The sequence below is a fragment of the Anopheles gambiae genome, chromosome 3, assembly GCF_943734735.2.
Source record: "Anopheles gambiae chromosome 3, idAnoGambNW_F1_1, whole genome shotgun sequence".
In the NCBI taxonomy this organism is placed as follows: domain Eukaryota; kingdom Metazoa; phylum Arthropoda; class Insecta; order Diptera; family Culicidae; genus Anopheles; species Anopheles gambiae.
In genome coordinates, this window is record NC_064602.1 from 65955112 (window position 1) to 66015424 (window position 60313).

At 43.7% G+C, this 60313-nt stretch overlaps 4 protein-coding genes across 15 annotated transcripts; 3 read left to right on the plus strand and 1 right to left on the minus strand.

Annotated features, from left to right (window-relative positions):
* Window positions 1-449: 449 nt before the first annotated feature.
* On the plus strand, window positions 450-13969 carry LOC1269212 (uncharacterized). Of its 2 annotated transcripts, XM_307826.5 has the most exons (3): window positions 450-1782; window positions 1876-2345; window positions 10925-13969. In XM_307826.5, the coding sequence occupies exons 1-3, from the start codon at window positions 1628-1630 to the stop codon at window positions 11086-11088; spliced, it is 789 nt and encodes a 262-aa protein (XP_307826.4). In that variant the 5' UTR covers window positions 450-1627; the 3' UTR covers window positions 11089-13969. The 2 variants fall into 2 exon arrangements, with proteins under 2 accessions (XP_307826.4, XP_061518341.1); XM_061662357.1 differs by lacking the exon at window positions 10925-13969 and having other exon boundaries at window positions 1876-5494.
* A 66-nt stretch (window positions 13970-14035) lies between these two features.
* Window positions 14036-22952, minus strand: LOC1269213 (transient-receptor-potential-like protein). Of its 2 annotated transcripts, XM_061662349.1 has the most exons (9): window positions 22664-22952; window positions 18913-18996; window positions 18301-18796; window positions 18085-18227; window positions 17401-18008; window positions 16658-17324; window positions 16203-16566; window positions 15909-16131; window positions 14036-15844 (listed from the first exon to the last, which is right to left on the minus strand). In XM_061662349.1, the coding sequence occupies exons 3-9, from the start codon at window positions 18727-18729 to the stop codon at window positions 14322-14324; spliced, it is 3957 nt and encodes a 1318-aa protein (XP_061518333.1). In that variant the 5' UTR covers window positions 18730-18796; window positions 18913-18996; window positions 22664-22952; the 3' UTR covers window positions 14036-14321. The 2 variants fall into 2 exon arrangements, with proteins under 2 accessions (XP_061518333.1, XP_061518334.1); XM_061662350.1 differs by lacking the exon at window positions 18913-18996.
* A 1083-nt stretch (window positions 22953-24035) lies between these two features.
* Window positions 24036-44795, plus strand: LOC1269214 (caM kinase-like vesicle-associated protein). 5 transcript variants are annotated; one of them, XM_061662353.1, is made up of 10 exons: window positions 24036-24906; window positions 28186-28376; window positions 37527-37617; window positions 39149-39352; window positions 39459-39800; window positions 39863-40015; window positions 40076-40220; window positions 40321-40531; window positions 42421-43220; window positions 43281-44795. In XM_061662353.1, the coding sequence occupies exons 2-10, from the start codon at window positions 28343-28345 to the stop codon at window positions 44337-44339; spliced, it is 3039 nt and encodes a 1012-aa protein (XP_061518337.1). In that variant the 5' UTR covers window positions 24036-24906; window positions 28186-28342; the 3' UTR covers window positions 44340-44795. The 5 variants fall into 5 exon arrangements, with proteins under 5 accessions (XP_061518337.1, XP_061518335.1, XP_061518339.1 ...); XM_061662351.1 differs by having other exon boundaries at window positions 42421-44795; XM_061662355.1 differs by having other exon boundaries at window positions 24037-24906; window positions 43042-44795.
* A 3685-nt stretch (window positions 44796-48480) lies between these two features.
* LOC1269216 (protein toll) lies at window positions 48481-51467 on the plus strand. Of its 6 annotated transcripts, none has more exons than XM_061653596.1 (4): window positions 48481-48627; window positions 49329-49731; window positions 50181-50708; window positions 50765-51467. In XM_061653596.1, the coding sequence occupies exons 3-4, from the start codon at window positions 50553-50555 to the stop codon at window positions 51146-51148; spliced, it is 540 nt and encodes a 179-aa protein (XP_061509580.1). In that variant the 5' UTR covers window positions 48481-48627; window positions 49329-49731; window positions 50181-50552; the 3' UTR covers window positions 51149-51467. The 6 variants fall into 6 exon arrangements, with proteins under 6 accessions (XP_061509580.1, XP_061509577.1, XP_061509578.1 ...); XM_061653593.1 differs by having other exon boundaries at window positions 48514-48627; window positions 49270-49731; XM_061653594.1 differs by having other exon boundaries at window positions 48521-48640; window positions 49270-49731.
* The last annotated feature ends 8846 nt before the right edge of the window (window positions 51468-60313 follow it).

Sequence of the window (60313 nt, forward strand, 5' to 3'; positions counted from 1 at the left end):
TTAAACTTTTACACATTTTTGTTTTGTATGATTATCATCTTTATTTTATATGATGAATTTGTGACAAAACATATCTGAACAGTTTACTTAATATATCAATATCTCAGATTTCGGCTTTCGAAGAAAAAAAAAAACATTTTATACAAGTCACTAAACGTTATTCCAAAATATACTTATTTCGAAATATACGTAGAACGAATACGAGTTATGTGTATGAAAGAAAAAAACAATTAAAATAAACGTAAACATCACGGAAAATATGATCAATATTCCAAACTATGGAAAAATTTCCCATAAATTCTAGATAAAAAAATATTTTTTTAGTAACGATATTTACCTGTGTGTGATACGCTCAATTTCAATACCTTTCTTCACCATGTCTCTAATGTTTAAAACTCCCCTCTACCGTCACGCACACATACACACATGCGAGCATGTTCTTTCAATTGATACTGTGTGTGCGTGTGGACTGTGTACGAAAGCAAGCGAACCTCCGCTAGCATCGCATGTAACGCCTATAACGCACCGCATTACTGTTGAAAACTTCGGCGAGTACAGTTCGGTCTCGATCGAGCTCTCGCTGTTGTGCGTATTTCCCCCATCGCAATATCCGACCTGGTTGGTGTAAAATATCAGTGACTTGGTGGTAGTTAACTAGCAGCAAGGGAACATCGTTTTGGTGAAGTAAAATTTACCGTGGTTTTAAAACGGCAAGGCAAAGGCCTTCCCGCTGGTGAAACCGACGCGTGTGTAAAATCTCGCTAAAAGGGTACGCTTCTTTGTGTGTGTTCGAAAGAGTTAATATACTGGCTCCGTTCTTGTTGTAAGTTGCGCGGCTATTTTGTGACGAAAATTGTTGCAAAAGGGCAAGATTTTCAACAAACAGCTTACACCACAAGTGAGTGAAAATACAACAACGCAAGCCATAAACGTCAGTGTCTACGCAAACTATAAACAGGTTACGCCCGTTACGAGGTTACCCATCATAACCTCAAAATTGAAGCTTGCTTGAAAAATAAAGAGACGACAAAACCCCGCACACACAAACACATGCCCGTGCGCTTGCGTGAGTAGCGTGGAAAGGGCCATCGAAAATCGCTGGTGTACGGTTGTGTGGTAGTAGTGGTGGCAACAAAGAACAGTGCGCACCCGTGTGTATGCGTGTATGAGTGCGATCGCCGCAGTGCGTGTGTCGAAAGCGAACGATAAAGGGAGCGATGCAATCGCGTTCTATTTTATACAAAAAGTATGAAAAGGGCGTGTTGAAAATTTGACGACCGTCTCGGAAGGGTGTTAGAAAGTACGGAAACTCTGCCGATTAAATTGTGCCGATCGAAACGGGTGCAATCACGGGTGAATGACTGTGAACGACGCAGTGAAGGTTTTATTTGTGCCCCGAACGCACGACGCCATCTTAGCAAAAAACAAGGGATTCGCGACCCGTCTCGAATCGCTGTGCGGGGCTTGTCAGATTGACAAGTGAAAGAAGCAGAAGCAGTGCGCGTGTGTATACAAACAGACCAGCAGCAGCAAGCCGAAAACATTTGCAAAACAAGCGTGCGTGCATTTTCATTGTGCCTCCCGTGGTGGTGTGTGCGCGAAGCAATATTCACAAGCAATTAGTAAAATGGGTGCACAGGTGTACAACCAGACGATCGAGCGGCTGCACTATTCCCCGGTGCCGCCGATCAAAAACTACAAACGACTGTCGCCGGCCAAAAGCCTGCTGAACCGCACCAAGCGCAATTTGTTCGGTTCGGTCGAACCGAAAGCATTCATGGAGTAAGTGTACTTTACAACGGAATATGTTTATTTAATCCCTTTCTACCATTGCTCATGTTGCTAAATACCCTTTTTGTTCCATCTTATCCGCAGTTACTACAAAAGTCAAATGCAAAAGGCGAGCGAGGAAAAGCGGAAGAAATGGAACTTCAACTTCAACCTCGAAAAGCCCCTGGACGGTCCGCTGCAGTGGGAACCGGTGGGAACGAACCGTGTGCCGGTGGTCACGTTGACGCAGGCCGCACACGTGATACCGGGCACTAGGCGACCGGCGGGACTGGAGCGTAGCAGTAGCAGCACCAGCAGCAGCTCGGTCGACATCCTTTCGTCGGACGAACTGATGGACCAGCGGGCGGAACGTGCAAACCGGGGCAGCAGTGTGGAGTCTCTCGATGGTACGCTCTCGTCATTGTCACCTGCCGAAGAGGAGGAGGAAGAGCAGGAATCGGTCCAGACCTACCCGATAATGCCCAGCTCGCCCAAGAAGAAGTGCGCGGCGCGCAGCCAGTCGCCAAAACCGTCGTCCTCGAAGGGTTCGAAATTGCGACAGCCACAGATTACAGGTGAGTTTGTGCTTACTGCTGGGTCCTTGGATACGTTTCCTTCCTTTTGTATACTTGCCCATTTTCCGCCCTTATGTATGGGTGCATTGGTAACAATAATTAAAACAAAGCTAATTATTGGAACTTTCGCCCTGAAAAAAAAATATACAAAATCAAAATCGTACCATCGGGAATGCATTCTGTTAACGTTACTTCACGCCTTATTGATTATTTTTAATGACCGCCAATTAACACTTGGTGTGCACGGTTGATGCTGACTGGTCGGGAATTGCTTTTTCCCCTTTTTATGATGGGAAGGTGAAAGAATTTGTATCTCTTTCTGTGTCAATAATTAGCAATAAGAGTATCAATTTGCTAAAGAGGTGAAATGGAACCTTCACTAAGCAATGGTTTTTTTACTTGTGGTAAGAATCGATCTGCTTTCTGTTCCCTGGTTTCACCGGAGTGAAGACAATTTGCCCAAGTGTTTAATTTACTGCTTGAACGAACTAAAAAGCCAATATAAACGTTCTCAATTACACGCACACAGTATGGCACATTTACCCTAAATCGTGTGGGAATCTTCATCAATTTGCCCGGAACAAAAAAAAAATACGTTTGTTCCAGAAAATCGATTATTCCTTCCCTAAAGCCTTAAGGTTACTGACACCCAGGTGTTTAAAATCTTCCCCTAAAAGAAACGAAGCAAAGTATACTTTCTCAGAGAAAGGATGAAAAAAATGAATCGTAACCGTTGAACTTATTAAAAACCAGAAAAATACATAATACGTTCCGCGGGGGTGCACAAAAATATATCCTTCGTGGCAAGGCAGCAATCTTAAGATTGTGTATTGCTACCCTTTTTATCCTATCCTTCTCTCTTCCTGCGACGTAAAAGAAGGTGCAGCGTGAAATAATGAATTCGTTTTACTGACCTCATCGAACATATGATCACTGTGTGGAACCTCCAGAAGGGGTCAATACGCATGATATGTGTGTATGATCTCGTTCCGTGTTGTTTTGCTTTCCTGTTATCAAACCAACAAGCAGCGGCAACCTCCAATAAAAGCGCATGTGCGGAGCCTCGAGTGTGTTTTATGGTTCGTCGCTTTTTCCAACGGTTTTTTGGTTTGGCCACTCACACTGTTGTCTTTTGACCGGCCAGCCAGCCGTTCTAAAACACAAACCACCGACGAGACATGTATGTTCCGTTTTCATTTCCCTTACGATATTCTCGACATCTGCTCGGCAACGCAGCGCGTGTACGCCCGTGTCATGCTCCTCTGCGCGAACGGAAAGCAGAGAGAAAGAAAGGGGACACGGAAATGCATGGAACGATCGCGCACAGATCCCCATTGTTTCGGATCTATTTTCCATATTACACACCCTCGTTTAGCCTCAGCAGAGGGGTTCCTTCTCGAGGGTTTTTTTTGTTAGCTCTTACTAAGACAGATAGAAGAAGCGGGGGGAGAAGAAAAGGTCGTTATTACTGTCTGCCTTTGTTCTTTTGGGCTTCTTCAAGAACCTCGCCTCACGCGTAGGATGTTTCTGCTCGCCTGCATGACAGTTATGCTGCTCTTTTGGATGATCTATGCTTCTTGATTTTTGAACAGAAACAGAAGAAATTGCTGCACCTTTCACGGTTAGCAGAAACATTTTTCGAATGTACTTAATTGAGCTCGTCTTACAGCTACAGCCGTCCTAAGAGTAATTCTTTTCTGTTTTTCGCGCTTCGTGCACTTGCGTTGAGGTGTAATTATACAATTGTAGCTTGTTCCAGTCGCGATTTTAATGCTCCATATGTTTCCCTCGTCGGAGAATGGGGGGCCGCCACCCTTTTGCCCCAGTGTTCTTGGTGTAATTAGTGTGCAGTTGCGATGGGAGATATTTCACGGGTTCTTCAACTAAAATAAAACGTACAATTGTGTGTTTGTTATGGTTGCATGAAGCTGAAGCGATCATTTTCAGCATGGCTTAATCGGTGGAACATTTTTTGTACGGATAATAACTTCAATTACTATTCACCAAGTTGATGGAATGATTTTAATAAGCTAGGTTTCTGATGTAGCCCAAATGTCTAAGCATAATTCTTAGCATTTTTTCGTTGTTTTAAACTATTGCTGACCTTTTCAACCTGTGTTTCAACCAATGGTTTGGAATTTATGTTTTTAAAACTCTCCTATCGCGACCGGATACGGGACATTCCGTTAGCTAATTGATGATGCACCAAACCCTAGCCTCTTATGGTAAACATGTTAAAAAAGATAGGATAAGCTATCCTTACCTTTTCTTCTCCTTATCTAGGTCATCCATGGTCAATGTTTCCGGTAGTTGTTTGGTATTTTTTGCAAATTAGTTTTTACCTTCCGAACCGGAAGAAAGAAAGTGCACACGTGTTGCCCGTTCGTCGTAATAGATGGCATGTGGTGTCCCTTCCGGGGTTTCTTTTTTTGCTTGTTTTCTACACCGAAACATGTTTGGTTAAATCTCGAGTAAAATTTTCAGGGGTTTCTCCTGTTTCCCTACGGTTGCTGCAATTACGTCTAAATTGGAGAAATAATGCAAACCCATCATCCCTCTCTTGAAATCGATACTCGTTCTAGGATGTGAAAAGAATCATCGGTCGGAAAGGTCATTTTGCTACCAGCAGGGGTCCCTAGCAGCTAAAGGTGTATATTGAGTAAGAAAGGCACTGTACGGGGGCTGCGCCCGTTGTGTAGTACGGTATTTCAACCTCAAAATCCCGCAGCGTTGGGTGCTGCTGCATGGTGTGCGCTATTGTGGGACTAACGTTTCAAACACAGGCAAAATCAAAGAACGGTATTTTTTATTGAGCGATCCCAGCCCCATTGTGCTTTGAACCGTGTGCAGTTCCGGATGTTATGTGCCTTCTATTTGAGGATATGCAACTCCAAAAAGGGTATTCCTGTCCAACATTCCGTCTGTGCGTATTTTCATTAACAAAAAGAAAACGTTTTTAATCACACTGTTTAGGGTGATTTGCTCCACGTAATTGCAATGTGGAATAAAGGGCTTTTTGTATTGTTGGTCGGTATTTAATTGCTAGTAGTATGGTTTACCTATGGCGGATAATAATAGTTTTAAGGTATAATAGCTTAAAAGAAACCGCAAAACAACACAATTCATGTTCGTTGAATTCTCAAATTAAATTACTTTCGGCCTTTTGCTATGCAAAATAATCGAACCAAAAAAAACCTGTAATAAAATAACGTTTCTTTGCTAATTTAAACGTAAAGCTTGATAAGCTTGGATAATTCCGTTCCATAATATGGAGGTCAACCGATCGTATGCATTTTATCACATCCCGTTTTATTCCCCCATTTGTTTTCGAATAATCGAACAAAACAAAGCGTCCGTTGCATTAATTCGTCAAGCAAAACCGCTACCGGATTGCCGCTGCCTTCCGCTGTTGGGCCGTGGTGGACACCTGGACAAAGGTTGTAGACCTGCCGTACGCTGAACGAAAGCACATCCTTTCGTCCGTCCTTATTTTGTCTTGTTTTTTTTTTTGGTTTTGCCATTCGATGTACAATTTATTTATCTTCTCTCGCGGGCTCACCCGTAAAGCGAGATTGTACGTGGTAGCAGCAATATGAAATTATTATTATTTTTCTGGCGTGTGTTTTTCCGCTTTTACTGCGTCCGTGCTGTGTGTGTGCCTGCTGCTGCTGCTCCACAGCGAACGATAGTGGGTCCATCCCGAGGGCACAATTTAACGATCGCGAGTGATCGTGGCGTCCGGGGTGTAACGCTCTTGTACACGAACTACCGAATTTCGCCATCAGGCAGCAGCAGTCATGGAAAGATCTTTCCTCTTACCTTTGTAGCATCGTTTTTTTAATGTCTTCCAGCCAAAGATAAATCCTTCGCCCGGGAGTGTCACGGTGGAAACCAGAAACACGGCGAGGAAGCGACGTTTGTTTTGTACTGCATTGAAACGAGTTCCTTCTTTTTTACAATTTTTGATCACTTGCCCCGGTGTGATCGGTAGCGGCAGGAAGGGAAATAGGGGATTTTCTTCCTTCTTGATCGAGGTTCGTAGTACTGGTGCTGCTGTTTTTATGCTTTCATCATCATCCCTTCCCCATCGATCACCGCGGCAGTTGGCAGCAGAACATAAACCGACGAACGGGTTTTCTGCGGCCGCGACGCACTGCAGCGATGCACTTTTCGATGAAAGTTCAACTGAAGAAAATTGGTCTTATGCTGGTGCCGCTGCGCACAGTGCAATCAGGCTGTGTGATGATGGTGGTAGTTGTTGTTTTACCATTCGCTCTTGCGTGTTGCTAGTGTGTTTTGTTTTTGTGGAGTGATGTACAGTTTTATTTCTTATGTTCTCTTTCTCGCTTGTGTTGTACGATTTGTTCTTTCACCTTTTTCGTTCCATTTTTGGTTGTTTTGGGGAGCTTATTTTTGTTTATTTTTCTGTTCTGATTTTGAAGAAAAAGATACATCACTCTTAACAGTAACTATTTTTAAACTATTTTTTATGATAAACTATTATTTTTGTGATGCTAAAAATCGAATGTTTTTGATCGATTGAAAAACATAAATGATTTTTTTTAATTCTTAAATAATGGCACTGTGTACTGCTTACATTGAAGGATGGATTAAGAGATTTATAAATCAATGGATCGACTAATTTAGAACAATTTTTTTGCTTACCATTCACTTTGTTAACATTATTCTGGAACATTAAGTGTTTCATTTGCCCGATACTAGTCTTCATTCTCTTCCGCTGCCGCCGTGACCTGCTTTTTTGTGTGTATTCTTTATCTTTTGCACCCTTTTGGCAAGCTTTCTCTTCCTCACGCGGATCTGTTGTGTTGTTTACGTCGCGAGATGTTTGTACGAAATTTAAAAGTGCTTCGCAAAAGGTGTGCTGAGTAACGCGCCCGTAATGAAGAAGGAACACATACAATGGGCCAAAGACTGGGTCTTGAAGGGTCTCAACGGCGAGGGCTGTACCCGGAGTGTGGGTAAATAATCGAAGCAAAGGGTTTGCCTGTCGTCTGCCAGGTGGATTTTGGTCAATTTCATCATCATCTGTGTTGGTCGGGTGCACTGGTTGGTTTGTTTGTTGCGACCTGTGTTTCGCTGCAAAACAACCCCTACGGGAGACGCCTACCCTGTGGTTGATTTCCTTTTTACCCGCCTACCGCTGCCTGATTCAAGAAAGACAGACTCCTATCGTTTCACTTGTTTTTACCCCTACTCACCCGGGCAGCATGGCTACCATCCTCTTTTGCTGCCCTTTGGGGTTGCTATTTTGGCTGAGTCAACGCGCGAACACAGTTACTTTACGCGACGCAAGCGTAAACACGTTTCATCCTGTCTAACGGGAGGTTGCAAAGATACACGTTTTGGCGTGTGCTCCACGGCGCGTCCGTACCGGCCTCGTAGTGTCGTGCCTTGTTCGAGATAGGTGACGCCCGATGCACGACAATGGACCTGCCGGGAGAGTGGCGTTGCGAAAGGAATAAAAAATCATGTCCAAACGTGATCCTGGAACTGTGGAGCTTGGTTTTTGCTGCTCTTTTTGCAATCGCTTCCGACGGACGATCAAAAATCAGGATCAGTTCAACAAGCTCGTGTGATTATGCATAAAATAACTTTTATCTTAAACATTTATGAACATTGTAGTAATCCACTAACAAACTCTACCGGTTGGATCATTTTCATTAATAATATCCCTTCTAATGCCAATCAAAATAAACCACTTAGTGTCAACCAGACTGAGCATGTCAGGAATGACCTACTGTTGAGCTTCCAGCCGTTCGACGACGACGACGTACTCCTATGTTGTGCTGCGTCGCGGAAGAAGTGCCTCTTGTTTGCTGTGTGGCAATTAAATTCCTCCACACACAAACCACAAATGTGTTTGCGGGTGGAACATCTGCTTCATGCTGCTCGTGCTCATTGACGGTGTGACACCCCGACACACGCCACTCTGCCTCGTCGCGTTCTGTCGATTAGACCACGGCAGGCCTAGCGGGTGGCTATTTACCATTTTGAATACGATATGTTTGCGCTGTGCTGCTTATCAGACGGTGTAAGGGAAAGAACGTGCTGTGATAAGAACAAGCTATCCCACAAAGCGTCTGCTAGAAGAAGAATCAAATTCATTGGACCGTACACGGCAGCATAAGATAGCAAAGGTTATGCTGTGATAGAAGGATCCAATCCTCTAAACACGTTGTTGATCGAGAGTTTGGAGGAACTGTTGCTGTCCTTGAAATTCCAACTCTTGATTTCCCGCGCAAACTTCGCTACAATCATCGCCGCGCAACGCGCTTGTCTAGATGGTTTGTTTTGATTTCACAATGTTACCAATACTATTTCGCAGCCAGAGTTCGCATATAGCATAGGCAAAGTTAGGCGCCAACTATTAATGGAATTAAGATTTTGGTTCCAGTTTCTTTTCGACTGACTTTTTAATGACTAAACCCTCCCTGACGGAGGTTACACAGGCTTGACAAAAACGCACAGGTAGCACTGGCTCTGAGGATCAACAAGTCCGACCCAACACACACTTTCTCCTCTCGCTCTGTCTAGGCTTGGACCGTGTCGTGTGAAAAGAAGAAACGGAAGCCTCTTACGAAGCAATTTTTAAAGGGAACAGATGCTTTTTTCTTCTTTCATCCCTCCAATCGTTCTGCTGTGCCATTTCAAGGCATGCGTACGAGAGTCATTCTGTTTCACTCGGCGATCAACAAAACCACCTCGTTTCGGCAATTACCTGGCTGGCCGTGTTTTGGTTGTGTTTTTCGTAACAGATGTGGTGCCGCTGAAGAGTTTTTTTTCTTGCTGCTTACAAGTCGAAAAATGGCACGCGCTTTCGGTGATCTTTGATATGTGTGTGGTTCAAGAGATAGAAGGACGTTTGCCCTTTCGAGCAAAAAAGGTTTGGCGTGTCTAACAGATGTGAGGTGAAATTGAATTTTTAGGGTACTGGCGTTGCAGAGTTCCGGTAATGTTTTAAAAGCTTTTAAAAAAGAAATGTAGTGCATACATTTGAATAAATTACTCACACTACGCGCTGCTGGAAATGGCATGTGCCCATTATGCCGGGTTTAAAATTCCTTTTTTTGTGTGTGTCACGCCTAGAACCGGAACCGGTAGCGAATATTCCGCCTACAATCGTTTTACACACGGGCGCCATATGATCCGCAACGTACCATACCGTAGGCCACGTGCGTTGGGTGAGGTATCTTTTGTATCTTTCCTGTCGATCATGTGGTTTATCGGTTCTTGTTCATTCGTACACGGGCTAAAAATGAGCAATAAATGAATAAAAGATGAGAGAAGTGCATCGAAGCTTTACCGTAACAGCGGTTTTTGGCCTTTACGCGCTGACGTTGTTGTGGTGATGTTGTCGTTGAAATTAGCTCGGCCAGCGCCTACATACGGTGCATAAATTATGTTTCGGTTCGGGTGGTTCCTGTCAAAAATGGTTCCGAAATGCACGCCAGATAAATGCTGCCCAGCCAGAGAGTGTTTTGTGGTGTGTTTCGACGGGGACGACGACAGGATAAGATGGTTAATCGAGCGTGCAGAGCCTACTTTACCATCTGTTTGCGCTCGGGAGCGGTGAATATGGGTTTTGTGCGAAACAGGAATTTTTCGAAACATTAGTAACGGTCACTTTGAAGCTCGTTAAGCGTTTGAGCGCGCGCGTTTTGATAGCGCTTTTGTGGTCCTGAAGGATGCATCTGCATCGTATTTTGCTTGCTTTCTATGCCGGACACAAACGATTCGTTGCGGTCAGTTATGGTCGAAACGCCGGTTGTCAAGTCCCTTTTCACTTTAATTGGGTTCTAAAAAGGCTGTTATATCTTCAAAAATAGCAAACATCGCTTTTGTCTCTAGTAGGGATTGAATTTGTTTGTTAGAGCGACGCTAATGCTTAGATAAATGTAGTCCGCACAGTATGAGACGCGAAGGTACGCTACATCAGAGAGGGAGAGATGAGAGAAGCTTTGTCTACCACAGCGTGTGTAGTCAGTCTGTCTGTCGTATGATTCATTTCAAGTTCGCCATGTACTCTAGTAAAGGCACAAAACGGCACAACCGAATCGCATTGAAAGGCCGTAGCAAATTGTTTATGGTCTTGATTGTCTCTATCGCTTTCTACAGCAACTTAGAATTAGAGTCCGCTCCCCTTACGCGAGCGATTGCCGACTACTGTGTCTTATCTGTTCAAACTGGCTTGTTTTCAAACGCTTCGCTCTCCCGGGATCGTTTCAATTTGATAAGCGTTCTTCGTGTGGTTGCTTGTCTTTTCGCTATTTTCGTCTACTTATTGACCGGTGGTGGTTTGACCGGCCCTCTGCAATCCGGCCAACACGATCCGACACGTAGCTAGATCGTCGTCGTTGGTGATCTTTTCGATGACCTTTTTTTCGTATTTGTTCTGCGGTCGTCAATCGTATTCAGTTTTCATCCTAAGGATAGATCAAGGGAGGAAATTGTTTATCATTCCATACCGAACCACTGCTTTATTCAAAAAATAATTTTAAATGTGTTCTTTAATGTGTAGCCCGCATATCTAACATATCATTGTGTTTGTCTCTTTTCAGAATTTTTGAAAGAACGCAAGCGTCGCCTGTCGTCTACTGTTGCGGTGGAGAAAATTTCCGCCAAAAAGGTACGCATGATGATGGGTGCTTCTTCCTCGTCGTCCGAGAATGGTGATGGTGCTGCCGGTGGTCCGCAGGAGGCTTCTGCATCGACAGCAAACTAAAACACTTCAGTGTGCCATCTGACATGAGAGAAACCTCTGGACCATCGAAACACGTTACTTTCCTCCACAACAGCACCCAGCGGACACTATTCCACGACTGTACGGCGGCGACGTCAGTGTAATGCGACAGTGTCGGAATATAGGGTATATTTGCTTCACATTACTTTCTGGCAAAAGTGCGCGAGCGCTCCCGGAAACCGTACTGTCTGTCAATAGTCGTAACAGTTATCTTTTTTTACTCTTAGTAACTCTTCAAATGTGAGCTAGGAAACGCTTTGTGTTCCGTGTTTGCAGCAACCAAGGACAGCAGCGGTACCTTTTATTTGGTATAGTTGTTTTTGGCTTTTCTTATATTTTTCGAACCATATTTACACCAGAATTTTGATATTTACGTTAGTTGGGGTTAATTGCAATGTTCATATTGCATTCTTTCGAAATCCATAACTATAGTAATTCTTGTAAGTTAACCAGTTTGATCGTATAAACACACAACCCCCGCAATACTTCTCTTTTCGTTGGTCTGTGGTTACTTTTTATTGCAAGAAGTATCTCTCAGATTTTTTTATTTTTGTAATTGTATATTTATGTGTATGTACATATTATTAGTTTTATTTTTTGAATAAGTACTATATTTGAGTTCACAAATTATAAATAAATTAAACATTCATAAGAAATTTGAAAAAGCTGTAGGGAGGCAACAAGCATCGTACGCTGTTTAATTGATTTATTCAAGCTTTCAATGACCGATGGATCAATCCGTAGACACAGGAGATGGAAAACAACTTACAAAATAAATTGTTTTGCGTCTTCCGGTGTCTGATCTATCGCTTGAAGGAAGCTTGACAATGAAACAGTATACAAGGTTGTGCAATTGAATAGGAACACGAATGAATGACCTCAGAAGGGAATGTTGTATTACATTGTTCTTTTACGTTGTAAAAAAATAAGCACGATTTATAATGCTATCTTAAGGGAAATCGTTTCCAGAGCTTAAACCATTATATTAACCATAAATGTGTTGATTGTTCGGTTTAGGCGGAAACGATTTTTTTTAATATTAGTTTAAAATACAGCACGGAACGTTCGAAAATATACTCTTAACATTAAAGTTAGACCAGATCTGCAACATTCGCATGTTGGAAAAGTGATCTCATACTAACGCATATGCAAGAAGTAACGTTGTTTTCACGGATACACACAGACACACACACAAACACTTGTGATAATGCGTTAGTTAATGATAAATGTTTTTAGCACAGGCGTTTCTCTGCTTTCTTTACTTTCCTAGTCTTTTTCATTATTCTTTTATTTTCTCAACGAATGTGCTTCAAACTATAAAAAGAATCCCACATCGTCGAGCGGGTATTTTGTATGATATAATAATTCTTCGTCTAAACGCCTAAGTATGATTTAAGGAGGAGCAAGCTAACAGAACACTAGTATGTAACTTCTCGTGCCAAATCGAGAGTGGAAAATGGTGTAAAATTCGGAAAACATTTACGTTTATGATGCGAGGGTGCGCACAACAAAAGGCACGATTTGATTGATCTGAGTTACAGGATAAATCAAATCGTTCCTTTTTCTATCGAAGCCCAAAGCATTGGAAAAGAGTATTCTGTCGGGAACCAACATAGGGTGAAACAACATTTATCGTTACCATAGTCGAATAGCAAGAGTGGGCAGTAATGATAAGCGTTGAAAAGATCGTCTTGGAGAGCAAACTACAAAAAGAAGAAAACAATACAAAAAGTAACAACATATATCCGCAAACGACACAACAAAATAGCGAAAAATGCAATAGCAATATAAAGATAAACAGTAAACTCTCCTTTTCCTTCACTCTATCACACCTAGTGATTTCTTACCCAAAATTAATAATTTATACCGTAGAAGATATATTTTCTCAAAGAAAGTTCATAAAATTAGGAAACCTCTGATTTGTTTTAGGGAACACTAAACGATGTGTTTATACAAAGGAAGCAAACGATGTCAGGAACCCACGAATGTATAGAAGCGTAGCTAGTACGCCTTCTGAGCGAAACAAATTTGCGCGCTAAACTCAATGCTACAATGCCGAGCCTGATTTGTAAACAGTACCCACCCTTTCCTTATCCTTAATTTTGTTTTAGTGTATTGTTCTGTTGCGAGTATTGGTCCTTAGATGGGCGCGCGCGCGCGAGAGTCTAGGATTGCAAGCAATTCGGAACCGTTTGATCTCCTGTTAGATATGTGCTAAGAAACGTGTAAAGACAAGCGATAGAAAATATCTAACCCAATTGCCACGAGATAGAGGCGGTGCGATGTGCGATGAGAGAAAGCGAAAACTGCGAAATCAACATACAACAATCACAATTACAAAACATTATCCTGCATACATTATCCCCGCCCAACTTGAAACATTAAAATGATTTATAATATGAGCTAAACATAAAAGCTATCAATAGACAGGGTGACAGTTACAACTCGTACACAAACAATATACTTGCTCTTTATAAAAGAGACCTGCTTCATGTTAAAGATATAAAATCAGATACATTAATACTATTCCGCAAGCAACAGAGAGACGTCAGGATAGGAAGCTTAACCGTGGTGAATATTAGCGAGAATGGGGATAAACGTTGGCGAAGGAACCACGATCCGCAACCAGGCAATGTGCAATATGATAGGGCAACAGTGAAAGAGGTTTCAATTTTTCGCCGAGCCGTATACTCATTGTACCCTTGGTTCAGTTGGTGGTCCTTCCAAAGGCAAAGCGGCGGCAGTGCGGGAAATCACTAATCTAAATCTATTTGTATCTAGTGGAACAAATCGGCACCGATGCACGATGTCCAACGGAAAACAGAAATAAAAATATATACAACCCATATTGGAAACAAAAGAACATATATACGGTGCTTTCGGTGTGTTGGAAGCTCATGATGACGTTTGCTAGAGAAAAGTTCGATCGTTTGGTTGGCGGCCCTCTCTCATTGCAAAAGGATGCCTTTAGTCAGTTTTTTGTTTTATTCATTTGGTAAATTTCAAATACAACAAACATAGGTTTCACGTGGAAAAGCTTTTTCTTGTCTGCAGATGCTAAGCCTTTTTTCGTTTAGTTAGTTGGAATTGTTAAGTGCATCTGCTGATTCAAATTCTATTTGTATTTTTTTAGGTTATCATTATCACCACCACCTCATGCGAGTATCACACAACGAAGCTGCCTTCCACGCCCCCAGGTCATCGGCCCGGTTCGTTTACAGCCAACCACTCTTCGGCTGACGCTTGATGGTGGTCACATCGTCCACCTTGCGGTACGGACGAAGACAGACCGGCGAGGAGGCGGCCCGGGCCGCATCGGCCGACGCGTCGCCTCCGCCAACGATCAGGCTCTCCTTGCTGCCGATCGAGCAACTCTTGCCCGCTTCCGATGATTCACCGTCGGCCATTAGCTCGGTTTTGATGAGCGGCACCAGCGGTGGGCTCGCGACGGTTGGTGGCGGCGAAGCTACTATTGGAGGCGCCGACGGTGACGGTGGTCTGGGAGCAGCAACGGCCTTGTGGGAGGGAAGCGGCGTTGCCGGTGTGGTGCTTAAGGTTGGAATGATGGTGCCGGCAGGGGCGGCACCACCGTCCTCCTTCGACGGTGGCGGTGGGAGCATACCCTGCCCGGGCTGCGGTTTCACAGCAACCGGGCGTGCCACAGCAATGTCCTCCCCGGTGGACGCGGCCGGAACCGGTGCCGGCGCCTTGCGCTTGATAACCTTCGGCGGCGAGTTAACGCCCGACACGAGCGGATCCGGATCGTCACTGTGCACGACGGTTGGCACTTCCGCCGCTGGGGGAGGTGAGGACGGAGCACCCGTTTCCTCCTCGCACTCGTTGCTATCCTTCGAGCCGGATTGCTTCTTCACCAGCTGCGACTCGGTACGCGTGATGTGGATGGTCGGCGGCGGCGACTGCAGGATCGGCGGCGGAGGTGACTGCACCGTGGACGGCGGAGGGGACTTGCAAGGCGGTGGCGACATGATGGGCGGAGGGGGCGGTGACTTCACCTGAAGGTTGTTCTTCTTCTCCGGCGCCGGTGTGCCGTCCGGAGAAGGTGATTTGCTGCCGGCGATGGACGCGAGCGGCGATTTGCTGGCCACCGATGGGCCCTCGAGCCGCGATAGGCCGCCGGGCGAGCGTGAGCGACCACCGCCGGTCGCTACGCTGAGCCCACCGCCGGCCGGCTTCGGCGATTTGCCCATGCGCGGCGACGGTGTCTTGCTGAGGGCGGCCTGCAGCTGCGCGGTGAGCATGTTCAGCGGCGTGGCCGCACCGCTCTTCGCGTCGTGCAGGTTGAGGGTGTTACCGGGCGACGCGTCACCCTCCTCGGCCAGCTGGCTCAGCAGGTTCAGCAGCGTGGTCGTCGTCTCGTCGGCGTAGGCTTCGATGCCGGGCGAAGCGCTGCGCGAGCGGGGCAACGGACTGCGCTCCACCAGACGGCGCGCCTCGGCCATGGCCTTCTGGAGCTGCTGCTGCTGGCGGAAGCTGTCCCGATTGCGACAGCGACCGATTTGCGTGTTTATCTCCACGCCGACACCGGTCATTACCTGGCCCCACTTGGCGGAGGTCGTATTGTTGGCCACCTTCTTGGCGACCCGCCGGAACCGGGCGAGAGGATTCGCGTCCTCCTCCTCCTCCTCTTCGGCCTCCTGCTCGGTCATCTCTACCGGCGCAACCTGGAAGTCCTTCATGAGCCGGCGCTCCCAGATCTTCATACGCTTCGCCAACACGGCTGCAAGACGAGCAAAGCACATCAGGTGTCCTGTTATCGGAATGCAATCGGGACAACAACTTACCCTTCTCCTTGCGATCAACAGCGGACACATCCATGCCGTTCTTCTCGAAAATGTCCAACAGCTCGTAGCGCATGGCGGAGATCTCCGTCTTGACCTCGTTGATGTCGTCCTCGGTGACTGCATCCTGTTCCATGCGGCGATGCATTGCCGAGACGTAGCGCCAAACAAGGGCCCGCATCACGTTGGTGTACCGTTCGGCCCGCTCCTTATCTTCCTTACGACGCTGTGTTTGTGTGGGGAGTACAACAAAACAATTATTCATTCGGATGGAAGGGGGTGGATAGGACTTCTTACAATGGTCGATTCACGCTTGAGATCACGCTTCTTCTTCTTGCCGAAGAGGCGCATCACGTGCTTCATGTTCGGGAAGATGTTGAACGGTGGCGGCAGCGTGGAACTCTCCTCAAAGTAGCTCATCCAGAGGCGCGTCCGGGCAAACTTCCACTCCGTGTCGGAGTGCTCGTCGATCATCGCGTACGAGTTGGACATCATGGCGATGAGCAGGTTCAGCAGTACGATCACATTGATCACACTGTACGAACCGAACATGAGCAGGCCCCAGAAGCGCGTGTATGACTTGATGCCCTGCAGCTCGAAGTTTTCCAGCCCCACCATACCGAAGCTGGCCCAAAACAGTGACTGCGAGGACTCGAACAAGCTGTAACGAAGGGGGGAAGAAATGAAAGAAAATAACGTGTGAATGCATGCCAACGATCGTTTGAGATCTCCCTCACGAATCACGCCCTCACTTTCCGAATCGTCTCCATTTCATGCAGGCATCGCCCTGGTTGTCCCAATCCGGCAGGCCACCCTTCAAGCTGTAGCACTTGGATTTCTCCAGATCAGCGAAATACCACAGCAGCTGGTTCAAACCGCACGCGAACGCAAACAGCACGAGCGAGTAGATGAAGAAAAACTTGACAATATCGATCACCATGCGGCCGAGCGAAATCTGCAACGGTCCCAGGTGCGGATTGATCGAGAACAGGTGCACCAGCTTCAGGGCGGAGAAGATGTTGGCCGCCGCGAACAGACCCTCCGCGATCAGCTGCGGATCGAAGTCGTCCCAGTGTTCGCGCGCGATGTAGGCCGTGCTCGGGTCGGCCGATATCTGCGACGTCTGCTGGATGTAGGCGACGACGCGCAGCAGCGCCACGCAGCAGTAGAGGAAGTTGCGCGAGAAGTCGATAAAGTTCCACATGTTGCGGAGGTAGCTGCGGATGCCTTCCTTGAAAATTTCCTGCGTCTCCTCCCAGATGAAGCCCATCACGTAGATGACGACGAGGCACTCGAGGTACGTTGGCCCGTTGCCTCGCTGGCGGGCCAACTCTTCCTGCAGCGCTCGCTTCATGCTCTCCGTGCCGAAGAGGAGCACCACCTGCACCTCCGCCCGTTGCGAGACGAGAATGAGCAAAACTATGCATTTGCAGAGGAAGGAAAACGGAATGAGTGGAGGAACAGAGCAAGGTGTTAGTTGACGCGTATGACTTACACAGGAAGAACAGATACGACGACGCATGGATCAAGAACTTCATGAACGGTTTGCGCATAAACTTGGACGTTTCGCAGGACGGCGCAATCATGTAGAGCATGCAGTAGATCGGGAACAGTACCGCGGTACGGACGATGATGGCAATCTTCTCCACGGCTGATTTGCGCCGGAAGCCGGGCACACCCTCGTACCACATGGCCGCCAGCAGCTGCTGAATGTTCGGATGGGCCACAAACTTCTTCTGCTTGTAGTCGATCGCAAGCTCCAGCCGGGTCAGCTTCATGTGATCGCCATCCATGTAGGGCGGCGATTCCGGATCGTAGTTCAGAATGATGGCCAGCTCCTGCGAGCTGCGGGACTGGTCCAGCAGCTCCACCGCGAAATTCTGACACTGGTGGCGCAGCTCCAGATACTGCGATTTGCACTCCTGCTCGGCAAAGGCCAGATTGCGCAGCTCCCAGGACAGCTGGAACGCCGTCAGCAGCGGATCCTGCGAGCTGAGCGCAATCAGTGACGGGCTTGCCAGCGCACGGTACTCGTTCACACGGGCCAACGAGTGGCGCAGTGAATCTTCCGACGAGCGACGGATACATTCATCGCAACCACATCTGTGTAGGGGGCAGAAAAGGAAGGAAGTTGAAAGCTTCAAAACGACCCGAAAGCTTAAACCCTCTCCCCACTCACTTGACATCGTGAGGCATCGGTAAGGTTGCGCCACGATCGAGCAGAATCTTCAGGATCTCGTAGTTGTTTTTGTGGGCAGCCAGCATCAGCGGTGTAACGTCCGGCGTGAACATGGCTGTGTTAATATCCACCCGTTGCCAACTCTGCGCAAAGTAAAAAAACGATCCGAGGTAAGTGTGACCATTGATTAAATCCGCGATCCAACAAGTAACGTACGTAAGGTTCACCATCCTTATGAATGAGCTCCTCGTGCTCCAGCAGCAACTCCACGGCCTCGACGAACTCCGCGTTGATCGCGAGCAGCAGGGCGTCCTTCGTCTCCACATTCATGATCACCAGCAGTTCAACCATCTCGAGATTTTCGTTCTCGATGGCCAGCGTCAGCGCCCCTCGCCCCAACGAATCTACACAGTTGACGTTCACGTTGCGTCGCCGGTGGGCCCGTTGGAGGATCCGCTTGACGCTCGCCAGATCGCCACGTTCCACCGCGAGGAGGAACTTTTTCTCCTCGAGCGACAGTGGCACGGGCAGATTGATGTTGGTGATCATGTTAAAGGCGGCCGAACCACCGCAACCGGACGGCACCGGGGACGGTGACTCGATCTGGACGCCGACCCCGCCGGGGTCCTTCTTTTCGTTTCCCATCGCGTGGAGCGGTTTTTAAGCTGACGTTGTTGACTAGTTAGTTCAGAGCACACATCGGCGTAGAGCACTGTGAGGGGCGGTGGGAAGAAAGAGCAATAAAACACACTGGGTAGATCAAAGATTCTGTGAGCACTACGCACACTCAGGACTAGAAAAACGACTGATCGAGTAGTGATTTTTTACCTGCACTCCGCTAGACGCTGAATGTCGAATCTTTGGAGACTAGCTTATGGAATGGAATTGTATGGTCAACTACGCTTTTAAGTACTGAATTAGAGAGAGAGAGAGAGAAAATGAGAGAAACAATTGCTTATGAATGAATAAGAATAAGATGAATAAGATCAACACACGAAAAAGTAAATTACTCATATTTGCGCAGGCCACATGTTGCCTTCATTGAAGCGTAACTACGTATGTATTTTTGTATTGGAAACGTATTCAGTTGCCGATTGTAGTTTATTGTAATGTAAATTCGGTGTGTGTGTAGTTAAAAGTATGGAGCTTAATAAATACAATGAAATTGAACAGGCGAGAACCTGATCGAGCGCTATTTTCTATTTTCAATGGTTTATAAATACATACGATGTTGAACGATGTTTTAAATAATTCTTATTCTGTTTGAAACTAATATTTCACTCCAAATGCTTTGTTGCTATGCAATATATTGATTACAATTTATGATAATTTTTTCTGACGAGTACCGCTTATTACGAGTTTTTCACATAACGAGCAAACCTAATAGCTCAACAAATACCTTTCATAATGAGCAAAATCTCGCCTCACGAGTAAAATCATGTATGTTTCTGGTGCGTTTCTCGGTGCTAATGTGAAATCAAGATCGCAATCGGTAAATATTGAACACTTCTAGGATTTTAATTTTCGCTCAGGCAAATAAGAGCTTTGATAATAAGCAATCATTCAATATAAAACTATTTCCAGAAGGAGAAGTGTCGTAGTAATTGTTTGAGGCATATGTGTGTGGTACATGTTAAATAATGTTTTTCGTGCGTTTTTTCTCGATCCATTTGCTCATGAAAGCGTGTTTTTCTAAAACCTCATTCGTGCTGAAGAATATTTACCACGAAAATTTTACAATTATAATGCTATTGGAAAAATTTTGAAAAAAAGTCAAGCATAAAACGTCTATCTTCAGAACAAAAAAACCTTCTTAAATACGAGCCTAAAAATATCGTCTTAAAAACGATTGTTTTAGGAAACGTTACAAAAATGATGTTTTATGTTTTCGACCACTGTTTCAATAACAACAAGGATAGTGAACTACCCATATCTGACACTGTTCATGCTGAGAATCGTGAAGATAACTGCACAACACAACATCCTGATATGGTACATCCTGTCAACATTTACCAGGACCAATCTGATTCGCAAGATAACTTCCATTCCACAATTACAGCATGTTTGCACATCTAGAGTATGACCAGAACGCTATATGATGAACTGGAAGATCTTGTTCTGACCACTCTCTGTTTATCAGTCTAAATACTTAACAAAAATTAGGAACAGAATATGCATGATGTGGCCATGAACTGATACCGTGCAACCAGAAATCCTGCGAAATGGCGTCGCACCGTGAAGCGGGAAGTTTAAATCGATAACATTCGATGATATTCGATGAGAAGACCATACAAAAAAAATAACACTGTATAGTGCAGAATAAGTAATTCTAATTAAGAAATGTAGTTTATTATTATGAATAATTTACAAAGGATGGTGAAATCTACAAAAGAACTTAAAAAGGAAATTATTCAAACGCAACAACTCCCCTCTCCCCCGTCATAAACTCCGGAGTTGATCCGGATTCGAATCCGAAAGCAATTGGATTCGGATCAATCCACATTCGGATGCAGGCCTATTGTGCCCATCACTAGTCAACGAACCATACAGGATGACAGCTGAGTACATACATTCAGGCGTAAAATGTTTCAGCCATGGTTGCTTCGGCACTTTTTCACGGTTAACGGTTTCTGGCTATCGTCTAAGCTATAAATAATGTATTTTTCATCTTTATATAGATTTTATATTTATATTATACGTCGCATGTCGTTAAGTCGTGCAAGTAGACGATTGTATTTTGGGGCCGGCCATAGATGCATAAATAATGGATTCTGTTATCCAACTGGTAGATTTAGCTCTAAACGAGTATGTAGTTCTGATTATAACAAACCCATAATGTTGTGTTTAAAGCTAACGTTGAGATCTTGTTGGCATCGACTACCAAAAGACCGTGTACATAAAGTATCGGGTACTGCTCTTATAATAACCGAGCTCCAATTAACCTCGAAGACAATAACTTCAAACTCTCTGTCAAAGACAATCTGAAAACATAAACTATTTTTGGTCCTTAGTTTGCATTAAAAAATAATGGACGAAATGGTGGATTTTTCATTGGTTATCATAACTCGCACTAACAAAACGTTAATTTCACTTTCAATAATAACATCCCATAAGTCTACCTACAAAATTTGACACCTATATCAGCCGAACGCTAACCGTGAAGTCCAACAAAGTGAAGCATCTTCGTTCAGAAGCATCACAGCGGCAAGCAATGACGCCAATCCTCATGGCGACCATTTTAGGTGAATTTCGATATGACATCCTAGTACGTGAACCGGCCCAACATCCCCCAGCTGACCAACATGGCCCTAGCTCTACTCCAACAAATTTGACTCAAAAATTGAGGAGGATAAACTGATAAACAACGAAGTAGATCTTAAAAACAAGCCTGCATGTCCTCGTCCACCATGGCGAAAATTCCGTATAAATGACGAAAGGCAGCTCGCCAAAATAAATCTATCAAAGATCGAAGGTTTATTTTTGCAAGTAAGCTTAAATAATTACCTTTCACAAGATGTTCATGGAAGAAAATTGTGTCTCTTAGTTTTATTTTCTACAGTTTGCAAATGAAATCCAGTTTTTTTATGCAAACATTATCAAAAAATGGTCTGTTTGTTTTTATTTTTACATCTTTTTGTATGCAATACGGCTTTTTTGAACCGTTGCTCCTGAATAAAAAACAGTTTTTTTATGGCTAACGAATATATTAGTCATCTCAAGAGTTTCATGTTGAAATGAAGCTCTAATTTTATAAAAAGTGAATAAAATCATCTCGCAGATGACAGCAACTATTAGCAAATTAAAAAAATCCGACAATAAGGTGTCTCATACAGACAACGCTGACTTCTACAGAGTCTGTGGGTAACGATTCACAATAGGATGATAAAACATTAAATCATCGAATTGATGATATACTGCTACGGACAGATCAAAAGAGATTTTTTTCCACGTTTTCAAGATCACTGAAAAAGGATCCAAAATTCACTGTACTGTATTGCTGCATACAAAATGAAGCGTAAAGCAAATACTCAAACAATTAGTCCAGAACGTCATTAAACCAATTAAGGAACAATATCAGCATACTTCTCGCTTATTAGATCGAGATAAACGATCAATCTGGAAAGAAAGGCACGTGTTATGGCAATGATATGTTCGGAATCCTATTTGACCAAGTGCGGTAATTCGTTGCGAATGGGCGAATTGCGTCTTTATCGGAGTGTCAATACAGAAGTGGTGTTAATTTAATTTTGCCACGCTTCTTCGACACGAAAGTTGTATTTTTAGCTTCACAATGGAAGATGTAACGGCGTACACACGAATTCGCAAAGAAAACATCACAAGAGCACGTAGTCCAGCGCGATGCAAACAAGACGGTTAAGTTTTTAGCAAATTTGAGTACAAATTTGGCAAAATTAGTATTACAGTTCTTTGCATCAAATAATTTGTATCTCCTTTGCAGTTGTCACAGGTCACCGCACATGATTTACACTTCACCAAACGCGTCACTGACTGAGGATAAAATCATCTTTTTACTGTAAACTTAACACTACAAATCCAAGCAATATGATACTCAACGAACCGGCTAAACTACCAGCAACTGATGATTCCACAATATGTTTCGCAAAATTTTCCTGCCCGACACAGCCGATCTGCACCAGAAGTTTGATCACCAAGCACTTGCACACCTCAACACGCTAATGAACACAAACAGACTCCAGGTAGGCAAATAGAGAATGAGGAAATATGAGGAGGGAAAAACAGAACGGGATGTCCACTGGTCGAGGCCGAGCGAGCGTTGGGCGCAAACTACCAAACTACTCTGTGCTCACGGTGTGACAGACAGAAGCCATCAAAAAGGTCGGCCAACGTTGTCCGGTGTTTTATAGATTTGGCCCTAGCGCAAAGAAAGCATGCAACCTCCATGGTGGCGCGGGCATGGAACGGAGAAGTCAGTGGCAATGTGTGCCTAATCCTGTTAGTGAGTGTGGCGATGGAAGGTTCTGACAAGCATCCGCACCTGCTGCTAATGCACCGGTACAACCGTACCCAGGCGAGTTATGTTCTTTGATTTCTGCTGGAGCTGCAGCAGGGGAGGAAAATATTATAACTGGGTGTGGAAGCAAAAAGCGAAACACAGAAAGCTGGTATCGATCTTGCTAAGCGGCTTGGTCGCTACAGTGTTGCCGTACGGGCCCCGGGAGGGTTATTGCACACCTGTAACCGACCAGGCGCCTCCTTGAATTCCGCACCGGTCAAACAGCGTTACATCGACACAGGAAGAAGCCGCGCAAGCAGGTGGTTTCGCAAAACAAAAAAAAAACAAAAAACCGGTTACCGACAGTTTGTAACAGCCAGGCGATGGTCGAGCCTATTCGTTGCCGATATTCAGTTTGCAATGGGGAAACCAAGCTTGTGCCAGAAATAAAAGCAAGGTTCAAGATCGATCGCCGCGCGTTGTGCCGGCGCACATGGGAGGCTTGCGACATTCCTGCGACCGTTCATTTCCGTTCCGTGCCTGCGGCTGTCCGCTCAACAGTGTGCCTAATGTTCGTGTTGTCCTTCGGGTTGATTCATCGCGTCAGCGGTTGTGAACTCACTCACTGAACCGATCGTGAGCGAAATGCGCAGAGCGACAAATTCAAACTCTCTTGCGATCTTCTTCGATCGATCGGCAAGCGTCTCTGATCATACAGCACTCAGAAAATGTCTCAAAATTGCTGGGAAAATGCTGCTGCCAGAATACACTGCGACACTGGCTCCGTGAGTGTCTTGCTCTTTTGCTCTCTTCCGCCCCACAGACAGTGGCACTCATGCTCCTGGGTAAACGCTCGCTGCAGGAAGCAGTCGATGCAGCTGCGGGGTGAAAATCGCGCACTGCGCAACTCGTCCGCATGCCAGATCACGATCGCGCTGACCGAGGTTGGTAAGGGGTGCCCGATTCGCACCGAACGGAAAGCCATTTTTCGGCACCGGGCGCAGATTAGTGAGCGATTCTCAGTGCTGCTCTCGGTGCGATACGACGTGCGAACGGTTGGTGCGCGCGCTTGTTTCGAGAAACGGAGCAGAAAAAAAGGAAGAAATTAAGTTCTACAGCAACGGTTCGCTTGCCTCTGAGTCTGCCAGTTCCGTGTACCGATTGTCCGGTGGAAAAGTCGATACCGAAGGAAGTTAAGCAAAGCAATCCACTCCAGGAGCTCTTTCCCAACTCGTTCGGGAGCGAGAAAACAAAACAGCGCAAAGGAGAACGGAATACAGCAGAGCAAGAGAATCCAGCGCTGTAGATCGATCGATCACAGGTTCGTGTGGTTTGCCCTTTGCCAAAGTGTGACGCGTGTGTGCGTACTGCGAAGGAAGAAACCGTACACGTATGTGTGTGTGAGAGAGTCTAACGTTACATAGTTCGCTAATACGTAAGTTTGCGTACCTTGGGGTCTCATCTTCCTCTTGAAGTAAGGAAAAAGAACGAAAAAGTCAAGTGCGTTTTAGTACTGCGCTTAGGAAGCAAGTGAAAAGCGAGCAAGTAAAAGGAAGAAATAAAACCCGAAGAAAACACCAGGAACACAATAATCAGGATCGAAGAAGTTGCGCTATATTCACGTCGCCCTTGTGTGTGTTTTTGTGTGTGAAGCAAAGAGAGAAACAACAAAAAACGCGAATCGATTGTGTGTTTTCAACCGCGAACTAATGCCATACTGATACGTGCGAAAGTGTGTACGTGTGTGTGTAATTATATTTGCCACTCGGAAGACTCTGATCGACGACAACTACCTGTTGTGGTGGAATAGAACAGCAGCAGCAGCAGTATCAGCAGCACACTTAAAGGTGAATAATTTGTAATGACGTGTCATTTTAAGGATCATTATGATACTTTTTTGAATATTTTTTTGTTGATCAGGTTGAGTGGGAAATTTTTGAAGGTCAGAATTCGATAAAATCAGTTTGAAATCTATTGCTTTGTGATCCTAAATGCTATATGCATCCTAAAGATAATAAGAGCTCCATTTACTTAGAAAATGCATTAAAACAATAACAACTACGCAATTCAGTAGCTTGTGCTCGTTTCGCTAGCCACCCTTTTTTTAAAGCAAGATCGATCGCCGGCGATTCCGCAGCCAGCCGGATAGACACGCTGGTTGCAACAGGCAGACAAAGCGCTTTCGGTAAAACATTTTCACTGCGAAACCAAGCCTCCATTTCTGTGTCACGTTTGAACGGACGGCTCAAGAAATGAGGACATTGAAGGGTAAACATCAGCTTGCTTGCTTGCTTTCTGTCCCCAAAATGTGACAGATAAAGCGGATCCTGCTGCACTACAGTCATACTATCTCGAAAACCACGTAATCCACGGAGCAAAGCCTGAAGACACTAAAACGAAACCCGCCACACACACACACTACCGGCCTGCTCTATAATGGCGACATAATGGCGACGAGGCGTAAGGAATGCACTTTTCATCGGTGCGTCTTTAGCGCCGCGTAATGCACGGGACAATATGTACACACATACACAGCTACAAAGGTACACATTTAAACACGCAACGGCGAAAGGGGAGATCTGTCTGGGATGAACCTACAAAAAAAAAAAGAAAAGAACCCGCAGAAAGCAAGAGCGAATCGATGAAAAAGGGACCAAGGTCCGTACCGAACGCCGCCAGCGTTTGAAAGACAGCTGAGGAGATGGTGAAAAAGAAAGAGAAAGAAAGAGAAAGAGAGAACGAGGGCTGGGTTCGCTCGACGTAAGTGGGCAGCTTGGAATGTGCAAACAAAAGCATACAGAAAAAGATACAGACACTTCCCCGCGGATGCTCTCCGGATGCTGTTCTTTTACAGGGGGGGATCGTCAGAAACTCCCCGCCAGATGGCGCGAACGGATATCGATCGTTTTTAGAACGCAATCGACTACCACCGGCCATACCACCGTGCCAGGGGAAGGAAGTGAAGCAGTTCTAACCTTGAGAAGGGCTTGTGGGAAGATGTTTATTTCTGGCATTTGGGCTGGTATCGTGAACGATCGGATAGCAGGACTGGTGTGATTGTGTGTGCGTTCCATCTAACACGGAGATGATCGGTTCCGTCGCTGTTGCCGTCTTCTATTTAGTGATCAATTTCTTCTTCAGAAAATTCAGTTAAACACACAAACACACCGGTTGAACGACGACAATTTGGTCTTGCGCTTTTGGCGAACACGTTACGTCACCAGCACAAGCGATAGGAGAAGGTAGACATGGCCTGTGGCAAAGAAAAGGGAAGTTGTGTTGTGGCTGTGTACGTCGAACTCATCGCCTCTCGCTCACCATCTTCGTCGTTGTCGGCAATTTCCAAAAATAAGCATCCCCATTCCATTCTACTTTTGGTGCCTTTTGAGCGAAAAGAGCGAGCGAAAGCGAGAGAGAGAGAGAGAAAGAGAGAGAGAGAGAGAGAGAGAGAGAGAGAGAGAGAGAGAGAGAGAGAGAGAGAGAGAGAGAGAAAGACAGGGATGGATTACTACCAGCAACAAAAACATCCCACCCGGTGGCGGTTGAGGTTCGGACCCAGATTCAGGCCGGAATGCCGAAAAGAAAAACGCGTGACGGCGGTATGTGTTTTTTTGCCCGCTCCAGGGTGCAAATTGGCAAGGATGGTGGTGGTGGTGGTTGTGGTGTCTCGCTGCATCCATTTTGTGATTTTGTGGCAAAGGGTGGGCAGAAACATCGCAAAAAAACTGACACACGCACACAGAGCGAGCATCTGTGGGTCCACAAACTATGAATAGCGGCGTGTGCGTGTGCTGCCCGTGACGACACGCATATGGCTGTACGGTGGTGTGCGTTTGTCAGTTTCGGATAATCGGAACACCTACTTTTTCCGATTAGTTTCGACGCAGTTTGTTTACATTGTGGGATCGCTTCCTTCCGGGCGATGATCGTGAACGGTGGTCGCGGTTCGCCATATAAGGGAAAACAGTAGAACGCCACACACGCACAGACGACGCGTAATAAAACAGCACCAGATTAGCCCGGTTTGCATCATAAATCCAACGTAATCCTCCGGGCAGACGTCCCCCGTCAGCGGGAAATAAAATCAACGAGCGTCGATAGAGCGGACTTAATCCGGCAGTGTAAGTGAAAATAGTACAGCAAAAAAAAAACCCTATACCAAATCCTCACTTCCGCCACGGGTGAAAGGTGAATGAATGATAAATAAAACGTGCCCCACGCCACATTGCCCGCACGCGAAGCGACCGGAAGCGGGAAGCAGCACGGCACAGCGTGTGGCCCTAACCTCCCGAAGCACCCGGTACCGTTGGCCATCCTTTCGCGCGCGCAAGAGTCAGGGTTGGTAAAAGTTGGCATACTGTCCGACTGTCGGGTGGATGCGAGGAAAGACGAAAGAGCATGTGTGTGTGTGTGTGTTGATGATCGTTTCCCTTCGAATGGCGGTTCGGATCGGATTCGGTCGCCCGTGTCGCGATGGAGGTGAAAGTGAAATGACGATTGTTTGCGGCGGTACGAGAAGTAAAGCGACAAACAATAGTAATCGTAGTACTGGTAGTAGTAGTAGGAGCAATGGCAACGGGAGGGGCTAGCCCTAGGCTAATTAAACCATGCGAAGAATTTGAACTCATTGAAGCATTATCGATCGATCGGTGCAGTTCACATCGGCGACTCGGCGACTCGGAGACCGTGCCCCGGCAGCTGTTGTGTACATTAGTTGTGGTTCACGCTTACGAGAGGTATGAACGCAGGATTTGGGAGGGCGGTTGGGAAGGGTGCGAGATGGTGGCGCTTTTTACGCCGGCTAGGCCGGGTTTGTAATTCAAGTGCAGTAATTACACACCAATTACGTTTGACAATGAATTAACGACTTTTCATTGCACTGTTTACGGTAGCTGCCAACAGGGCAGAGCTGCTATGAGAAATGATCTATAGGGAAGGTGTACATCGCGATCGTATTTCATTAACAGATTTTTTTGTGGGGACATTGCTTTGCATTGGTTGACAGTTTAGGGATGAAAATATTAAATTAATTACTAATGCCTATCAATCACATAGAGTTATTAAGCATTTATGTTAGTTATTGAACTTTTTTATACTTTATTAAGTATTCATTTACTTTTTTTCAGATTAAATATTCAACCAGGGCACGATTGCAGCTAGGAGAAATTAATCATCTGAAAACAAATACAGTACATTGAAGAGGACTTTTAAAAACGTGTTGAATCGTTGAATTAAAACACACAACAGTTGAATTACAGCAGCGGAAAAGCATCAGCTACAAAAATGATTCACGTGGATGAAACAGATCCCCTCGGAGGTAAGTTAGCACATTTACGGTTTTGGTAGAGCTTGCATAACGTTCATATATAGAACATATATAGAATATATATAGAACATATTTTAACTCTGGAATAAGCATCTTTTTTCTTATTCTTAACTGTACAAGTCATCTGTCCGATACACCTTTGGGAATGTTTAAACTTCATGCTAGATGAAAATATTCATCAGTGAAAACACTCTTATCGTATCAGAACAACTCTGAACAACAATTAAATATAATTTTATTGAAATATTTTCGTAGCAGGTAAACATTCAGTAGTAAATTCTAGTGTTTGCCAATACCGTAAGAAAGTGTTTGTCATCCAACACACATTTGAACATTTTATTGCTGCTTTAAGGTAATGACTACCTGTAAACTAGCTTGTTAGCACTTTGACCGACAGCCTGACATCGGCATGTTTCGTGTGAGCACGTGCATGGCAAAATGAGAGCGACAATTTCTCGCGAGGCTGTTATCACTCTTTTGTTTCAATGCGATAAGCGGCGTAACGCATGTCGTTCTCGTTCTTTCTTTCCTCCTTCGTTCGTTCTAATGAGAATCACAGAGAGAAAGATGAGCGGTAAGCAAAGCCGTCATACGCTTTCATATGACGCGGCGCTTAAAGTGTTAAGTAGAATTGGAAAAAAATCACAACCACAATCATTGTCATAACTGCTATCAGCGACTTCGCACGATGGAGACGCCTAGTACTTTGACTTTTTTATCACATTACGACACACGTGGTTACGCCAGCGTTCCACATACTTACGAGACTTATTTTCACCACATAATCAAATTCTTGGTATGGTAGAATTGCTCAAATGGAAGACAATTCATAACATCATATGATTATAACATAAAATACACATAGAGATATCGGCACAGGATATAAAATATAAATATTGTATGTATTATTTGCGATGGACATACTATTTTATTTAATCATTTGTTATATAAACAACATGATACAATGTATATAGTTGAATTTTGACATTTTATTTTGCAAAAATCCACAAAAATAGAAATAGTGATCTTTTCGACGAATAACAGCGTAAACAAAAAACAAAGAAAAAAAAAAGATTATTTAATATACCATAAGCGGATGATACTACTCGCAACCCTTGCAATGTTTAACGGGTGTCTTAGAGGATCAGAAGAATGTACAATAGTAAGCAAACGTATTACTAGCACTATTCTCTTGTCGTATATGTTGTACGTCGCAGAAAGAGTGACGCATCCGACTGGCGCGTTAAGTGTAAAAATACAATATTTCCTTGGATGTGGAAGCAATAATACTTAAAGAATAAAGAACTAGAAAATAAGTAAAATAACTAGTCGTGAGCTGCCATATTTGTCACTTGTAGTCCTTTTTGTTCGCGACATGTTGGCCAATCTTTATTTTTGATTTAAAATCTGCTTTAAAATCTGAGCTTAAGTGTTTAAGCAAATCTATTATTGGCTTCCTTCGGCCTAGAACAAACACGTTTATTGAGCAAAATATGAAGGCTAAACGAAAATTCCAGCTTACCTTACCTTTGAAATAAACATTTTACCCAAATTTTGTTAGATTTGATTTTTAGAGTTTTACGTTTTATTTTGTGATCTTATTGGCACGATGTTCTAGCAAAATTTAAAGAAATGAAAATGATGCATAATTTAAATGTAAGAGTGGATACAATTAGCGCTTGCATATAAACAACCGTGCGTCTCCATTGTATAACAGTTTTGTTAATTTTTTTTCATATTATATACTTTGATTTGATTTATTTGTAGCTTATTTATAACAAAATTCATCTTTATTAAATCAAGGGTTTATGACAATCGAAATTGTAAAGACAATCAATATTAAAATTAAACAATAACTACATTAATAAAAAAAACAAGATACATTTCATGAAATAGTAATCTGAAGCAAAGCAGTTTTTTAGACGGCACCTGACATTTTCCAGTATATTCACAACTTGCCTGACGAGGTGTGACATTCTTGAGAATATAAACTATCATCTTGAACTTGAAGCACCTAGCAAGCTACCGTCTGTTAACACCTTTAATTGTTACCGGTGTTGCCGTCGGCTTTGTTTGCTCGTTACTCGCTTTGCACTTTGAGCTGGGTGCGAAAGAATTTACCTATGACAACCTCTACGACCACAAAACAAACAAACGCGTGCACGACAGCTTTTAACCGCCGTTTCCATCTGGCCGGATGCAACGCACAGGCTATTTGTTTGCGCGGAAAGGCGTTTCTGTTTTTCTGTCTCCTACGCTTGTCCAACGCGCAAATGAACCTGGCAGCAAATTTCATGACAATCGGCCACGTTCCCGCGTTTGATGATTAATGTCGAAGAAAAAAGGTACTAGAAACTGTGAACGCTATATAGATTGTGATCTTTCAACTAGTGCCCCGGTTTGGTCGACAATTAATAGCGAAAGCATGTTTAGAACGTAAGCAGAAGTTACACTACTTGAATCTATTCCAACAGGATAAAAAGTGAATTGTTTAACAAAATCTTTTAAACACTATGTTTCATACATTCTTATAGAAACCGCCTTTCTACTACAAAACCGTGTGGGAGAGGCATGAACACACATTTCACTCATAGAATGTCACGCGCACATATATTGTTCCGTCAAGTTGGACTTTCGAGTGTGACTGAAATAGGATGAAACATTAATGTTATTTTATGTTCCCGGTCAGCAAAAGAAAGTTTTGCGAAAGATTAATGATTGTCACGCTGGAGGTCACTTTTACGCTCGTAGCCCATTTCTTTGGTAGATTTTTAGTTTTGCTTACAAAATCAAAAATAGCGTGTGGGGGACGCAGTGTTGACAAGGGGGACGAGATGTTAAATTATGTATCGCTAAAGTGCAAGGTCAGTTAGAGACTTATTTGTATTCTTGAAAAGGAAAAAAGAGAGGGCAGACACTGTTTAGATATTGTATTGTACTAATATCCTGTAACTTCAGGTTTTTTTTTAATTCATTTTTATTTATATGCTTGATCTTGTTTGTTTAGTAAAGCGTAAATTGAATTAATATAAATGAAATTTCAAATAATTAGTATATTAAAAGCCATGTTTTGTAACCCCCATGGATGGAATGTATTTTTTAGTACTTTTAGTACATGAATTCATTCATTTTAGTACATGAATAGCCAAACGTTATTGCATTGGAATAACAAGTGGGCTAAAAATAAAACACATCAAACAAGCAGTCATGCAAACAGCTTTGTCTTTTTTTGTATTTGCAAAAAATATGGTAGTGCTCTTCTGGGGCGTGTATTTGTACTATTTGTATTTTTGTGATCGAAATAAACCGCTTTTGCGTTGCGTTTCGCAGCATCTCATCCTCATGCGAAAAACACTCGCTTTTCTGCTTCTCGCTTGTCTTTGTGTGCTATTGCTTCTAGCTTGTTTTTGTAACCGGAGGGGTAGAAAAGAAAACAACAATTTTGCGCCCACCGATCAATTTTCACTACAAACCGATAATGTCGATTATGCGCCGATCGGTGGTTAACGATCGTTTGATTATATTTGAATATCGTCTACGCTCTGTGCTCTATCTCATTTCTGCTCCACCACTGGGCATCTCTTTTGTGCAGTTGTGTATTAGCAACGGCGCGAAACGACAAGTGGATGAGCGATGAACGAAAATTAGAACCAACCAAGCGTTAGTGAAAAAACCAAGTTGTTTAGAAGCCAAAACACAGCGCCAAGATTAATGTCCGAACAAGAGAACGCGGGCAAAACCTAGTGTTTAAAAAAATGAATGGATTCGATTGAGATGAACCACCGGTATCATCTGTTTTTATTTTTCGTTTTTACTGTTGTAGTTACCTCTCCCAGAGCTCGCTACAGCCAAGGTTACGTGTAGATTGACCCGATTTTTTTTGCGAGTTTGTTTGGTTAGGTTGAGGTTAGAGCGCACAGAGCAATGGCCGCTTGGTACAGCCAACAAAACACACGTTCATTGAGCGTTCGCGAGCCGGTACATTGAAATCGGACGATGATCGCAATTTCCCGAAATAAAATCATCGCCATGCTGGGACTCCACCCCAAATTCCATCCCGGAAGAAGATCGATTACTGAGCGGGAGATAGAAGAGGACGCAGTTATCTAACCTATGAAAGTGATGGGCAAACGGGATAAGCAAAAAAAGAGACACACACACACACACACACACACACACACACACACACACACACACACACACACACACAGGAAATGATGCAGTTTTCGTCAGAAGCTTGCGTGTCCTTACGAACCCATTCCCCATATCACCGAGGGTGGGATGTTGTGAGCCGCGATCTAGCCGCCAATGACATGAGCTGTGCTCAAGGTCATGCCGGGGTGCATTTGCATTGGATTGGCCGCCAGTTTGACCGTGGCTAATAATAATTAGCCGGCCGATGTAGATATGTCTTCCCGCTTCCCACGCGAACATTATTTGGTCAATTGAAGCAGTAATCGATTGGATGAGGAACTGAGTGTGGTGGGGCGACGGAGCACCGAGAGACAGTGCGAATAATGTTGGTAATTAAGATAAAAATACCATGGATGTTAGTATTTAGCAAATGGTTTAGTGCGGAAACTATGCGGCAATATAAATGGTTGGGTACTTTTGAATATTGTTTGTTGCTGAACCATGAAGCTTTTTAAGTATCCTTGACGCAAATGAATTAATGTGCGGCTTGTTGCAGCAATTACATTATTGGCAATGCCACTGTTAGTTCAAATTATTTTCTAGTTTTCTTTTTTTTTTGACTAGGCCGAATAGACAGAAAGACGTTCGATCATATTAAGGCATTGTAGGAATCATTATTGTAGGTCATTCGATTTAATTATCCAAAAAAGCTTCTTCAATATATATATATATATTTTTTCAAAAAACTAAAAGTATATCTGCAGTTGGAATTGCTTAATGTTAATTTCAAAATGGCCAAATTCAAATTTAAAAGATTAAAGAAAAAAACTTATTTTTGTAGTTTGATCCTGGATCTAAATGTATCAGGAATATCAGTGACGATACAATCGATGTTTGAAAATATTGTCTTCAATTTTCAATCACAATAACAACAGACTATCGGCCTTCAGCACCATTTTTCGACCGAAAAAAATCGATAGGCGCTCACGTAAAACTGGAAGTATAATTATTTTTTTCATACCCCTACATGAAGTCGATTCCCAACGAGTTCAGTATTTAGTGTAGGTAAACTATTTTTTTTCAATAATTAATCAAATGATTTTTTATCACCAAAACTATTGAAAAATAACCAAACATTTACCAACTTGCTTTTTCATAACGTTTTTCAAAAACATCAACTTTGGTTTATGGCATTTTTCTGATATTCGAAAATTTCCGCAGCTCAATGCGTCGCTGATGTTTCCCCTTACAAAGCGGAACGATCGAATTTTGTAGCATAGTTCATTTTGCTCGTGAGTGTCATGGTATAGTTTTTAAAAATACCAGTAAAATGAACACATGGAGGCGAAATGAGTGTCAAATGACACCAACATGATAGCCGGATCGATCGAAAAATTGTGCTGGGACCGAATATTGCGTTAAAAAATACAATCACTCACGATCCTCTGTCCGAATCTTAATTCAGACTCTTTTTGCTTGTTATTTTACTCCCCACTCATAGTTGGTCTAGTTTGGCCAAAGGATAACGAAATGAAGAGTTTGTATGCCTCTTCATTGTTAAAATTCTCAAATAATAGAAGTGTTTCGTTCTTTATATAGCCATTAAACATAGTAAAGGATCGATTAGAGGCGAATAAGGCGATTAGGTTCAAAGTCTCTATACAACAAAATCTTATAGATCCTGTTTGAAATGGTTTAACCTCTTTTACTATGTTTGTGATTTTCATATTTGCTCTAGACTTTTTGCTCTGATCTTTTATATTTTAGTACCATTTTTTCGATTCTGAGTTCACTATATTTGTTTTTAGTTTTTAGCATGGGAACATTACTTACTTTCTAATTCGACGATACAATTGCTTTGCGGTCTTGGCCTGCCTCAGAAGTGTCCGAAACCACTCATGGTGCCTTCGTCTGCCAGTCCGTTATACTGGCCTTAATGGCGGATGCCTCCACGCCATCTTGCCACCTCAGTTTGGGCCTACCACGCCTCCTCTGTCCTTGTGGACGGCCTAAAAAGACTTTACTAGGGCTAGCAGGGGAACATTAAGGCCGGGCTACATTGATCGTACTCGCAAGTGTAATTATGATTTTCACTAGCGCAACTGGCGGCGGCTGGTGGAAGCTTTTTTTGGTCATCGAGGGAATGGACCTGCCGGATCTCAAAATTTAGTAGTTTTTCCATCGTTTTCCATTGCAAAAATGGATGCAATGCGTGCAAGACATGTGCATCTACCTTTTACAAAACTTTTCTCGTCCAAATTAAGTTAAAAACATGGAAAAAACACATATTTTCTGAAGCGGCTCCAAATTGTTTGGAAAAATGCTTCGGTCAGCCGCCGCCAGGTGCGCTAGTGAAAATCAAAATTACACTCAGGAGTACGGTCAATGTAGCCCGGCCTTTATATGTTAATAATTTACTTAAACAAATGGTGGTTGAATTTAAGGCTCTAATTTATGTATTCAAGACACTAAGTTATATAACAACTATATTATAGGGTTTTACAAGTCAGAATAGAATGTCAGCAAAACAATTTTAGAAGCTCAAGATTCACTTTAGCTGTCAAACGTTGTTGTTTCACCGCACCGATGCTATTTTCAATAGCGCAAATTGATTTTTAAATCGCTCAAGTTGTTTTTTTAGAGGCCTTTCGCATCGTTTTGCAAATTCAAACACGAATTTTGAGATCGTTGGCAAAGCAACGAAGATGAAAGCTCTTACAAAAGATTTAACAGCTTCAACAGTTTCTTACCTTTTTTCACAATTTTGCATGTCAAACAACCACGCCATATCGCCATGTAAGGTCTCCTCGAGCTTCTCTTTTCAATTTTTCGGTTGTTTCCTTTCCACCTCGGAAGCTGTATCTTGGTGACTAAAAGTATTCAAAACTACATGACAGTACATCGTTGGTTGGCCCACCGTGACCCTTGTGCTTACATTTTTCCTCCTCCTTTTGAATGATGATGCAGCTCGCTTGCCAACATCATTTCCTCAATCGAGGCAGTAATCAGTCCGTTGCCAAGACGAGCAGGGAAATAAACAACGTTTTGCATATGGATTCGGGGAGTGTCTCTTATGCCTTCTTTTTTTATTTATTTTTCACTTGACTCTCCGCGAATTTTCAACGCCAGTTACAGCCGTGTCGACGTCCTCAAGTGATATATTCGTCATCTACTTGGCGTCACTAGATTAAGCGGTGGGAAGGGGTTGTTGTAAAGCCGTTTGACACACGGACGTGTATACATACAGTTGGATTAATTAATTCTATTCGGTCGCTACTGAACGCTGACGACGGTCTAATCCAATTGACACTCGTACGATCGTACGGCTAAACGAAACTGATCGTTTAACGCTCGGTTGTTGCAGCGCGAAAGTTTTGAGCGAACAAGTAAACATTCCGGAACTCTAAGTCCATATCCATACTTCAATGAACGAGACCCTCCGCCGTGATGTGTTTGCCTGGGTACTTTTCCAACAAGGATCTGATCGCTATGGCAGACAAAACAGTGCACCCTCAACGCGTGACGCCCCTAACGCCCGCCACTTCGTACCAGGAGTGAAATTCCTTCGATCGGTGCCAAGAGTATGGGGATGTTCAACATCACGTCTTGCCTCGGGTTCGAAGACGGGGTGCATCGATTCATCGGGTGACATTCGTTGCAATCGCATGGTAGCAATTTTGGCGGTCAACAAACGGTCACTGTCGGGTTTTGTTGACACTTTGGACTTTCGGATGTGGGTGACTGTGTGTGTGTCTGTGTACTCCCCCAAAAAGATACTCACGGTCGATTTAAGCAGAAGGAGTGCTTCTGTATCAGTGCGGTGAAAGTGCGCAGTTGTTTGCTTTCTTTCTGTTGAAATCTAGTAGGGAGAGATTGTGAGTACTAAAAAGTAGATCAAAAAATCATTTACGGCTACAGTATATTTTTTTTTTTCATTTGCATTCAACAGCTAATTTCAAACAGTTTAAAAGGCTTAACAAGTGCATTTATATCACTTCCTGTTGTACGTGTTGTAATCAACATTTTTAAATAAAGAACTATAAATATTCATGAATTAAAAAATCCAAATAGGTGCAGTAAAAATTCTATTTTTGATATTCAATGGTTTTTCTTGCAGGACTATCGGAGTCCAATAACATAATTAAAAAAACAAAATGAAGCAAGATTTTATTATTTCATTAGTTTTTATTCTACCAAAATTGGGAAAATCAATATGAAAATAATGAGTTTTTTCTTAAAATTTTCCTAAATTTTGCAAACTAAACAAACCCAAAAAAAGTTCTAAAATGTTGTTATTTTTAAAATTTGTTTTCGGATTTGTCATTTCTAAAGTATTGATTGAAAAACTGTTTACAGATTTCCGATAAAAGATTTTCAATGTTTGATAACAGGGGTCTCCAAACTATGGCCTGTGAGCCGCATGCGTCCCTGGAGAGCCTTTAATACGGCCCGCGATGACTTTTAAAAAAAAACAGTTTATTATTTTTATTAGTTTAATCAAAATTTCAATGTTTACTTTTTCAATTTAAACTAGATTTTCAATAATTGAAAGTGGTGCAATTTTGATACATTCAGTTGATATTTTCTCATTAAAAAGAGATTTAAACGATCATGTATCAGCTAAAGGTAACGTCAAAATGGTCCTCAACAACGATATTCGTGAAACAATGCGGCCCGCCAAGGTTTTTGCTGAGATTGTTTAGAGTACATTGCTCTCAAGTTGTGACTTTAAATTCATCGTCGGTTTAGAGCAGAACGTAACTGATAAGAGTCGAATATCAGTCATTAAACGAAACCCCTCATCCCAACAAGAACTACACGATGCGTTTGATCCTACTAGAATAACATTCGATATGTATAATTCGCTATGTACTCAAATTTAGTACAGATTATTGTACAATTTTATTACTCATTATGTGATATTTTGCCTTTACTTCAACTTTCATTTTGAAGAGTATTTCACTTTCCTTTGAGTAATAGTTTTCCCCCCTTTTATTTCCTTTACAGACATTCCACCAGCGTTCCCGTACCGAGAGGTGGAAATTAAGCGCGGCATCGATCCAAAACAGATATACGAGCTCAGCTCCGAGCTTGGCAGGTCAGTAACAAACCCAAGCTGGGATGGAGGTTGTGTGTGTTTTGCGTGGTGGTGGTTGTTGGCAGGTGGGCTAAAATTAGAACGCACCAGCAAAGCAAGCAAGCAAGCGCCCGTTGTCGTGTTGTGGTTGCCACCGTCGCCATAGTCGCCGTCGTCGTCACTAGCGCGTCGTCTGCCGTTAGCGTCGACACGGGATGGCGATTGTCCATCTTTCATCATCCGTTGACATGCTCTCGTGGCATCTACACCGCGCCTAAGCAGTCTGGCCGTGTGCGGGGTCATGTAGATTCCTTTCCCGGGTGAAACCCCGGGTGGCAAGGGAAAAATACATTTGTGTGTGAGTGTGTGTGTGTAGAGGTAGAATGTTTTTCCATCCGCAATTGGTCGCGTCCACGAGTGTGACGCGACAGCGAAGAACGATGTCAGAGTGGCTGTTGAAGCACCTGTTAGTCTAGTAATATAGGCAAAAAGAAGAAGAGAGAGAGAGAGGGGAGCTGTGGCTGCTTAATCCTCGCTCGAATGGTTTCACCATGAGTCGCCATTGCCTGGGTGCTCGTCCTCGTGCCCACGGGGTCAAATTAGTTGTCGGAGGGTTGGACTCACGTGGTACGGCGATGTCTTTAACGTCTGAGGTGCTAAACGTGCCAGGACTGGTCCATCGATTGATAGTTTTAGTGGGAAAGATTCTGGCAGCCAAAAGAATACACCACGAATAATGTTTTGCGATGTCAATGTTTGTGGCCACTCCCGCTGCAACAACCTACGGTATGTTGCACGTGTAGCGATGTTAATAGCAAAAGGCTTCCCGGTCTGTGCACGATGAATAAGACTTGCCAGCTTGCCAACTTTACCAGCAAACCATGTTAGGTGTTGGGAGCAGAAAATGGGGAAGAAAAACACAAACAACGTCGAAATCAATCGGAAGCTGGTGAGTAATTAGTGGACATTCCTGATTGAATGCGTCATCGCTTATTAATGGTGCGTCCATTGATCATACGGTTATTAATAGAGAAGTGAACATGTTAAACAACCGGCAGCTTGCTTCGGCTTTTGAGCCAAATAGAGATTGTTTTGCCCCACGGGTAAGTGTCCCTTTCCGAGGCAGGCATCCTCTTGAGACCGATTAATATATCATATTCGAGCAGTTCGAGCTTGAACGCAAATCAATTTTTAGATGGTCTGGTCGTCTGGTCCGGTCGGCGTAATTTATCATTAGCACGCCGCAGCAAAGTGGAATGCGGTCTGTAGCCAAGCGAATCGGTAAATGACAGCTCGAAATATGTACTGTGAAAATGTCAAAATAAATTGATGTCGAGCAAATGGTACAAAGCGAGGAGCAAACTGATAGTCCCTAAGAACAGTTGTTGCGTGTGGCAGCTGTAACACAAGAAACACAGGTTGATACTATTTACATGCAATTGGCCAAGTTGTTAAAAGTTTTTTACGATCTCAGGATTTAGTAGCTTGTTAAGTGCAACACTTACCCGACCATCATTAACCGCTATTGCTTTCTTGGTTCGGTGTCCGGCAGGGGAAAGTTCGGCGTAGTCTACAAATGCAAGGAAAAGTCGACCGGCGTCCGTCTGGCGGCCAAATTCATCCAGATCGTAAAGAAGGGCGACCGGCGCAACATCGAGCGCGAGGTGCACATGATGAACGTGCTACACCACTCGAAGATCGCTCAGCTGTACGCGGCGTACGAGTTCGATCGTACCTTCTGCGTCATGATGGAGCTGTAAGTAGCACCGACCGTCCAAACGGGGACGGGGCGATCGTTTCAATCGATCTAAATACACCTACACTAACCTTCGTTCTTCTTTCCTTTTCTCTATTTCAACCAGCGTGGAGGGCGGCGAACTGTTCGATCGAGTGCTGGACGAAAAGTTCGTGCTGACCGAGAAGGCGTGCTCGATCTTTATGCGCCAGATCTGCGATGCGGTCGCGTACATCCACGGCAATAACATCATCCATCTCGACATGAAGCCGGAGAACATACTCTGCCTGACGGAGAGCGGAAACCGGATCAAGATCATCGATTTCGGGCTGGCGCGCGAGTACGACCCAGACAACAAGCTGCAGGTGCTGTTCGGGACGCCCGAGTTTGTCGCCCCGGAGGTGGTCAACTTTGAGGCGATCTCGTTCGCCACGGACATGTGGAGCGTTGGTGTGATCGCTTACGTGCTGTGAGTGTTGCTGGTTGAAGATGCACATGAAATTGGTTGATTAATAACGTACCCTTTTGCAGAGTTTCCGGACTTTCACCTTTTGCCGGTGAGGATGACATTCAGACGATGGGCAACATAACGATTGGGAGATACGATTTCTTGGATGAAGCGTTCGACAACGTTTCGGAGGAAGCGATCGACTTCATCAACCGGTGTTTGGTTAAGGAACAAAAGTATGCAGAAGCGATGTTATAGCAATGTCAATTCATTAACACTGTGTACTATCCTTCCAGGGAGCGTCTGACAGCGGAAGATGCGCTCAAGCACAAGTGGATCAAGCGGAAACCCCAGTACCATCCAACGAATCGGCGACCATCGCTCACCAACAGCTTCAAGCCGATTCTGCTGGAAAGCAACAACAACAGTAGTAATGTGACGGTAGGCGACAAACACGACTCAAGCCGGATTCGAAACCCGCTAGTCTCACTCCACACTCACAAATGGAATGAATCTCTCTCTCTCTCTCTGCTTTTTACAGAACGCCGAAATTGCTAAGGACAATCTGAAGGAACTGGTAGGCAAGTGGGACGAAACGCCCAACAATCGGTACGCGTTCGAGCAGGACACGGAGAACATTATTGCGCCGTCCGGCGAAACCGTACAGCTGCGACGGCCCACGCTACCGGAGCTGGCCGGGCTAGCGAACGGCAGCAACACGTCCGGCAGCCGGAGGGGCAGCATAGCGCGAGGTTAGTCGGCAAACCGCACGTGACCCGTTTGCGTAGCGCATAGTTTTGTGGCTCCATTTTTTTTATTGTTCGTTCCGTTCAGCTAAATGGCACTCTTGAGGGTATAGAAATGTGCTGAGGGTTAAAGCATTGTTTGACGCCTAGCTTGCAAAGAAGGGGAAAGGTATCGTTTGCTAAATTTGCTACCAAGCGGTGCCGATTAGCTGTTTGAAATGGATATTTTGTTCATTGTTTATATTTTATTTGGCAACAAAAGAACTCTAAACGACTGTCCTCATTCAAGTACATTCACATCGTCATTATCAATGTCATTACTATCATCAGTAATCACTATCATCATTCACCATCAAAGGCAGGATATGCGCAGTTCGAATGAAGCGAGATTATTTTCTAAAGCAAACGGCCCAATCAACTAACACCAAAAAGCACGTGCATTGGCAATAAAGCACTAAACTAAATACACATTTCCACTTCCATAAGCTCACCACTGCCGTTTTGTCACATTTAAACAACAGCAGATCCCTTCATACGACCGTCACCCTCCGATTAGTACAGCTCTACCACTCCGAATCCATTTTTAACTGGTCTTTATCTTTTTCCATCTTTCTATTCCCCGTTTCCTTCGTTTCGATCCCATATCCAATTTGGTTTCCGTCCAACGGTGTCGGTTCGGGTCGGTCGGTACAATGATAATGATGTTTTGCATTCCCGCACAGACCGGGACAGTAAATTGAGTATACTGTTCCCGCTCTAGAGCTAGAGATACTTTACGCCCTACCTGCCCTATAGTTTCATTAGTTTTCCCCGAAGCTCACACGAAGCTGTCGCTTAAAGTTAGTTAGCATCTAGGGTACGATTTGGCTCGATGTAAATATAAACGTACTAAAATAAAACAAAAACACTCCACGTGCCGACACCAGCCGAGACGCAAGCTTACGATCGCAACGCGGAACGACGTAGTACCTTCGCTCCACAAACTGACGACGACGACCACTGAACGACTGGGCAGGAAATGGAAATGTAAATGATAGTTGATAGTATTTTAGACCCTACACCCTGTGACCAACTTCCTCATGCAATGTGTTCTCCCTTTTATTGCGTTCACCATCCACTCTGATTTGCCGGTAACAATTGTGTTTTGCCGTGGTTTTCTTTTGACCCTATGGCTAACTAACATGACCATCCAGTTTGAGTTTGACTGAGCGGCAGTTTACCCGTAGAGAGTAGAGTGCATTATCTTAATTTTTTAATGGTTTCGCATTGCCACTTATCTTTAATCCAATCCTTTGCAAACCTTTAAAATCCGTTGCAACAACATAGTCTTTTGGAATATTTAAAGCCATTTGGAAATTCAATCTAATCATTCCACCCTTATTCGTCGCCCATTCTCGATGTGTTCAACTTAAAAAGCACATTCGCCTATATTTTTGCTTATATTCGGTGCTTATGAATTCTTCGCTTTCTTTTCCCTTCCTTTACGTGTCTCTAACCTACCGCTTCGTGGATGATTTCTTCGAAAATGCTTTTAATGCGTTCGCTGTGTCGATCACACTAACGCTGATGATGCTGATGATAATGATGATGATGATGATGGTGATAATGCTGCAATAGCTTGCCGTAAGCGAATGGATCTGCAAGCGGCGTCACCGGAGCTGCTAAACGAGAGTTAGAACCGACTATGAACCGTATACTTAAGAAAACGCATATTCCGCGCGTAAAAAACAATGGTGCGCAACGTTACCAAGAGTTAAATATGTTTGTGTGTGTGTGTTTTAGTAATTTACGCTTTGCATGCATCCTAGTAGATTGCCGCTGCTGTACAAAGCATCTAATATTTCGCTCTTTGCTACGATTTGCTATTTCTTCTATATAACGTGTCGCACATGTAGTAGCCCTCGATGTGAATGAAGACGCAGAGAGTAACGCCGAAAATGAAGCACCGAATCAGGGTAGCGATTCGAACTACAATGTCCATCGCCGTTACGACGAGCAGCAAACGAAGCACCAGCAACACCACTACGATCCGGACAAACCACCAATAGTGCTGGAGTTGACGCAACAAACAAGAGCTGAAGCAGAAGAGTCGAACGCATCCGACAGCTTGTCGCTCTCAACTAACACTTTTCCGGCTACTAATAGTGAGCGATTTGATAGCTGTCAGCGCAGTGTGACGTCTAACAGCGCCCGCTACGATGAGGCACCTGCGGTACAGGGTGGTAACGCAGCTAGTGGTGGTAGTAGTAGAAGTATTTGCAGTAGTGATAGTAACGGCAGTATTAGTAGTTATAGTAGCTTAGAGGAAAGAGCGCCTACTGCTAACCAGCAAATGCCAGCTTGCGCAAATACCGACGGTGGTCTTGAGCCGGCATCAAAGACCATCGTCATCGTCGTCCAGCAGCCGCATCCCGTCCCAAACTCATCCCCACACACCAACAACACGCACACTGATACAAACGCATCCAACGGACGGCCAAACCGTACGTCCGTGTCGTCCGATTTCCTTTCCGCAGATAGTGACTCTGTTGCGTCCTCCTGTGACACCACGGCAAGCGTGTGCACGGATCCGGCCCCATCCCCAACAACACCACTACACCTTCTACACCCAGGGTCACCTGCCCAACCGAACCCACCACGGACCGTCGGTTCCGCGGGTGATGGTGACGCGGTGACCGATACACACCGGGACAAGGTACGTGACGATTTGCGCAAACTTTCCGATTTACTAAAGCTTTCCCTCACGAACGTGAAGGCACTGGATGGAGTGGAGCAGTCGGCACTGAACGCATCGACCGTCACCACACCGACAACCCCCGCACCTGCCCTCGAGCTGGACAGTGAGCTGGAGAGTCTCAAGTCGAAGGTGAACACGATCCGCACCTCCCGGGCGCAGAACAAGCTGAATGAGCTGGCCCAGCGGCCCGACTTCCTCGCGAACGATCCGTTCAAGCTGCCCACGTTCCGGTTCCTGCCCAAGTCTATCAGTCTCTGCAACGAAGATTCGGTGTTCAAGGAGAACTATACGAAGTTTTGCGATCGTAACGCGTCTGGCAGGTTATCGCGCGAACAATCGCAGGAGACGACGGTAAGCGAAAAGATAGATACAGTCGGTACAATTGTACGCAAGAAGTCGACCACGTCGTCAACGACAAAGAAGAAAAAAGATCCAGAAGGAGCGGCCACGGCGACGACGACGACCACAACCACTACGACCTTCTCGAGTACACCCTCGGGAAAGATCGCTTCCACTACTACGGTGCGCAAAACGATCGTTAAACAGCAGAAGATTGTAGTGGAAGATGCGAGTTCGAGTGTGACAACTGTCGGGACCTCCGAGAGCAGCAGATCGAGATCGATCGCACCAACCAAGAGTCTCGATGTGTCATCATCGTCAACGGCATTGGACAGCAGCAAGTTAACGCATTCGGCTTCGATCAAGCGTACCAAATTCCGCGTCAATCAGCTCAGCAGTCGAGATGTGCCGGTGGCGATTAACTCCGTCGCACGGCGCTATCTCGAACGGAGTGGTATACAGGATGATCTTTCCACGTCGGCCGCCAGACTGCCCCGTACGCTCAGCCCCACCGGCCCGGGTCAGACCACGCTCGACGACACGGTGACGGTGAACAATCTGCGCAACAGTGCGCTACGACTGCGCAGCTCGGTTTCGGTGGACTGGGATGCGATGGAGGCGGTCGAAAATCGATCGATGAAGACGATCAACACCTTCCTGAAGCGGCACGCCGTAGCCAGTTCGGCCGTGAAACAGATCCAAGCACAGCTAGAGGCAACCATTACAACGCACAAGTAGGATAGACGGATTCCTCTGCTCACAATCAGGGTGTTTGAGGGTGTTCGATAGCAATGAGATGATTGTACATACAATACGCACCCTCTTTTCTATACGCCATGTGTATTTATACGTAGCTTTACTTATCGGTGATGTAAGCAGTAGTGAAGTGATGCAGTTTCAGTGTTAGCATATTTTTGTATAGATCACACACACGATCGTAGGAGGTAATGGTTATAGAGAAAAGAAGAGGAAAGGCACAATACGCTGTAGTGCCTTATCGCACCAAGTGTGATTAGGTAGAGAGTATGTAGCTTACAATTCAAAGTGAATCACAAAAGATGGGAATAAAATGCAGAGAGAATTCTGATACTCTACGCTATCTTCGTAAGGGGTACGTCAATGTTGCTCTGTAAATGTAAGCAAAAATCAATTTAAAATATGGATATTGAAATAAAGAATATACGTAAAATTAAACTCTCCACAAGTAATTAATGCAATTAATATACCAAGTATCTAAGAAACCAACGCACAAATCATTCTTCAAAGCAATTAACTCTCTTATTTTTCAAAAAAGCGGTCAAACACATTTCATCATTGTCCGCGGTTGTGCTTATTCCTCAGGTAAGACAAATTGAGGTGTTGAATATACCGTATATTTTAGCGTGCATAACAATTATCTTTAAGGTCAAAACCAAGGAAAAAAACCAAATAAGGGGGTCGTCATATACGCGTAGTAGCTTTTTGATTACACCTTCGACGTGTAGCGGAGTTTAGGGCAAGTGTGCCACCTCAAGCATTTCATGTTATAACTCACTAAAACGTGTTTATCAAAAGCCGTTTTGAATCTCATAACCATTTTACATCTATTTCCTCACTTATAAATGAGTTTGAGTTGAAATATTAGCAAACAAAACTAGTTTTGAAGCGTTTTACATAGGGTAAAAAATGACGGTGTTTTTTGGGCTATGGGGCAAGAGTGCCAACCATATGGGGCAAGACGGCCACCTGGATAAAATGAGCAAATTTCTTGGATAATTGAAGATTTTTATGTGTGTGGCACTAGTGTATGTAGTGCTACATGGCTTGAGTCATCAATGAACCATTTTTGATCACCAACTGTACCCCAATGTGGTAGATACTGGTCTGTTTTTTCGTGGTGAAATCCGTTCATGATATCCAGCACCATACCGCTGCACTCCAAAATAATGTTAATATTTTTGGATTTTTTTAACTGGATTTTTAGTGACAAAAAATATTTCACTTCAACTAGCTCAGCGAAAAATTTTACTCGGTTCTTTGTTATTATGTATTTGGAGAGCTTATTTGGTATAAGTTGATTGGCTGTTTTTGAATTTTGCTGAACTTTGCAAAAATGGATGTGCAATGGTGAGGTTTTGCTATAATCACGACAGTCAAAGCATTAAATTCAATACTCATAACAGATTTAGAAAAATAAAAGCAAAACTCAGTTCTATTTCAATTCATACGATAATACAAAATGTTTACTCGATTGACAACCCAAAAGGTTAGACCGAACCAAAAAGTTGATCCGATAAACACTCTAAAATAAATTCTGAGTAAGCAGAGGAGCAGAATGAGGCCGATGGGCTAAGAGTCTCTATAATAACAATAAATCATTTTTGCCAAGGTACAACACTGCCTGTGAATATGCATGTATTTTCTATGTAGGTAGTTTTAAATATATTGCGATAGCAACTTACAACTTCCAACAATTGTTCGAGATGCTCCTGCATGTGACTGATAACCCTATGAACTTTTGACACGTTTGCTACACAGACCATTTTGACTTTGGCCAAATTCGCGCAACTAAAACAGCTTATCTTGACGAACAAACCAGCAATTCCCAAGCAACAAAATCGAGCGAATGCTTTCTCGCTCAGGTCAGGTTGGATGATCTGCTGGGTAGAATCAGAAAATATACGGCCTCAACACGATTTTTCGATCCAAAACAATTTGATCGGCGCTCACGCTTATTTGACAATAAAACTATCTCTTTTGTACTCTCACTTTTCTGTTGTATGGTACTATTGCTTATTTATTACCACATTAAAATATAAATTATAAAAAATAAATATTTTTTAATATTTTATTTTATTATACGCAATTAAAAAAAAAAAAAAAAAAAAAAAAAAAAAAAAAAAAAATATGGCACGTCCACGACACATTAAAAGCTGGTCTGAGGGGACACATTAAAACCGTCTGTCCGGACAGTTAATGATCTCTCTTCCTAAAACAATCTGTCGATCGTGTCCTGCATCGCACACATACCTCTACAAGATCCTCTACAAATCTAGTACAAACTGTCAATGCGAGCTGTCGAGCTCAGTTTTTAGTCTAGAACGTTTTTTGGAATAATTCATACATAATTTTCTTTATCATCCAAAGCATTCAACAGTTAAACAATACGGCAAAGCCATCCCTCCTGAATAAAAAAGCATTCAACAACAACGATAGCTATTTCCAATTTGCCAATTTTATTTAAATACTACGAGAGCATTGTTTTTTTTTGCATTTTTCGGATATTCGAATGTTTCCGCAACACAATGCGGCGTGAATTGTTTTTCCATACACAGCGGAACGATCGAATTTTTGTAGCATAGTAGCAAAGTAGCTCGTGTTTGTATTGGTATACTAGTTTTCGAAAAAAAAAGTAAAATGAATACATATGGCGCGAAAAAATGAGTGTCAAATGACACCAACATGACAAACGGTTCAATCGAAAAATCGTATTGAGTTCGATGATAGCTCAGAATCTGAGCCTCAGATGATAACGATGACTACAAATCGCTCGTACGAATCAATTAACAAATCAACACCATGCATGTTTGGAACTTTTTCGCTCTTCGGAGGCTTTTCCAGACTTTTCTTTGGCACACTTCACTTACTTCGTCTTTAGCACTCTCAGACACACTTGCTTACATTACCTACTGCATTTTGGTTTATTTGGTTTAGTTTATTTGAAAATTTGAAAATAGAGACTTTGAGCCAATTTGCCTCATTCGCCTCTTTCAATTTGTGGATTAATTTTAAGCTTAAAACTATTCTTCTTGTCTCGCATGTTTCTCCCAATGACATGTATTCGGTTTTTGTTTGTGAAATTACTTACTTCTCCGCAAGTGAATAACTAAGCACAGTTGCTTCCACACAAAATGTCCACCTTTTAACGGCAGGGGTAAACTCGGTGGGTGATTAGTATGTAACCCAAGCACGCAAAAACCACCGGCAGCATGTGTAATCTCAGCTCGTGGTAGCATACTCTATAAACCAACTAACAAAATGAACAAATTTTCTCGTTGTACCCAACAGCCCAGCATACCATCTAGAGCGAGAAAACATGTTGATTTTATGGCTTGGGATGCTTTTGTATTGTACTCAACAGAGCAGTAAACCTGACAAAATGAGAAAACATCTTGATTTTTGTAATATCTACCATTTTTGAATAAAAAGTTACATCACTTTGAAAATGAAAATCATACCCTGGTGTCTGGTCGTAGAGTTTAAGATTAATGTGCACTGAGTTTACATAGGCAACCGGAATGGCTTGCGTGTTTGAGTAATTTCACTGAGATTTCCACTTGTTGTAGCCTTGTGGTAGGGGAGTCAAGAACGCAATGTAAGGCCGCGGGGCCATGGGGATTCTCAGCGCTCATTTTCTCAAGCACTCATGAGTGCTTTTGAGAAATCCTCGTTCTCAGCGTTTGTCGAATCGGAACAAAATCGGTTTTGAGAATCTTTGAGAATCTTTGAGAAAGTTGAGGATGCAGCGATCGGCTAACTGAAATATCAGTAATTTTTCTATTCGTTTATCGGTAATCATTTTGGAAAATGTATTCAATGTTTATAATTGAAAAAAAAAATAATCAAAAATGCGATCAAAAACATATTATCTATTTAGAGCTCCAAATAAAACTTGAGTGGCTTTATCAGTTTCTCAGAGTGAGAAAAATTGATGACGGCCACGAGCTCTCGTCTGAGAACAAGTTTTGAGTGCCTGTGAAACTTAAATGAGTGCTTGAGAACGTTTTCTCAGCTTGAAAAGGCCCCATGGCCCCGCGGCCTAATGGGCGTGAGGGATGGTCGATTTTTGAGCTGCGGCGATTGAAACGAATTGAATCAAGCCTTGATTGTTGCATGGGAATGCAGGAAGGAAAGTGCAAAGCGAATATCAAAATAAACTTTAATGCCTTCGTACACCAGACAGATGATTCCTCAAAACCAGTCAGTCAGATGATTGCTTACCCTGCAGAGAGGCTAAGATCAGTGATACAATTGTGTATACTTGTGTGTATGTGTGTGTAGTACGTTTTATAAGGAGCATTCTGATTCTGCAGTTACTTCTGCGTGAACGTGAAGCCGTCTTATAGAGCTAATTAGACCTGCAATATTCGGCATGAATTACACTATGGCTTTAGCTCTCTTAGACGCTTTTCTATGCGTATTGCGTATTTGTTTATGCAATTCCGTACGTTTGCTTCCTATAGCACGCCGAGCAAAGCTAGCGAGGTGAAAAGACAGTTTGCTAATGACACACGTCACTATAGGCTTATCTCGAACACCTCACAACAAACGAAGACTGTGCAACAGTGGTTCCCTTTTTCATCAATAGCCCATTTTTATGAGATTACTGATGATAACGCCCATCGGGTACCAGGAGTTCTAGGCTTTGTTGTTGTAACCCCCTAGTAGTTTTTAAGCGAGTGGAGCGGAGCGTACAGAAATCGGCCCCAGCGCTATTGATCTAACATAGAGTATTATTACTGTATTCACACTGGGGCTGATCGCGATCAAAGGAAGATAAACTTTATTCGATCGGTTATTGTACTCGAATCCACCGGTGAATAATTTTCTCCACTAGTGAATAACTCTTTCCGATTCGAGTAGCCATTAGTTTTGTCTATCTGTTAATCACACTTTTGTTTACATTTAGAGATGATGTTTTGCGGAATAAATAAAATAGTAAATTTGGCTTATTTACGGACCATCTAGTGAAGAATCCACACCAGAAGTTGCCTTAGACAGTACTGACTGTAGGCCTATTCAAACAGTTGCCTGAATAAGTTTGGATGAATCAAAATCGTATAAACTGGAGGACGAGGTTTAAATCCTTTCTGAACTTGCTGCCTTCGCTGATCTTTGGTCCTAAAGTACTATGTGCGCCCATCAACTCTAGCCACCGCGAATGTTGGTTCCGCCATCGTCCAATTGTTCCATACAATAAGCAGTGTCCGAATTCGCTCACGGCCTCTCTCCATTGCCAGTTCATTATCCTGGTCTTAATGACTGACGCCTCCATGTCATCTGGTCACCTCAATTTAAATCTACTACGCCCCTCTACAATGGCGGATTTAACGGTACGCGGACTGAGTGGTCGCTGGAGGCGCCGCGAATGGTAAGTCTAGCAAATATTGTTACAGTATACAGTAGTACAGTAGTCTTATCGCGGACCTCTGAGCACTATAAAGGCTCCATAGACGAAGGGACTCATTGAGGGTCTATAAACGTGAGATCCTGTGATGTGAGTTGCTAACCGTAACCGTTTGCCGTTATAGCAAACTATACACGTGGTGTTACAGCGTTACTATCTAACGGTAACGGTTTACCGGTTAACACTCACTGGCACCCAACTAGCAAATCTCATATCGGTTAAACTAAACTAATCCAAACAATGGTAAAACGGTAAAAGTTAACGTTTAGTAGTTTAACATTCATTTTTTGCAATACCAAAACAATGGATAGCTAAATATGTTTTTTTTCTGATTTTTACGTACAAGCAACCGTGTTTCTTATTTAACCCGCTGAATTGTTTGCATATACTGAATAAGTCTGTTGATATTGCAGGTGAAGGATGGAATTTCTAGGGTAAAGGATGGAATTCCGTTCGTTGGCTTACCGTATCAAACAACAGGCTTATCGCTCAGTCTGCCGAAAACCTTGAGCTATTCAATGTATCTGGCAACCAACTAACTGAGATTGATGCGGTCTTCATACAGAAGCTCAAGTCATCCACCCTGCTTAACATCACCTTGTCGTCAAATCCTTGTTATTGTGTAAATCCACAGCTTACGTTTGCCGTCGAAAACGCAGCACGCATTACCGATTACGTTGCCCTTCAGTGCATTGACGGACAACCGATAAACTCAAAGTGTGATCAAAGTGTGGCTCTTCAAGCATAACTTGCTACAGTGGTTTGCCACGGAGGAACAAATTGATATGAATAAGAGATACGACGCATTCATCTCGTATGCACATAAGGATGAGGAGTTCGTCACAAAGGAACTGTTGCCGAGGTTTGAGAGCGAAGAGCTCAACTTCAAAATCTGCTGGCACGTGCGTGACTTTATGCCGGGGGAGATGATCGCCAACGAGGTTAGTAACGGTCGGCTTTTTCTATTTACTTGTGACTGTCATGTGATTTCTTTCAGACTACGAAAGCTGTTGAAGAATCGCGACGCACCATTATCATCCTCTCACTCAATTATCTGGAGTCCGTTTGGGGTCAAATAGAGTTTAGCACCGCGTACTTACAGTCGTTGGCGGACAAGTGCAACCGCGTGATTCCCATCATTTATCAAGATATTGGCGATATCGAACAACTTGATCCGCAGCTCCAGGCGTACCTAAAGACCAACACGTACATCCGCTGGGACGATCCGTGGTTCTGGGAGAAGTTGCACTACGCCATGCCTCATAAGCGTCGATTGAAGGGTATATTTTCCGCACCGAGTCTGAACTCGTTGGGAAGCGCCAAGACAGGAGGATTTTACCGTCCGACTTGGCTTCGAACAGACAAACAACTTAGTCTTTGAGTTCTTGTGCTTGAAAGTCGATTTATTCATGCTTATTCCTAACTTATATACTAATTTTCTGCTGATCGATCGCGATCAGCAGTTTTTATTTGGTCGATATTGTTTACATTAGATTTGCTTACAATTGTTTCCGTTCGGTCGGTCAGTTCCCAGGCCGTGATGACCTAATTATGCGGCGCTGTCATCAACATCCTGACCCCCGTAATTCCTCGTAGAGGGGCTACTATTTGGTGACGGTTTAAACGGCGGGGGGCGTAAAGTGTACATTTTAGCTCGTACTTGTTTGATAATAAATGCTATGGTTATTCCTAATATTAAAGTGGCGACGCAGGCTATTGTACTTGTAATTATTATGAGGTAGAGCTGATCCCTATTTGTTTCTTCTTTTTGCTCTGCGCTTAAATTCAGTATTTTGGCCAGCGGCTTGAAATACATTTTTGTTTCTACAGCTTCAATTTTCATGGTTGGCTGGATTTCTATGTTCTTGGTCTGTATTTTGCAGTCTTGGCTAAGTGTTATTACCACAGCTTGATACGCGGGATGTGTCAGTGTTTTGTTACATTTGAGGTATATTTCATTAGGATGAGAAGAGTAGTATAGGATTTTGTTCGGCTGGGAGAGCTTTACAAATTTGGTTATTGAGTTTTTAATTGGTTTTATACCACACAAGCATTCTGTTTTTATATGTCTGAATAATGAGGATATACAATCCAAATCTCTTCTAACGGCTACATCGGAGGACACGTGATGAGTGCTATTGTATCGCGTAATATCTGTAGGGTATATATAGTGTATATCGTTTATAGCTACTACATTTTCATCTAAGTCCAGAGTTGTAAAGTTTTTTAGGTTTGGTATTACAGTGATATGGAATATTTCGAATCTCTCTTGCGAAACGATGACGTTTTCAATATGTACTATTATTTCTCCCCTAAATAACTCTTTGCTAGAAATTCGGGGGTGGTCTAGAATTATATACCCATCGGGTAACCTTGATTGTATCTTCTCGGAAATTTTCGTCGAGTCGAATATGCTAAGGGGCTGGATTTCTAACTCTAGATACCTTGTCGTAATGTATTGTACTATGTCTTCAGCTAGCATGATTGTTTCTTTGACATGCTTTATAATGTGGTCTATTTTCATATTAAGTTCGTTTCTAAGTCTGTCACCCTGCTTGATTTTATGAGTCATGTCTTCCGATATATGTTTCAATTTCTGGTCTTCAGAAGCTCTAAAGAGGGCTAACTGTTCGTCAATATCGTCTTCTCCAAAAAGAATACCTTTCAAAAATCCAAATATGCCGCTAGATCGTTTGGTTCGTCTTTTTACTGCAGTCTGTGAGAGTTGAAGTGCGTGTCGAATGTTTTGTTGTAATGTCAATTTCAAATTTAGAAGATTAGTGTCCATGTCGCTCAGTGCCTTGAATACTGTGGTCACCTCTTTCTCCATTGTCAGTAAAGTCTCTGTGTCATTTTCGGGGTGTATTTTCGTGTGGAAGGTTGTTTCCCACACACCCCTTTTCAAGAGAAGCGTTCCTTCGTGGTCGAAGAATATACCAGCTTCTTCAACTGGTTTAACTGAAAGATTGTCTGTTAGTTTCCATACGGCTAACAGGCTTAGAATGCATAGATACCGGGCCATTATAAGGTTTTACGAGATGCTTCCTCCTTTTTGCAGGAGGAGTTTTTAATTGTTCAGCTAATTTCTTGACGTAGGCGATGTTGACCGGTCTTTTAACTCCCCACGAAGGTACGTCTGCAATTTTCTTGCCCTTTACTTCTAGTACTGATAAGTTGATAACAGGGCGTTTGTATTCGCCGTTTTCAACTTTAATCTTTGCGGATCTAACTTGCCCGTCTTTAACGGGATAAACTTCTACTACCCGGCCCTTTAACCACCTACCCACGCGTTTTTCGTCTGGGAAGACGACTATGTCATCAGGTTGTATTGGATCTGAGCGTTCTATCCACTTTTCTCGTTTGGCTAATGTTGGAGGTACTCCTTCAACCAACGTTCCCAATAGTTTTGGATGATAACTTGTGCCTTCTTCCAGTTGTTTCTGCTAGCTTCAGCTGCTGAAATCCCGGCTGGCGTAGGTTCGGCCTCTCCGGAACACCCTATCAAGAAGTGAAACGGTGTGAGAGGTTCGTCGTCTTCAGTTTCGAGGGGGATGTGAGTAAGAGGTCTATTATTGAGAATAAATTCGATCTCGATAAAGGCCGATCTTAATACTTCTTCTGGCATATTATCATTATTTGGCAGCAAGCTCTTGATCTCTCGGACCATTCTCTCCCATACACCTCCAAAGTGAGGCGCGGCCGGGGGATTGAAGTGCCATTTGATACCGTTGGTTGCACATCTTTCGATGAGTTCCGTTATTTGCCTGTTTGCCCCAACGAAGTTTGTACCATTGTCACTGTATATGTGACAAATCTTTCCACGCCTATGCTGCACATTTTTTAGGCACATTATGAAGGAATTTGTACTTAAGTCTTTAGCGATTTCTAAATGTATAGCGCGCGTTGTCATACACGTGAATATCGCTCCCCATCTTTTTTCTACCCTTCTTCCGATTGACACTGTCATGGGTCCAAAGTAATCTACACCTGTATGGGTGAAGGGTTTTTTGAACACAGCGGCTCGGCTTTCTGGAAGGGGGGCCATCATCGGGGCAATGGGACGTGCGCGTTCATTTTTGCAACGCTGGCATTTGCTGATCACGCTTCTTACCACGGCCCTAAGGTCGATTACCCAAAACCTTTGCCGGATTGCCGCAATAACTGCTTCCATCTTTTTATGCATGTAGCGTTCATGATAATGCTGTATGATCAATTCTGTCACGTGATGCCTCTTGGGTAATATTATGGGTTGTTTCACGTCATCGGAGAGGTAGCATATATTTGCTAATCGTCCCCTTGCTCGTAGTAGTCCTTCTATTACTTGTGGATTGAGATTCTTTATTGTGCTGTTTTTAGAGACTTGTCCATTGAGTGAAAGCTGAACTAAATCATCTTCGTATATCTCCCATTGTGCCTTTTGCAATAGGAGTTTTTCTGCTTTATCCAGGTTTTCCTTTTCTACTATCGGAGAAAATGCTAATCGCTTGACCTTGCTTTTCAAAAATTCTATATATTTTAAATTGATTGCCAGTGATCTCTTCAGTCTTAGCCAATTTGAACACCATTCGGTTTTTATAAAGTTGAATGTTCTCTTCTCTATGGTTTTAATCATAAGATTTGGACGGATTTCTTCATGAGTAATGATTAGCTTGGGGTCCCTATATTCAATTTCCCTTTGTTTAAGAAATACTGGGCCATTCAGCCATATAGATTTTCTTGTAACTACCTTGGTTGCTTCGTCTGCAGGATTACTTTCGGAGGAGACCCACTTCCATTGACTAGCATTGGTAGTATCTAAAATCTCTCCAATTCTTACCGCCACAAATTGTTTGTACTTTTGTGGATCGGCATTGATCCATCCTAGGACGGTTTTGGAATCTGACCAATAATAGTCCCTATCAGTGGTAATTCTTAATTCCTCCTTCACAGTCTCGGCGAGTCTGACTCCGAGTACTGCTGCTAGAAGTTCCAGCTTAGGGATTGAGAGTGGTTTTATTGGTGCCACTCTCGTTTTTGCCGCCACTATGTTTACGTCAATCCCCTTTTCTGTTAATGTTCTTAAGTACACTACTGCTGCGAACGCTTTCTCCGAAGCGTCAACGAAAGTGTGTAACTCAGTTACTTCGATATTGCTAGCCACCGATTAGCATCTAGGTATTTGTATGTGTTCTAGTTCCTTTATTCTTTCCTTCCATCTTTGCCATTGTTCCATTATGCGTTCTGGTACTGGGCTATCCCAATCCAGTTCTGTTTTCCAAATTTCTTGGATGATGACCTTCGCTTGCGTAGTATAGTTTGCTGCTAGCCCCAATGGATCATATATTTTCATCAAGTAGGCTAGCATTTCTCTTTTTGAAATTATGGAACACGGGGTATGCTTAAGCTTATACCTTAACACATCGTTTGTTTCGTCCCAGTATTGCCCCAAAATTTTCTCAAAATTTATATCTTTATTAGAGATGTGCAGCAGCTCTTGTTGTGAGGATCTATCATCTGGGATGCTTCTTATTACCTCCTGACAGTTAGAAACGAAATTTCTCATAAAGAAATGCGCTCTATCATGTATGAGGCAAACCTCGTTAATAGTCTTGATTGCATCATTGATAGTCCGAAAACTATCAAGATAATCATCAACATAATGGTTTTTTACTATTACTTCCACTGCAGTGGGGTATTTGTCTTTATATTTTAAGGCGTTTTCATTTTTAACGAACTGGGCACAAGCAGGAGAGCATGTGGCACCGAAGGTCATGACGTTCATAACGTATACTTGGGGTTCGTTGCGTGGATTATCCCTGAATAAAAATCGTTGAGCCACTTGATCTTCTTTGCGGATCCGAATCTGATGGAACATCTCCTTGATGTCCCCTGAACAGGCGATAGGGTATTCGCGAAAGCGGATTAATACTCCAAAAATTGACGTAGTGGCGTCTGGTCCGGACAAGAGAGTAGAGTTAAGTGAAATCCCTTCGTTCTTTGCAACCAGTCCCAATAAGCCAGGTTCCCTTCGAAAACCAGTCTTGGTTTTGGAGTTGGCTTATTTGGATTGATGACCATAAAATGGGGAATGTAATTGATCTTTGGATCTCTATTCAGCAATTCAAATGGTGTTAGTTTACGAGCGTAACCTTTCTGAACATAATCAGTAATTTGATTTTTATACCAGGTTTTCATCTCGTCATTACCTTTCATGTTCCGTTCTTGACTTTCGAGCCTTCTTAGCGCCTGTGCGTAGCTGCTTGGTAAGGATACATTGGGATCTTTCCAAAGTGGGCCAATCTCATACTGATTATTTGTATATTTCAGTGTGTCATTCATTACACTTAGGGCTCTTTCATGGTCCTTTGATTTTGGGGTGAATTTGGTTTCCCTTACGCCAAATTCTTCTGTTGAAAAAAACCTTTTCATCAGGTCCCTCATTGACTTTTCTTCCTCCTCTTTCTTATCCTGTATTGTGAAAAGATGTTGATTTTCTTTTGCATCACCATCTCTGCACTTTCCAAATACGACCCAACCAATGCGTGTTTTGTGTGCCACTGGTTCATTGGGCGCTCCTGATTTGGACTCCACAGCTTGCGTGTAATAAGCATGTGGAAGTCCTAACAGAATGGTGGGTTTAGCATTTTTGTAGCTTGAAATATTTACCGTCTTTAAGTGGGAAAATTTTTTCTTCAACACGTTTGCATTGATGCTTTGAGTGGGTAGGTCCAGTTCATTTACTGTCCTAATGTCCTTGACATAAAGCAGCCTGCCGTTTGGACCTCTGAGTTTCAGAGATACCGACGTGCTTGTATCCTCTACCTGGTTGCATCCATTTGTCCACGAAAGTGTTAACGGCTTCCTTGGGCCATGCAGATTTAGTTTCTGTCTTAGGCTTTCTGTCATGAGGCTTGTTGAGGATCCTGGGTCTATCAATGCAAATGTTTCGATGGAGTTGTTTTCGTTATAGACAGTTATTGGCAGAACTTGAAATAGGTATTGTTCCGAGTTTTGATGAAAATTTAAATGTGCTTTTGACACCGCGCCCATTGAGTTGAATTTTTCTTCATGCAATATGGTGTTGTGTCGTCGTCCACAACCATCCACTGTACACTGCGGCCTTGAGCGACAGTTAATGGCCGCATGGTTAGAGAATTTGCAGCAGTTAGTGCAAACGTTTTTCTCCTTCAGCATTTTCCATCTTTCGTTTACTGAGGCATTCTTTAGCTTGTAACAAGATATGGTTTGCAGGACGGCTGCAAATTAGACAGCTTTTATTTGAAATTTGATGGCTGGCTGAATAGTGAGTATTCAGCCTCGCCGGTCTGTCTCTTTGACCACCTTCCATAGCAAGAAGTGTGATCGCCACGTCTTCTGTTGGTTTCAACCATTTGCTGAAATCTTTCAAGGTTTTGATTTTGTCACCTTCCTCGTTAAGTGAATCTCTGAGCCACCTGGTTTTAAGGTCCGGAGAGAGTTTTGCGACCAGATCTGTAAGGATCCTTTGGTCCATCAAGCACTCCGTTTGGTTCAACATGGTCATATTTTCCACCATGTTATTCAGTGCGTTACAGAACTCAATAATCGAAGATGGATTTTCCAAAGATGCCCGTTTAACCACCATAAGGTCTTTTAGTAAGGCGTTAAAAATGCTAACTGGGTTGCCATATAACCTCCCCAATCTTTCCAAGATTGCATCCACGTTACTTGGGTTCAACATCAACCCGCTAACGGATCGCAATGCATCTCCCTTAAGGTGAATTTGGAGCCGTGTAAGGTTTTCCAAATTCGTAAATTTTTCTGTTTGAGTGGTTTCTTCGAACAGTAGTTTAAAACGAGGCCATGTTCTATAATTGCCATAGAAATCCGGAAGTTTTAAAACTGTCTTCTTGCGTGGAGCAAAACCCAAGTTTGCCATTTTATTTACGTTTGTTGTAAGTGTCTGTAGGTCGTCTTGTAGGTGAGTTGTGTCGGATTGGTTATGTATTTCTTCATTTCTTAATATGTCTTCTAGTCTTTCGATTTCCTTCTCACACCTTTCGTTTTCTTCTCTAGTTCTTTTTTCCGCTTCAGTTTTTTCTTTTAGTAGCCTCTCTGTTTGCATTAAGGCCTCCCTATTTCCCTTGCGTTCCTCAGCTATTGTGTAGCATTTTGGACACACATATTTTTTAACGGGACCTTCTAGCTTCAGACTTTTGAAATGTAACCATCTGTCACACTCGATACAATTAACTTGTGTGTCCCACTCATCGGGGTTCTTGCATAGCTTGCAATTGCCTTTCGGGTTGCTTTTAAATATGATATCCATACTACTCACTTTGCGTAACCTGTGGATAAAGTAACTGGGCTGTCGCTGCCGATCTGGATGGGTGTCGTCGTGTCGTTGCTGCTCTTACAACGCCCCTGCTTGTCCTGCTCGAGGTCGTCTTCAGGTGATCCCCCGCGGTGTCGTCAGTACCCCTGTCTTCTGGTCGCCTTCAGATCCGCTGCTTGGGTAGTATTGCCGCCACGCTTTTTCGTTGGATAATCGGGTCTTCCGGGGCGATGACCATTGGCTACCGATCACCGTATCAACACTAGTGATGGGTAAATTCAACAAAAATCCGGAATCGCTTCCGAATGACTCCGCCAAAATTGGAAGCGGTTCCGGAAGGTAGGTGCAAAACTCCGACCTCGGAGCCGTCTGGAGCCGTTCGGAGCCGTTCGGAGCCGTCCGGAGCCGTCCGGAGCCGTCCAGAGCCGTCCGGAGCCGTCCGGAGCCGTCCGGAGCCGTCCGGAGCCGTCCGGAGCCGCTAGTCGGCAGCCGGAGTCGTCCAGAGCCGTCCGGAGCCGTCCGGAGCCGTCCGGAGCCGTCCGGAGCCGTCCGGAGCCGCTAGTCGGCAGCCGGAGTCGTCCGGAGCCGGCGGAGCCGTCCGGAGCCGTCCGGAGCCGTCCGGAGCCGTCCGGAGCCGTCGGAGCTGTCCGGAGCCGTCGGAGCCGTCTGGAGCCGTCGGAGCCGTCCGGAGCCGTCCGGAGCCGTTGGAGCCGTCGGAGCCGTCCGGAGCCGTCGGAGCTGTCCGGAGCCGTCGGAGCCGTCTGGAGCCGTCGGAGCCGTCCGGAGCCGTCCGGAGCCGCTAGTCGGCAGCCGGAGCCGTCCGGAGCCGGCGGAGCCGTCGGAGCCGTTGGCGCCGTTGGAGCCGTCCGGAGCCGTCGGAGCCGTCGGAGTAGTTGTAATAGTCGGAAGCATTCTGAAGCGCATTAATTTCTCGATATTAGTGATAATTTTATTGTAAAAATCAGCTTACTAGTAAAAAAAGTCTTCTTCATTTATTGATATGAAGTTTTTTTGTGTGTTTTTTTTTTCAAAAATAAAGCCAAAAATAATTGTTTGCTCCGTATATATAGGAAAAAAATGAATCAAATTTGCACGGTTGTTTACATCGGCTAACGTGTATGGTTTAGGCCGCACTTGTTTTTTACCCAATAACACGATAGCACATGGACAAGATAAAGAATATAACTATCAATCATCCGTCCATCTTTTATGAAAATAAAGATCAATAATAGTTTGATTCATAATTTTTCCCTATATATACGGAGCAAACAATTGTTTTTGACTTTATTGTTTAAAAAAAATACAAAAAAACTTCAGAGCAATAAATGAAGAAGACTATTTTTTTACTCGTAAGCTGTTTTTTTAAATGAAATCATCGCTGATATCGGGAAATTAAAGCGCTTCAGAAGACTTCCGACTATTACAACGACTCCTACAGCTCGAACTGACTCCGTCGGCTTCGACGGCACCGACGACCCCAACGTCTCCAAACGGTTCCGTTGGCTCCATCGACTACGACGGCTCTGTCGGCTCCAACGACTACAACGGTTCCGACCGGCTCCAACGGCTCCAGCTGCCGACTAGCGGCTCCGGACGGCTCCGACGGCTCCAGACGGCTCCGACGGCTCCGGACGGCTCCGACGGCTCCGGACGGCTCCGGACGGCTCCGGACGGCTCCGACGGCTCCGGACGGCTCCGGACGGCTCCGGGCGGAATCGACGATTTGAATTTTTCGGAATCGGAGCCGGAGTAGCAATGCTCGGAAGCGATTCCGAGCCGTGGGTGCGATTCCGGTTACCCATCACTAATCAACACACGTCAATAAGCTGGACACGTACTACTCCAATAGTTCGCACTCTTATCAACACCTTTATGTTTGTGGTTTCCCGGAAATGCTAAAGCCGGATACGGTTTAGCTCGAAGATTTCTTTTTTGTATGCACGTCCCGTATTGTTAGGCCGCGGGGCCACGGGGCTTTCTCAAGCTGAGAAAACATTCTCAAGCACTCATTTAAGTTTCTCTAGCACTCAAATCTTGTTCTCAGACGCGAGCCCGTGGCCGTCGTCAATTTTTCTCACTTTGAGAAACTGATAAAGTCACTCATGCTTTATTTGGAGCTTTAAATAGAAAATATATTTTTGATCGCATTTTTTTATTTTTTTTTCAATTATAAACATTGAATACATTTTCCAAAGTGATTACCGAAAAACAAATAGCACATTTGCTTATATTTCAGTTAGCCGATCGCTGCAT

Bases quoted from the DNA above. Each gene is read 5' to 3' on its own strand.
- LOC1269212 (XM_061662357.1), top strand. From the start codon at position 1,628: ATGGGTGCACAGGTGTACAACCAGACGATCGAGCGGCTGCACTATTCC. The intron at 1,783-1,875 runs GTAAGTGTACTT...TCTTATCCGCAG, and splicing joins GAACCGAAAGCATTCATGGA to TTACTACAAAAGTCAAATGC.
- LOC1269213 (XM_061662350.1), bottom strand. From the start codon at position 18,729: ATGGGAAACGAAAAGAAGGACCCCGGCGGGGTCGGCGTCCAGATCGAG. The intron at 18,009-18,084 runs GTGAGTGGGGAG...CCCCCTACACAG, and splicing joins CCGATGCCTCACGATGTCAA to ATGTGGTTGCGATGAATGTA. The intron at 15,845-15,908 runs GTAAGTTGTTGT...CTCGTCTTGCAG, and splicing joins TGTTGATCGCAAGGAGAAGG to CCGTGTTGGCGAAGCGTATG.
- LOC1269214 (XM_061662351.1), top strand. From the start codon at position 28,343: ATGATTCACGTGGATGAAACAGATCCCCTCGGAG. The intron at 28,377-37,526 runs GTAAGTTAGCAC...TTTCCTTTACAG, and splicing joins TGAAACAGATCCCCTCGGAG to ACATTCCACCAGCGTTCCCG. The intron at 39,353-39,458 runs GTAAGTAGCACC...TATTTCAACCAG, and splicing joins TTCTGCGTCATGATGGAGCT to CGTGGAGGGCGGCGAACTGT.
- LOC1269216 (XM_061653596.1), top strand. From the start codon at position 50,553: ATGAATAAGAGATACGACGCATTCATCTCGTATGCACATAAGGATGAG. The intron at 50,709-50,764 runs GTTAGTAACGGT...GATTTCTTTCAG, and splicing joins GGGAGATGATCGCCAACGAG to ACTACGAAAGCTGTTGAAGA.